General features: G+C 51.9%; 3 protein-coding genes across 15 annotated transcripts; 2 read left to right on the top strand and 1 right to left on the bottom strand.

Annotated features, from left to right (window-relative positions):
• Positions 1–201: 201 nt before the first annotated feature.
• RGS11 (regulator of G protein signaling 11) lies at positions 202–4,357 on the top strand (the record flags this gene model as incomplete). Its single annotated transcript, XM_082314572.1, has 16 exons — positions 202–298; positions 647–697; positions 783–889; positions 998–1,049; positions 1,132–1,190; positions 1,372–1,448; positions 1,566–1,647; positions 1,812–1,880; positions 2,566–2,595; positions 2,680–2,741; positions 3,005–3,118; positions 3,244–3,359; positions 3,684–3,771; positions 3,875–4,013; positions 4,083–4,165; positions 4,237–4,357. 16 exons carry the CDS (start codon positions 202–204, stop codon positions 4,355–4,357), a joined length of 1,347 nt encoding a protein of 448 aa, XP_082170698.1.
• Positions 4,358–5,963: 1,606 nt separating this feature from the next.
• On the bottom strand, positions 5,964–47,274 carry LUC7L (LUC7 like). 13 transcript variants are annotated; one of them, XM_082312883.1, is made up of 13 exons: positions 24,716–26,730; positions 24,365–24,558; positions 20,403–20,711; positions 19,212–19,328; positions 18,819–19,007; positions 14,712–14,842; positions 12,198–12,327; positions 11,612–11,750; positions 11,183–11,323; positions 10,704–10,782; positions 10,128–10,280; positions 9,134–9,236; positions 5,964–8,981 (listed from the first exon to the last, which is right to left on the bottom strand). In XM_082312883.1, exons 3-13 carry the CDS (start codon positions 20,665–20,667, stop codon positions 8,770–8,772), a joined length of 1,659 nt encoding a protein of 552 aa, XP_082169009.1. In that variant the 5' UTR covers positions 20,668–20,711; positions 24,365–24,558; positions 24,716–26,730; the 3' UTR covers positions 5,964–8,769. The 13 variants fall into 13 exon arrangements, with proteins under 13 accessions (XP_082169009.1, XP_082169003.1, XP_082169008.1 ...); XM_082312877.1 differs by lacking the exons at positions 24,365–24,558; positions 24,716–26,730 and adding an exon at positions 31,342–31,441; XM_082312882.1 differs by lacking the exons at positions 24,365–24,558; positions 24,716–26,730 and adding an exon at positions 26,922–26,966.
• A 3,656-nt stretch (positions 47,275–50,930) lies between these two features.
• On the top strand, positions 50,931–51,668 carry PERCC1 (proline and glutamate rich with coiled coil 1; the record flags this gene model as incomplete). Its single annotated transcript, XM_082312248.1, has 1 exon — positions 50,931–51,668. The coding sequence occupies exon 1, from the start codon at positions 50,964–50,966 to the stop codon at positions 51,666–51,668; it is 705 nt and encodes a 234-aa protein (XP_082168374.1). The 5' UTR covers positions 50,931–50,963.
• Between the last annotated feature and the right edge of the window lie 426 nt (positions 51,669–52,094).

Below are 52,094 nucleotides of genomic sequence, written 5' to 3' on the forward strand. Positions count from 1 at the left end.
GCTGGGTGCCCCGGGTCCGGCTGCGGGGTGCCGGTCTGTGCCTGGAAAGGGGCACAGGGTGCCCCAGGTCCGGCTGCGGGGTGCCAGGCTGTCCCCCAGCCGGGCACAGGGTGCCCTGGGTCAGGGCGGGGGGAGCCAGGCTGTGCCCAGGCCCGGTGCCCCCAGCTGGGGGGCTGAGCGTGGCGGGCGCTTGCCCGGCAGATGGAGCGGATGATCGTCAGCATGCAGGACCCCGACATGGGCATCAAGATGAGGAACCAGCGCCTGCTCATCACCGTCATCCCCCACGCCATGACAGGTGGGTCCCCGTGGCGGGGCACCCTGTGAGGTGCGTGGGGTGGGGGAGGCGTGTGGGTGCTCCCCAGGTGGCCCTGGCACTGCACCCAGCCCCGTGGCACCCCGCGCCGCTCGCCTCCCTGCACCCACGGGTGCTCAGCGCTGCAGCTGGGATCAATTATGCATCGGCTGAGCGGGGCGGGCGCTCACTGGGGCGGGCGGCCCAGCATGTCCTTGGCAGGGCCCCCGTCACCCTGCGTGACCCCTTCGGCACCCGCTGTGCCGTGCCAGGGTGCCCCAGCCCGGGAACCTCCCTGTGCCCGGTCTGGGGGACCCCATCGCACCCTGCTAACGCTGCCTCTGTCCCCAGGGAATGACATCGTGGAGTGGCTCATCCAGAAGTACAGCATCTCTGAGGAGGGTGAGTGCCCCGGGACGGGCAGCTGGCACCACGGGGGCAACTGGGGCTGCTGAGCCCCGTGCAGCCCCCGCTCCCGCTCCCCCAGAGTCTCTGCACCTCGGCAACCTCATCGTGAAGCACGGCTACATCTACCCCCTCAAAGACCCCCGCAGCCTGGTGCTGCGGGCAGATGAGTCGCCCTACCGCTTCCAGGTACGGCCCTGCCGGCGGCACGGGCACTGCTGCAGCCTCGGGGCTCCCCCAGCTTGGCACTGCGGCACCCCACGTCTCTGTGCCTCAGCCTCTTCCCCCTCCCCGCAGACCCCCTATTTCTGGACCAGCACCAAGTGGCCGGCCACGGAACTGGACTATGGTAGGTACCACCGTGCCGCCGGCACCGGCACAGGCTGCAGCCCCTTCCCTGCTCCCCTGAGGTGCCACCCCTCCTCTTGCAGCCATTTACCTGGCCAAGAAGAACATCCGCAAGCAGGGCGACCTGATCGAGCACGAGAAGGTGAGCGGTGCCCTCCTCACGCCTGTGATGAGCTGGGGGGGGTCTCAGCTCACCCAGGAGCAGGGGCTCACCTGCAGGGTGGCACCGGCTCTGCCTGTGCTGGAGCGGCGCTGGGACCTGGAGCCAGGCATGGGGACGGGTGTCACGCCGTACCCACGGGGGTGACACTGTCGCTCCCCAGGACAACTACAACCTCCTGCACAAGCGTATCAACCACACGTGGGACTTTGTGGTGATGCAGGCGCGGGAGCAGCTCCGGTGAGTGCGGGCACAGCCCGGCACTGCTGCACCCTGGGGAGCCCCAGGGGACGGAGCACCCTTGGGTGCTGGGGCAGGCAGGGTGCCAGCACCTCCCCGCTGCCTTTGCACGGGCAGGGCGGCCAAGCAGCGGCGGAAGGGTGACCGCATCGTCATCGACTGCCAGGAGCAGGCGTACTGGCTCGTCAACCGGCCCCCGGTGAGGATGGGCGGCGGAGGGGCAAGGGGTGCCAGGCTGGTGGGTGCAGCCCTGGGCAGGCGGGGAGGGCCAGGGCGCTGCACCACGCACGGCCCCGGCCCGGGGAGCAGGGCTGCAGGGTGCGGGGGGTCCCGCCAGCCCCCGGCGCGATGCTCTCGTTGCAGCCGGGAGCCCCCAACGTGCTGGAGCAGGGCCCTGCGCGCAGGAACTGCCACACCACCCGTGTCCAGCTGGTGAGTGGGGCCCCGGGCACCCCCGGGCTGCCGGCGGGCAGAGGGTGCAGCCACCCGTGTGTGCCGGGGTGCTGAGCTGCTCCAGTGGGTGCCTGGCCATCCCACCCCGGGCCGTGCCCACATTTTTGGGGGGGCACCCCCCCAGCTCTGCTAACATCCGTGTGTCCAGCCTGTCCCCCTGCCCTAGCTGAGCCAGGGGATCGGTGTGTTTGCCCATGCACCCACCGCCCCTCCGTGCCAGCACCCCTAATCCCTGCGGGGCGGCCGTGCTGCCGGGAGTCCTGGCACCCCGGGGTGCTCACAGTCGCCACCGGGCCCTTCCCTGGGTCGTGATCCCTCTAACGCTGCCCTGGCCCCCCGCCAGCCCGTCCTCACTAACCACCTGCTTTCTGTTCTCTGCGCCATGTGCTGTGTCCTCTGCCCACGTAAGTGTCACTAACCCAGGGCTGGTGCCACGCTGGGGCGGGGGGTGGATGCCAGGGTTCGCCCCACAGGCTGTGCCGGCTGAGCCAGGAGGGGTGCAGGGATGAGGCTGGAGGCCATGGGGATGGGCCACAGGGTGCCGGGGTGAGGAGCAGGGGGGCTGGATGCCTGGGTCCTTGCCCAGGGTGGCGCTGGACAGGGCTGGTGGGCACCATGTCCTGGCCCTGCCATGCCCTTACCTGGCCCCGCGCATGTCTTGCAGACCAAGAACATGGATTACTACAAGCGGGAGGTGAGTGGGGCGAGGGGCGGGGGTGGCTCCCAGGGGGCGTGGGCTGCCAGGCACCCCTGATATCTCCCCCACGGCCGGCCCCAGATCGAGTACTGCAGGAAGGCCATGGCCAGGACCAGGGTGAAGTCCTCCATCTGCCTCGAGGGGTGAGTGGCTGGTGGCAGCCCTGGCTGCGGGCAGGGTCCCTGTTGGCGTGACAGCACCGGCATCCTTGCGGCTGGCTGCTGGCACCGCAGTGCCTGTGCTGCCATCGCCTTCGGCAGGGAGCGGAGCCAAGGCTCCGTGGTCATCGCAGAGCCCAAGCACGTCCCCACCACATCCCCGCGGTGGCTGGGGATGGTGGCAGTGGTGGGATCGTGGCCGTGGTGGGATGGTGGCCCTGGCCACCTCCAGCTGCCACTCCTGGCAGGTATATCAAGTTCAATGAGCAGTATGTGCCCCACGACCCCATCATGTCTGGCTGCCTGCCCAGCAACCCCTGGATCACGGATGACACCACGTACTGGGCCATGAACGCCCCCACGTAAGTGTCCATGTGGGGGCTGCCAGCCTCCCGCCCCAGTACCCCAACCTGCACGACAGGGTGCAGGGTCATGCAGGCAGCCATGGGCTGCCCGCTGTCAGCCCCAACACTGGTGTCACCTGCAGGGTGCCAACCCCCACAAAACTGCGCGTGGAGCGCTGGGGCTTCAACTTCAGCGAGCTCCTCACCGACCCCCTGGGCCGGGCGCAGCTCCTCGACTTCCTCAAGAAGGAGTTCAGCGGTGAGCGGCCCCATCCCAGCATCCCCAAACTCATCGTCCCATCACAGCACCCCCAGACACACCACCATGTCCCAGCACCACCTAATCCACTGCCCCATCCTGGCACCCCCAAACCCACCACTGCATCCCAGCACCTCTTGACCAACCTATCCTGGCAGCCCCTCACCCCCCACCACATCCTCGCATCCCTGGACCCACTACCCCATGTTGCACCAGCTGGCTCCATCCCAGGGGGTTTGGCCCCACAGCTGGCTGGGCCACGGACCCACCACTGATGGCCTGGGGGCTGTGTCCTCCTCCCCAACACCATGGCCCCCTCCCCAGCCGAGAACCTGAGCTTCTGGGAGGCGTGTGAGGAGCTGCGCTACGGGGAGCAGTCCCGCATCCCCGAGATCGTGGACTCCATCTACCAGTGAGTGCCAGTGGGGTGAGGGTTTGGGGGGGCCGGGGGGGGGGGCAGGCCATCACGGTCCCACTGCGGGGCCGGGTGCTCACCGCCAGCTGTGGCTCCCCAGGCAGTTCCTGGCTCCCGGGGCCACGCGGTGGGTGAACATCGACAGCAAGACCATGGAGCGGACGCTGGAGGGCATCAAGACGCCCCACCGCTATGTGATGGACGACGCCCAGATGCACATCTACATGCTGATGAAGAAGGTGGGTGAGGGCAGGGCTGGGCAGGGCAGGGCAGGGTTGGGCAGGAGCCTGACGCCTCTGCTCGCCCAGGACTCCTACCCGCGGTTCCTCAAGTCAGAGCTCTACAGGAACCTCCTGGCCGAGGCCGTCATCCCCCCGGAGACCAAGAAGCGGTGAGGGCAGGGGCTGGACCCCCGGGGTGCTGGGGTGGTCCCCGCCGGCGCTGACCCCGCTCTGCCCGCAGGGTCTTCCCCTTCATGCGCAAGCAGCGGCACTCCAGCCCCAGCCCGGCCCTGCTCCTGCCCGCGGGCGATGCCGAGGAGAGGAGCCCCATGGCTGCCCCCGTCCCCGAGGAGGAGAGCTGAGGGCCCCGGCCCCCCGCCGACGTGGGACCCCCCTGGCCCGGCACCCTCCGGCTCGGCCGCAGCCCCCCACCCAGCACGCCCCGGCCCCGCCGCAGGACCCTGTCGGCAGTAGCACTGAAGGAGAGAAGCCATACGCCCCGCTGGCAGCACCCCCGGGCCAGGCTGGCCCCGCTGCAGCCCCCGCTCACGTCCCCGCACCCTCCTCTCCCTCGGGGAGCCCACACCCAGCCGGCCTGGTGCGGGGTCACCCCCTCCTCCCGCCCCACCCGGGCACAAGCCCTGGAGACAATAAAGCCCCCCCTGTGGGGAAACGCTGCGGCTCCCGTGGTTTTCGGGGAGGGGTGACCAGGGAGGTGGCTGCGGGGTGGTGGGTGCACGTGGTGGCGGCCACCGCTCCTGGCTGGAATTGTGTCCCCCTGGGCCGGCAGCAGCCCCTGCCTGCAGCACCCAGCAAGGGTGCAGACCCCAGGTGGGGGGAAACCAGCCCCCCAGGCACATGTGCCCATGGCACAGGACCACCCACGGCTCTGCTTGTTCAAGGGGCAAAAATAGACCCTGTTGGCAGACCCTCCTGGCACAGCCAAGCTGGCACTCGGGGCACTCAGCCCCCTGCAGCCACCGGTGCACCCACGTGCAGCCCCCGGGAAGGACACAAAGGCCTTTCGAGCACAGCCAGAGGTGCCTCTGGCCAGCAAACCCAGGCTGCAAGGGCCCTGCGGGCTGGCAGCTGATCCACTGTGCCTGCCCACGGCCCATTAATCTGAGCAGAGGCTGAGGATCTGGCAGCAGGATTATTCTCTTTCCCGGAGTCAAGCCCCAGCTGCAGGGGATTAACGGTGGTGGTTATATAAAGGAGAGGGGGGCTGGTGCCCGCCAGCGCCCAGCCTTGGACCCCAGCCCGCCCCACATGCACCCAGGGACCTGCGCAGCAGAGCAGGCTGGGGATGTCCCCAGCCCGTGAGCGACCAAGTGGTGCCAGCCCCCACCCTGGCCAACAAACGGTGTGGATGCTTGGGACACTCGGGGCCACGGCATCCTTCCCTGCCACAGAGCTCAGGACCCCCGGCGCGGAGCAGGGGGTGTTCCTCAGCTCAGTGCTGGGGCAGGCAGAGGGGCTCGGGGCAGGGGAAGCTGCAGGCGCCTCAGTCACAGGATGGAGCTTGGGACCTCGGCATTGGCAGCCACGGGGCAGCGACAGATGGTCCCACGCTCTGCGAGACACCGCCTGCCACGCAGCTCCCTCCGGCTTGATCCAAATCCAAGCCCCGGCGTGAGATTTTCATGCTGATGGATCGTAGCAGGAATCCGGGGTGTAAAACCAGGTCACCGAGCCCCAGGCAGGGGGCAGGGACAGTTACCTAACTCCAGCCTCCCTCCGCATGCTCCCTTCTCCCTGTCCATCACCTGCCTGCAGCGGGACAGGGCAGCAGGCAGCACCTTGGGGCAGAGCCGTGGCCAGCTCAGCTATCAAAGCATCACCAGGACACCTGGATCCCTCCCCAAAAGGGGGGTTTCTGCCTTTGGGAAGTCACACAAAGGGCTGCCAAAAAATCCCAAAGTCTTGCATAACCTCAGCTGCAACAACAAAAGCAAGGCACCATTTACAAACAATGCAAAAGAGGATTTATTGAAACCATTTTGGTTAGACCAAGTCCTATAGGGCACAATTTGCAATAAGTTAAAGAACCAAACCAAACAGTCTTAGTGTTAAAAAACACACTAATACATAACACAGTGATATATGCCATCATCACCCATCTGAGTTATTGAATCAAGGCACAAAGTCATTCATTAAATACGGCAAAAAAACAAATTACACAGGGAAATAAGCTGGGAAAAGGACTTGTGTTGTTAAGAAGGTGCTGGTTTGGCACTGATGTGTTTAATTGAGCTGCCACAGGGAAATCTGCGTTTCCAAAGTATCTGGAAACATTAATGGACAACTTAAAGCCAGAAAAGCCCCCCAAAGCCAAAAATCCAGCTCTCCTGAAGGAACATTCAGTGTGCCCATGGGAAAGGTCAGGTCTGGGTAGGGACTGGAGGAGGGAGAGAGCTGAGACGCTGTGATTGCGGTGAGAATACGGCCCAGGCACCTTGCTCCCTACCAGGGGAATTTCAGCAGGATACAAACCACACCCAACACACAGATCGGACTGGCACGCAAGCCTGGGGCTCCCGCAGCCACGCTCCCGGCTCTGCCCCAGCCGGCAGCAGGGCAGGCTGAATCCAGCCCTCACAACCCGGCTCCACAGCGCTGGCGCAGCCCGTGATCCCTGCAACGCTGGCGCAGGCTGCTAGGCTTCAGGTCTTTATCGTGCTGCACAAAGAGGCAACTTAAGCTACAGGACACGGCAGGGGAGTCTCCCTGCACCCCCAGACTCACTCTGAAAACAGCTTGGAAAGAGAGGAACAGAAGGGGAAACCCACCATTTTGAGCCCAGGGTGCTTTGGGGGTTGTGGAGCGCTGTCCTGGGAGCATCCCCGGCTTCCTGCACAGCCCGGACACCCCAGGACTGGGCTCCGCCAGCAGCGCAGCTCTGCAGAGGCCAGCAGCACTCATCCTGCATGGCTCCCTTGACTGCCTGAGCTACTGGTCATGGGGCAGAGCGAGCCAGGGCACCCTTTAGGCAACTACCGGGCCAGCTGGAAGCAGGAGGTGAGCATCCAGGCAGACCACTGATGCTGCAGCTCATTTTGCTGCAAGACTGGGAGGGCTGAAGCTGTGGGCATGAGCCTGGGTGACATCATCTGCCAGAGCCAGGAGCTGCCCTGCAGCAGACTGAAGTTCAGTGGTTGCCATGAGAGAAGAAATGATGCTCAACCCTACACAACCCGACTTAAGTTTCTCATCCTACAGTATTTCTACACACACCTCAATCTGAGACTAGGCAAGGGAGGGAGGCAATGGCTAAACCCCCTCCGGCACCACAAAACTTGACAGACGTTATTTTTAGGGTGTGTGTTTTCTGTCCACCTTCCTCTCACCAGTCAGATGGACACCCAGCAGCATATGGGCAGGGCCCGTGTCTCAGTGCAGCTGGCGTGGGGACTGCAGCTTTCAGGACTGCACAGCCGATTCAAACTGTTTTCCAGGCTTTGCACCTCGTTTCTACAGTCCGCGCTGGTGCCCACCAAGGAACAGGGCAGAGCATACGCACCCCGCTACAGAAGTCTCCAGGGGAGACATCATCTTCACACAGCAGCCTGTCCCATTCCCTCAGGCTACCAGGCTGGACAGAGAGAACAGCACCTGAAGAGCCTCACCCAGCATCGCTCCAATTCCGAGGGCAGGCAGGGAGCACAGAGCTCTCTCTGGAGCTGTGCGGCAGAGACGGCTTGCGTTGTTTCCCCAAGCGCCTGTCCTACAGCCTGCCCGCCTCCTGGCTGAGGGGACAGTGCTCAGAGAAGGCTACCCAGCAGCTGCAAGACTGAAAGACTATTTACAGGAGAGCTGGCATTGTCACTCGGGTACAGGGCTCGCCAGAGCGGCAAGCCCAGCTCCCAGGCAAGGTTAAAGTGCAATTCTACTCTGAAAAAGTCCTAGATCACCTGGCACCTCAAAACCAGGAGAGGTGGTGTCCGTACCGGCAGGGACCAGCCTGGGTGGTTTTCTTATCACCTATGATCAGACTGGGGACAGGGAGGAACGTTGATGCATAAATCAGGGGGGAGACCAGCTCCCTTTCTGTGTCACCAACACCGCACAGCCTGGCTGGAAAGGAAGCAACAGAGGAGACAGGTAGGTTTGTGACTGCAGAATGGGGCACATGGGGCTGTTCTTAGGAGAAAAGGCCATTTTCTAAGTAGAATGACACTTTAACCTGCGCTCTGCTGGCCCAGGTGACACTTAGCCACACCATCAGCCGCATCTGGGGTCTATCCTACACATACCCCACGACTACCGAAGCAGGGGCCCAAATCCAGGTGAGGGCAATTGCAAATCAACCTGCAGCCAAGCACCTCTCCCACAGCCAGAAGAGCTGACTCAGAAAGGAAATCGAACACCACATATCGAAGCTCCACTTCTCACGCAAGCACCCAAGAAATAATCAACTCTGGCATCCCCAGCAAGCATGCATTTTCCTCCGAACACAGGCTGAGTCAGCACAGTTCTGCGGGCACAGAAGGATCGAGGGGAAAGCCCTGTTCCCCAGGCTGACAACACTTCAGTGGTGGCCAAGCACTGAAGTCCCATCAGCTCTGAGGACAGATGCACTGGCAGCTGCCCCCACAGCCTGGGCATCCCCAGACACTGGGAGTGCTTCCCCACCAGCCACACTTTGGTTTGCAGATCGAGAAAGGCAGCTTCCCGTTTGAATTTGTGATCTGGGTTTGCTAAGAGCACGGATCCGGAGGAGAGGCAGCTTGGAGACACCCGGGCCAGGGCAGCCTCTCCCCCTCCCTTGGCAAGCTCACACTCGGCTGAGGAATCGCATCCTGTAGAGGCGGTCCCGGACATACTGCTCGCTGTCCACAGCCACCTGGCTCAGCCAGATCACCCTGCTCTCAGAGACATCCTCCTTCAGCTTACGCTTCATCAGAGACACGGACCCTGGCTCCTCACTGGGCTGAGGCCCTCTCAACAGCACGTAGCAGGCATGACGACTCCGCTCGAACAGCGCGGCTGTAACGCAGAACAGAGGGGAAAAGCCCACCCTAAGGTCTCTGTCTTCAGACTGGCCAACAGACCCAACACTGTGCACCCATGGAGTCCAGGAGGTACCAGAAGGCCAGCGTCCTCCTGCACCTCCTTGCTGGAGGAAGGAGAGGACTTACCATTGAATGCAATTATTTGGTCTGTGCTATTGCGGAGCTCCAACAGGACATTCGTGTAGGAGGGATGGAAAAGGTAGAGCTTCTGGAGAGGAGCTCTGGATCTCTGCAACCAACAGGACACTATCAGGATACGGACCCACACGTTATCCCAGAGACAACGCCAACACCAGGCTCAGCTATTACTCGTGCTCCACAGAATACATCCAGTCAGATACTTGTCTGTGTCTGCCCAACTCATCCTGTCTGATGCCACTAGTACTAGTGTTGGGATTTTGCTTACTGCTTGGTGCTCTCCTCCCCACCCCAAGCTTCCTGCAAATAGCAGGCCTGTCTGCTACAGGCAGGAGACAGATTTTTGCCTTAGGGCTGGCAGAGTTAGCGAGGAAAGCACAGGAAGCTCAGCTGGTGCTCAGGCATCCTCCAAGACACAACCTGTCACTAACGCTGCCAGCCACTGCCCCAGAGGACTCTGTTATGCAGCTGAGCTGTGCATCCAGGCTGCCAGAGACTGCCTTGGCGCAGAGAGAGGATATTCACATGGCCGTGGGAGATCGCTGTGTGCACTATTGCTGCGGGAGGCACCAGGCCAAACAGCGGCAACTTCAGAGGTACCAAGCCAGCAGCCTCTCACCTCACCTACAGTACCACACCAAGGCAGGGCTCTGGGCAATCCAGTGACTTTGTTCACAGAGCCACTAAGTCCCTTTTCTCTACGTACCCAGGCTGAGGACGACAAAAGCTGTGGGTGCCACCAACAGCTGCTAGCAGGGACATTGCTACGGACATTGTAAGGACCCGGTACAGACCAGATGACACGCAGAAGTCTGCCTGCTTCTAGCAGACCCAACTGGTCAGCGACCCCAGACCCAGTGCAGGAGGCTGCAGCGTTAGTGGCACAGACAGATGCAAATGTGAATGCTGGGAAAAGGGGGTAGCTCCACCCAGTTCTGTCCCAAAGTCTGGAGAACAGCAACCATTCAGCAGCACTACTCACCGTTTCGTTCCCTGCCGCCTGGTATTCACCCCAGATGAGGAAGGCGGACCGGTGATCAGCAGTAGAAAGTGTGGCTGGCCCAGGGCTCTCTTCCCTCGAGTTCAGCTTCAGGTCCCACTGGACTGCTCCAGAGCCACTCTCAACAATCATGACCTAGCAGGGAAGAAAGAAAAGGAAGTCGTACCAAAGAGCTCTAACAAGCCATGAGAGAGAAGTCAAGTCAGCTGTCTCTACCCCACACTGTCTATGGGAACCAGTATCTGACACATGCGAAGATGAGGAAATGCTTGAAGCTGAGCATCACAGAGCTGTGAGACCTGGGGTGGACCACATTAAAGTCACAAGTTTTGCAGCTATTTCAAGGGGTTCAAAGCTCTGTCATTGAAGCCTCTTGCTGAGAAGAGAATTAAAGTGCCTGAGCTGGCTTCAATAACCTGTTGAAAGAGATCCTTTCCCAGCCTAAAGCTTCCTAATATCAGCCAGAGGGAACACATCCCACCAGTTGTCCTTGACTCAATGCCTGCTTGAGCTGAGACATGCAGAGAAAAGGGAAGTTAAAAGGAAGAGCGTTCAAACCTTCTTTCTGTTGGGTCCAATTTTACTCTCAAAGACAATGCCAAGAACATCAGGTTTGTAGTAACCAAGCAGCGGCTCACTAAGGGAGAGAAAGAGAACGGAGAGATCATAACACACCCTTGTGGCTTGGGCAAACCTTGTTCTTTCAGAGCAGCCTCCATCCTCCCAACAACTCCCCTGGTAAGAGACTCGACTGATGGGTTAGGTTAGCCTGGTACCGGTCCCAGCTCTGAGCCCAGTCCTAAGACAGCCATATTGCAGCAGGCACAGAATGAAGAATCAAAGCTTTGGGCTCCTCCGTTTTGAAGTGGCACCTGACATTTGCTAGCAGAGGACACATAATACAATAAGTATGATCCAGATATGACCACAGAGCAGGCTTTTATGTTTCAAATTAATTAAAAAAATAGCATCCATCAGGAAACTGCTGCTGCTGGGAGCCTGGAAATGCCCCATCCAACCCACATCGGTAACGCTACCTCACAACATGGGACACGTTGAGGGTCCACAAAGTCTGAAGATTTTGTGCATTGATCAGTGTAGCCATCTTCGAGTTCACAACCAAGATGTTCTCCCGTGATCGCCCAGGAATTTTTGCCAGGTAATTAATGTCTCCAGAGCTGAATGAGGACAGAGAAATGATTACACTTTATAGACTGTGGATGGTTTTATTCTGGGGTTTTGGATTTTTTCCTGCACAGTAAATGCAAATAGGAAAACCCAGCCTGCTTTCCCTCCTTTCCTGTGAAACCTTGACCAGGCCATCAACACCGTCCCTCTCCCTGAGCCTGGGATGTGCTCCTAGTCCAAAAGCCACGGAGCCAGGAAAGAAGAAAGGCACAACAGGCCATCCTGTCAGGAACACCAGTACCCTCCAGTCCACCAGCAGCCAAGAAATAATCTCACACCTGAGAAGGGATAAGCGGTGAGTGGCACGGTCAATGTTCTTCTCCCACTGAGGATCTTGCTCAAGGCTGGGAAGCTTAATTTCTATCCCAGTTGCTGCACTGTAGAGATCTTTCAGGGAATATGCATACAGAGAATTTTCTGTGCAAAAAAAGCAAAGAATGAGGGAGATAAGTTATCCTGCCCTTGCTCTGAACTCTACGATTTTCCAGATCTGGCAGATCAACTATATTTTTAGGACTTGCATCATAGAGTTGTAGTGGTATTTTGAGACTCAAGCCTGCTTTTGAATGCTTTTAACATCTTATCTGTTCATAATCCAAGTGCTCCACAGTAATAATTTGCTATAAATGACTACTTAAACCTTACATTCTCAACATTTTTCAAATAAAATTACTACAGTATGTAACAAACCTTAGTTTAAGCAGAAGCCCCCCTTCTCTGGGCCCTGAATAGCTCTTTCGCTAGGTGAAAGCACGACACAGCTTTTAAGAATGCAAAACACTCTTTCAGACAACTGTTTTGTAATCCTGATCTCACAGTTATATTTCACACTCTTTCAGACTGAGTTCACAAACAGAACTGTACCTGTGTAGAAAAGGAAGTAGAGGGAGGAGCCCGGGTTAAGCCTGATGTAGCGAGCTTTCCCATCCACGTTCAGGTTTCCAGTGGAGCCGATCTGTTTGCCATTTTTTCCTGAATGGATGAAGGTTTTTATCTACGCAGGGAAGGGATTAAAAAAAAAAAAAAAAAGGTTAAAGCTGCATCGCACTGTTACTGCTCCAATTCGAGTGTTTTCCAAAGCTTCTGAGCGGCTGGTACTGAGCAGCAGCTGAATGGGAACAGTGTAGCCTCGGATGAAGTGCCTCTCCCTGATTTTGGAGGTGTGGGCATGAGTTAGATGATCCCTCTGCTGTGAATACTTTTGCAAGTTTGAAAACCACTTCCAGCACAGCCACTTGGCCCGAGATTTTACTGCCTCTGCCAAACACCTCCCCTGCAGGCCGGGACCACCAAACAGCAAGCCCCAGCTCTGCTAAGGACAGCGAAGATCGATTCAAGCCTGCTGAGCAGTGACAACGATGGAGACAACCTAAACGTAGAAACAAAGCAGCATACGGACACAGGGGAAACTTGGCTTCGCACGTAGCTCTGCTAAGTATTTTAAGTGCCCTAATCTACTCCCTCTAAGGCTGACATGAGTCCAAGGGGATAAAAGAGCTGACAGGTTTCTTTATATTCTTTGTGCAGGGTAACAAAATCCACTAAAAACATTTCACCCAGGAGAATAAAGGCTAAAACCAGGATCAGATTCAAATGTCTGGGCAACAGTCATGGTCTGGGTAGAGCAGTGCACGCTAGGGAAAAGAGAAACATCAGACAGAGAAGCAGCATCCATCAGGGATGCTGAGTCAGGCAGGAACCCTTTCCTCTGCCTTGAGAGGGAGAGACTGGGAAAGAGAAGGAAATCTGCTGCTCTCAAAGAGAATCTGGAGGGTCTGGCAGGTGAATAAGGGATAGAGTTTGCTGGGGAAAATGAAGAACGCAGCTGGGGAGGGAGAGTAACGCATCCACCAGCTGTTCCCAGCCTCCTGCACTGGGAGGAGACACATACCAGCTCTTGTAGATCAGCTTCACCTTTACTCACAAGCACTGGTTCGGCAGCTGCCCCAGGACAGTAACAGCCAAAGGTATTCATACAGCGAGTGAGAATACACACCACCTTACTCACTGCATTGCTTAATACCTCTATGCGCTGCTACAGGCAATGTATCCTGAAAAATGCCGTATTTTTCTGGATGTATTTGTGCTGAATCTTGCAGCAGGTAGGGGTCAATAAGACACTCAGAAAAAGCTGACATCTAAACCCCCTGCACACAGACCCTTCCCCACCGACTGCTCAAAGCTCTGCCACTTCAGGAAACAGCAGTATAATGTAACATTCAGCTTCAGCCCTTGTTAGCAACAAAGCTAATTTACTGCAGTTCTGAATTTCCCTTCTGACAGGAGTGCCTTTTTCCAAGCTGCAGAGCTCCACTCAAGCTCCCTACATTTTATGTGATTTCTCAAAAAAGAACGTACTTTTACTTAAGTTGACAGAGTGCTTGCCAAGTCCAGAGGGAGGAAGGGATTTCATACCAAGATAGCTAGAGAGGTTAAATGGAAAACAAATCAAAAGGCAGTCTTGCAGAACAGAGACTACTTTCAAACATCTCTTGGCTCCCTAAGATTTAAAAAAAAAGTCTTGAGATAACTGGGATAGCAAAAACAAGGAAGAAAGAAAACAGAAGAGAAACGTAGGAGTTGAAGAGGATAGAATTTCTGATGACTCTGTCAACAACAATGTCTCGGACAGCAAAACCCTATTTGCTTATGGAGTGCTGTGGTACGAGGACACGGGGCTCCCACTCCTCCCATCAGATTTGCAGGGAACCGTAACTTTTGTATGCTTTAAACAGGACAGCTTGCGCACGCAGATGATGCTGTACCACTCAATCATGGATGCAGATGTTTTAGTATAAAAACACCTAGCTACATGACTTTCCCCTTCTAAGAAATGGGAAAAGCAATACTGGAACGGAGATAACACAACTAGCAGCTATTTCACTAAATGAACCCAAGTCAGAATTAACCAGCACAGTGACACTAGGAAGAGAGCCATGCAAAGCACACCACAGGCAGAGATATGAAAGGTATTAGAAAAGGGCAGTGGTGGTACAAAAGTGCTGGCTGTCAGCTGTGCTTTCATCTAAGAGCCAGACCTGTCAGGGTTTGTTCACTTCCACTTCTCTGAGCAGAGTCCCAGAAAACTGCAAGCTCATCTTGCCTAGGTTCACTCCCCACGCAGCCCAGGAACACGCAGTGAGGAGTGCAGACTGAAAGGGGGGAGGGATTCCTGGCCAGCTTTTTTCTTTAAACCATAAAACACTTGCATTGATTTGGGAGTACGTCTCTTCAGGGTGGGAAAGAACCTACCCCAAACCCACAGATATGAGAGGCCTCTGGACACTTCCTCTTAGACGACAAGATCAAAATAAATAACATTCCTGCCATGCCCTGTGGTCTGGCCACTGGGTTTATCACAGCTTCAGAGTGACGTACCTTATCTCCTGTAGCAATAAAGATTATCAGGTCCTGAACTCCATCACTATCCACATCTGGAATCACTGACACGGGAGTCAGCACAGTATAATTAGCTCCAAAGTCACTGGACTGTCTCCACTGAACCTCCCCTAGAAGACAGAGTTATTGGGAAACATTCACTAAAACGCACTTTAGGTTGAAAGGCTTTTAACGCCCCTGCTCCTCGAAGTACTTTGCAGTAGCCAGCCATTTACAGCCCATCAGCACCACAAGCCAGTCACATTTATGCTCATCACGGGGTACTTCGTTGCGTTTCAAATGAGTCCTAGTACCCACAATTTCAACTTATATTAGAAAGTACTTCTAGCTGCCTGCACAAATGCACCCTAACATCCTGGGCACAAAGAACAGCTTGCTTTTCTTGTCCCTTAGGTTAACAAGCTTCCCAGTATGTTCATGTCATGGAGGATCCTTTTTTGTGATCTAAAACCTTGCTGCTGTGTACTTAAATCTGCACAGACATTTTAAGACCATAAAGCAGCTGAATTCTGACCACAGCATTGCAGCTACTCCCAACAAAACCTTTTTGCTGCAACTTGCCTCCTGCAGATGTTCTGGCAGATGTTCCACACTGACACGACCAGTCGTAACTCAGTTCACATCCCACCTCTCCCTTCTTCAAAGAACAGGCACAGCACGCTCAAACTTGTTTGTAAACAGAGGTAGCAGAGCTTTGGTTTTTTAAAAAATGGTGTTTGTGTGTGTGGAGTTTCTCATCAACAGCTCCAGGCCAGCTGGGTGACTTTACTCCATACACTCTGCCCAGGGCTGCTGGCCACTTTCCAGTCACTGCCCAGTGGAATTTGCAGTGGAATTCGGTGCGTGTGTGTGGGAGACCAGTGGGGGTTTTTCTCTTTAAGGAAGACTTAAGTGACTAACTAGGTGCTCAGAGGGGAAATGCTTACTCTCCCCTTAAAACAGTATCACAGATGGCAATTATCATTTCAGGAATGCAAAGTAATCATCTGTTCTTTGTCAGGAAGGCAGTTGTACTGAAGGCCAAGGAATTACTACCTGACGCTGTCTGCAATAATTTTAGGCAGACTGTATTTCCCGTAGGATTCCTCCAAAGCTTTTACTGAAACACCAAAAAAAATAGTTGGATTTGTTACTATGACAACAGATGTGAAGTAGAAGAGTGCCCCTAGGACATCATGGGAAGGCAAAGAATGTTACCCCCGAAGAAAACAAACAGGCAAAGGAAGCAGAGAACTTAAGTTTTAAATAACTATATCCTGGCTTCAGCACAGTCCAAAGCTACAACAGTAAGACCAGGCTGATGAAATTCGCATTTCAATACATAAGGCTCTATCCCTTGCTGGTTAGACAGTGGATATAGTTTTGGAGGAAGCATCTTACTCTCTTAAAAGAGCCATCTCACTTAACAGAAACAGGTAACAGTGAGATGGATTCAACGCAAAGGACTTGAGAAACTTTCATGCTCTAACACAACCCCCAAAGAGCACAAACTGTGAATCCAGTCCCATTTTGCTCCAAAAACAGGAGATGGGACTATTCTGTCTGACATCTAGAGTGCTACCCTGCTTCCTCAGAGCCTGAGGTCACAGCAGAAGCATGGCAACAGAAGCCAAGGTGGAAATTAGACAAGTACCTAGACAGCAAAGCTAACCTGGGTGAAAGGTTGGGGTATTTTTTGGTCCAGAAGGAATAATAAATTTAGGACTTAGATGGCAGAGTTCAGGTCTCACTTCAAGCAGCCGCAGAGGACACAAAGCAGGATTGCTTGCTTCAGGCTGGATGAGGTCCAGACGCACATTCAAAGACTGTGCTCTCCCAGTCCGCAGCTTGCAAGCTATCTGAGCCAAAGGCAGGTCTTTTCTGCCGAGCAGTGTTAGATACCTCTCCCGTGCCCTTGCCCACTTGCTTACTAAACACTTCTAAGCTCCTGGCATCCACCATACAGTGGATGTGAAGAAGTATGCCCTTTTGGTTTTTCTGAACCTATCACTTGATAAAAGAACCATGGAGCAATGAAGAATTAATCGTGACAGGAAATCATCACTCCCTGTTCTTCTCCTTATCACTCGTAATTCTATAGACTTTTCTCCCTGTCACACATTCTCCAAGTTGGAGTTCTGGTTTATTTAGTGATTCTTGCACAGAAGCAATTTCATACATCTGGTCATTGTGGTCCCCTTTCTGCCATATCCCTTAGGAGACCAGCGAGGACCAGAACTGCTCACAGGGCTCACAATGCAGGCTGCTGGAGGATAAGGTAAAGAGAGAAGGTGTGACAATACACTTACTCCTGTCCCATTCCTCAGCTCTCTGCTTCTGGCCCCAGTGGAGGTGGAACACCCAGCTACACAGACTTTTGCTTTGACCTGGAACAGCTAATCTTAAGCTCGTGTCCCAGTTTGCTTGTAAGATAAACGTGCAGGAATGTTAGATGTCCCACACAAACAAAAGCATGCAATGCTACACTTTCCTTCTTGTTTGCTCAGGTCACTTATTCTGGCAATGAAGAAAGCAAGACTTCACACAACTGGAATTGATAAAAAAGCACTAACTTTATCAGCATTTAAAGATCAAAACCACGTCAGACACTTTCAGATGATAATCTGCCTACCTCTCCTTCAATCTTCCTACAGGCAGAGGCTAGGCAGCCTGAGCACCCTGGAATCTCACCAATCCTCAGCGAGGATGAATCGATGAATCATTAACAGCTAAAGATTGTTCTGACTACTGTTTTTAGCACAATGCAATGTAAGTCAGACTCTGCCACTTTAAATACATTTAGCCTATTTAAATACATTTTATTCTGATCTGCCCTCCTAACCTCCAGTAAAAGTCAACTACGCTAAGAAACCCCTTTTAACCTACTTAATCGCAAAAAGATAACAAATACGTCAACTTCTGGGTTATTCACTTTTCCATCTGAAGCAATTTTTTATCTCTTGCTTTTAATTTATCCATGGAATGTTTTCTTACCGTATTGTTGCTGTGACCTGTGGCTTAGCCTGGTTCCTTCTCTCCATGCTTATGCTATTTCTTTATGGCTGTCTTTAGTTCTGTGCCTTTGGCTCAGCAGTCACCTTTCTACACTTTGACCTAAAAACAACTACTTCATTAATTGTCTATAAATAACCTGTGCTAAAGCCTATTGATGAGGGAAATGGTGGCAAGATATCTCAGTTGGTACAGAAGCTTTCCAGCCCTGTGTGTGTCTACACTTTCATGTACACTGGAAATTAAAAGCTACACTAGATTTTCCTCAGATTCCTTACAGCTATACCTCTTGCTATTTCTCTCTCCCAGTTTTTGGAAAATAGGGTGTGAGGGGTTCAATACTAGATACAGAGGATGCGATCCTAGGCATGTTTTCAAGGGAGAACATACATTGTTTAGAACCTTTGAAACAGTGACCCCCAAAATGGAAATGTATTTCAGGCTTCATCAGCGAGGAAGGCTCAAGGTACAAGAGATGGTGACTGCTCTGTTCCTAGAGAAGTACAGGCACTCTTTACCCTCACCCCACATTAGGCAAGATGATGATGAATTTCTCCATCTATAGGTTCAGAAATTAACAGGGCTTTCCAGAGGAACCAGGCAAAATCCTGGACTACTGAAACTGGTGAGTACTTATCCTAAGTGCTCTCCTTGACAACTTTAAAATCATAAATCCCTAAAACTCCCACTCCTTTTGCCACTGCAGGCACTCCTAGCACTCACACGCAAACAACTAAGAAACGCGGGTTTGTGTCCAGCCCATGAGAGTATAAAGTAACACTCACAGCTAGTGACTGCTTCTCCTGTTTCAAAAGCTGTTGAAAAGTTGTTCTTATAATACAGTGGCTGGCACAAACCACCACAACAGTGTCCAGCCTTTGGAACAGAGAGGCTGAGAGAACAGGCACTACTCAACAGCCCAGCAAATGGCTCTGGCAAGGTTTTCAAGATAATAAATACTCTGTGCCCATTGTTCATGTACCAGCAAGTCATGTCATGCTGATGTCCCCAGCCTCCAAGGTCTGAAGGCCACCAGGTGAGGAAAGCAAGTAGCAGCGTCCCCTGTATGGCAGCAGTACTCTGCTCGTCACTCACCTGTCTGCAGGTCAACTGCCGTAAGAGACATCGGCTTCCCCACGACCAAGCAACCTGGGGCCTCAGCCCCCCCAAGCTGCTTGATGCCACACTCCATCCACTCAATCTCCTCGGCAGCAGGCCTCTCCCAGAGCACTCTGCCATTCGTGCCAGACACAGCAGCAACAAAGGCACATGGCGAAGGCAGACCTGAAGAGAAGAGATGTCAGGGGGAGCACTACCTACACCTACCTTTGCTGCTCCGCACCACCCGAGAGCTGGGACTCACCCAGTTCCTCTCCCCGCCCAGCTAACTCGGTTTTCTCTCCCAGTCCCATAGCAGCCTCACTAATTAGAGCTACTAAGAGAAAGAACAGCCCTTACTACAAGGCTTTATCTTTCTGAATCAGCTACCTTCATCCAGACAGGATCTGTTGACGCTGCTGCTGCTGTTGCTAGCTTTGAAAGCAAAGACAACATCTTGCACTTTGTCTTCGTTCACATCTTCTATAGCCAGAAACTGGTAGGCCACTGCAAAAGAGATCACAAGCCAGGCGCTGGTGAGGATTGCCTCAAGCAACAGCAGAGCTAGCTGCAGCAAAGCACAAATTCCTAGAGACCTACTCACTGCCTCCATCTCTGACAGTGTAACATCAGGACAAATTGGCTTTTGTATTAAAAAAAAAAAAAGCCATCTACATGAGTACCAAGGACTGGAAGTTAGTGCCAAAGGATTTTTTAAATTTGCTATCCCCCAGAGGATTTGTCTTTTTTTATAACCAAGCAGCCAGAATTTGAACTATGCTGAACAAAGAACAACTCTGGTCTTGGTGTGGGGTTGCTACTCCTGAAATATAAAAAAAAAAAGCCCAAACCCCATGAAACCCAGCCTCAGATATTCCATCTCTCTCACTCTCAGCTAAAAGCAGCTTTCTTCAGCTCAGAGCAGCAGAACTTGGGATTTCTGCATTAACACACAAAGCTCAGTCCCTGCTGGTGAGCACTATCTCTGCGTTTATAGCATAACCAGCATGCACCCACTGCACATAACATTAAAGAAAAACTTTCACAGAAGCGAATGCCGAGCCACCAGGGAGCAGTACCCAGGCTAAAGAGCCGATTAAAGGAACTATAAATTTGTGCAATTTATAAAAAAAACAAGATGCATTTCTTCTTCTCCCCTTCCTGTTAGCCATGGGGAAAAGTTAGAAAGTCATACTGACAGAGGAAAAAATGCCTAATTGTCTCCAAACCTCAGCTCAAACTTCAAGGGAACGTTTTACAGACCAAACTTCAACAAAGATTTATTCCCAGATACCCTTCCCCATTTTTTTTTCCAAATGAGGTTGTCCTGCTACCTTGTTAGTGCTTCAGAGCAGCATCTAATTTCTCCATCAGATCCTGTAAACACCTCCTGGAAGGCCACTCCAATTATGACGGGCCACTGCTTATCCAGGTCAGGTATTCACAGCTCTCGCTCCCAGGGGCACCATCCCTGCAGGCCTGGCTGCAGATCATGCTTAGGTAGAGCTCCACAATTCAAACTCACGGGTCATAAAGGAAAAGGACTATTGGTAGGTATTTATTCTGCTACAGCAAGCTCACCTGCATTGTCGTAGTTTCGGAACCATGTTCTTTCTGAAACTGGCCTCTCTGGGCAAGGAATGATAAACGAGAAAGCAAACACAATTATCAGACACAGAAACAATGAGATGAAGAAGGCGGCAGTGCGCCACCGAGACAGCCGAGACAGTCGCGATGACTGCTTGCTAATAATTCTTCTCTCCACAGAGTTTTCATGGTTCTCTTGAGCTTTTACGTCCTCAGTCTTCAGAGGGTGGATCTCAGCTTCCGAGTCTTTGTTATCCATCGCAGCTCATTCATCAGTATTCAAACACCCTTCTTCCCCTTCGCCTGCAACAACGGAAAGAGCAGTTAAAATAGATTTTGGAATATATCAAAAAAACAACAAAAATATTCTGTTACTACCTGATATTCATGCTGGAAACATTTAATGGGAGGTGAGCAAATCAGTGCATTGTCACAGAGCCGGATACAAAGCGCTGTTGGTACCGGAGGTCTCCCACACGGAGCAATGGGGAGAGACCGTGGGATGCAGGAATAGCACTATTTCTTCTTCAGAGGAGGAAATCAGCTCTGCTAGACCTGGACAAAGAAGGCTACAGCCTCTACGTGGAAAGGACTGACTGGTCTGTAGGTCTCCCTCAAGAAAACCACACCAAAAGCTTCTTTTGCGGCAAAGACTTCTTGCCACCTCCCATATATGTCAGTCTGACTCCCAGCTGGAGAGGTGAAAGGAAACACTCCTGATCTTTGTATCCTAACATAAGGCTGTTCCCTACTGTAATGAGCACTTGAGCTTCCCCGGGGGGGGGGGGAGAGAGAGAGGGAGAGAGAGAGAGAGAGAAACAAACACCAGCATATGCTGTACAGGAACAAACCAAAGTTATTCAACACCTTCTCAGATGAGAAACCACTTGATAAGTTTAGCAACCCAGCCCTGCAGAAGGCAAGAGAGTGATTATTTCCCTCCCCAGAGGAAAAAGACGGCACAAGCTGAGACTAAAATCAGGCAAATTTGATTTCATCAGAATGGAAGACGAGCTAACAACTGCTATTTTACTTTCTCCTGCTATAAAACATAATGTTGAGCTACAGCTACAGTAACAGAGGGGTTCTGTACTAATTTGTTATAAAAAGGGAAAAAAAAGAAAAAGCCCTGGTCGGTTACAGAAGCCTGTAACTCATTACCCACAACAACAATAAAGTCAATGTTATATACAGTTCCTCTGATAGTGCTTCTTTAAAAAAATAGCGGAAGGGAAGAAATAAAGAATAACACATTCCATTAGCCTTGGAAAAAGCTGCATGACAGTGTCATAAAAAGTTATATCAGAGCAAATAAACATGACAACCGAGCCAATTTTCCATGACCGTGCCCCAGCAGTCACGTGCCTGGATTGTCCGCTGGAGCAATTTACTTCCCCAGCAGAAAATAGCTTAAGCTCAGCACCAGCACACAACACAGAGAGCTTGGGCTTTCAACTCCAACAACAACGGGGCTCGTTACGTCTCACGTTTCATGCCCAAGTTCATTTACAGGTTCAAAGAAACACAAGTCACCCTTGGGAGGCCAGGCTCCTTCAGGCAGCTGCAGCTCGACTGGGGGGGGCCTCACCTCCCCGGGTTGTCCCTGTCCACCTGCAGGGAAGAGCTGCAGAGGCATCTTCTCTTCTGGGTACAAATCACAGGGGGTACAGACCTACAGCGAGGCAGGGTCTGAGCGCATGGGGCGAGCGGGACAGCCTGGCATGCTGCTGTCAATCCCCTAGCTAACCTCAGTGCCCGCTGGACTTACAAGGCTGGAGTTACAAAGCACTTACTCCAACCCCAGCACTCTGGCATTTATTCTACAACAGCACATCGAGTACAAGATCTCGCTCCAGACAATTTAATTCAAGCTGCACAATACTACGCAAATGCAATTAAATCAATAATGTAGAAGTTGTATCTTATTCCAAAGATCTTACTCCAAAGACCTCATCGGCCCTTCGCGTCACCAGCAACACCAGAGACACCTTCACGAGGCCGGCTGTTTCCAGACCAACCGCAGGCACCTGACAGAGGAGACGGGCAGGAAGGCTCCAGGTGCAAAGGGGAAGAAAAGGAAGAGCCGTGCATTCAGCCTTCCCCCCAACCTGGCCATCATGCTGGCAAGCCGAGCACCACTCCGTTACCAGAGCCGGCCAAGGACCTGACCTCTAGCAGTTCAAGGTACAAGGCTCCAGGCACAGGCTGAGCAAATGATTTACCGCAGCAGAGCTACCACCGCTGCAGCGATGGGGACAGCGGCAGGAATCGGTCACGCAGCCTCCCTTGCGATGAGGCAGATGGCTCGTGTATCTCTGGTGTGCCTGTCTCCAGCAGCAGGGAGGGGTGGACCTTCTCAAATGCTGCGGTAGCCAGCGTCCATGGTGTGGGCTGCAACAGGGCTCCAGCACAACCCCACCGGCCTCTCCAGCGGAGCCCTCCGCATTCCCCAGGGCGGAGCCAGGAAACCTCCCGGGCACAGCCGAGTGCTTCCAGCTCCTACAAGACTTCCCAAGAAGAACCAAAACCAGGCTTCTCTCCACTTAGTCCAAAAGGGCCACCATCTTAATGCTGTATGGAAGGCATATTTTTATGACTCACTATAAATCACGCCACTGTCATCTAGACTGGGATGAGAACAATGAAAAAAGTGGTAATTATCCTGACAGCCCCAGCAATTCCCCTTCTTTTGCAGCAATGACCCTAGGAGCCACTGATAACAAAGAGCACTCAATGCCTTTAAAGCAATTCTTTCTCTTTTCTTTCAGGGTTTGAATAATGCCCTTTGCACCCCTGCCAGCGCAGAGGCAGTGCCAGAACAACGATCACAAAGGTCAACAGCAAAGACTCAAACAATGCAGGAAATCCCATCGCCTGCAGTTGCCAAAGTACATGCTGGCAGCATGTGAAACGGTCTGAGCTCTGAACAACAAAGAAGTCTGGTAATCAGTTTAATTGAAGACAAGCAGAAAATGATAGTGTGCATTTCGGATGATTTTACTGTCCTCTAGCAGCCGGCACTTTGTCTCCTGCTGGTAGAGGACACAAAATATTTCACTGGAAAGTTTAACGCATCCAGGCACCTTGCAAGGAAATATGCAACGACAGGATCGTGTGCTGCTGCATTATTAACACACGCTGCACGCACTAGATCTTGTAGCTAGCACTGGCTTTCTGCTTGAGGATGGGAGGCCTCACCGTGAGAAAACATGGCAAAAAGACTTCACAGAAAAGGAAATAATTAGAAACTGCATGCAGCAGAGCCAAACTGAACCCACACAGCCCAAGGAGCGCTGCAGTACAGCCAGGATCTGCATTCCATACGACTTCATTTGCCGGTGTGCACACTTCCATCGCTCCCCAAGCTTCAAAGGCTACTTACCCCCAGCAACAGGACGAGCTAGGAGCAGGATCAGAGCCAAGGAGGAACAAATACCCTTTCCTGTCCCACAGTAGCAATGCTGCGCTCAGGACAAACATGGCTTTACTCACCTTCGTGGGGCACTGACTTTAATCTTCTCCTGAAGCTACAGCGCAGATTTACAGATGTGATCTGAATCAAACCAGTGAAACTTGTGCAGCAAGTGGTTAGCGCCAAGCCACAGCCAAATCCAAGAGACAAACTATCATTACCAGCCAGCTAGAACTGCCTGACAAGCACAGAGAACTGCACACAGCCAGATGTATGAAAACTGGTGACAGAAATCATTTAAGTATCAGTGTGATGGAAGGTTTAACTCATTTTCCACCCATAAAATACCAAACCACAGCATTTGTAATCTCACCACGCACAAGTTCTTCCTGGAAAATTTCTAGCAATATATCATAACTTAGATTTGATGTTCAACGTGTTTATATCTTTCACGGAACGATGAAATCAGATTCTGACTGGCCATTTTAGGAAGCTAAACACAGCACTTGGGTGTTTTGGTCCTGTACTTTTTTGTTTTAAGCACCTTACAGGTTTCCTTCCTGTCAGCCAGAAATTGCTGAAGCCCCAAGCTGCAATCAACAATGACGAAACAGCTTCCCAATTTTGGTCTCAACAAGATGCAACGTTCCCTTCACAGCTGTCTTCCACGAGCAGACTGTTCAGTTTTGATCTGATGTACGGCATGGCACTGCAGCGAACCCGCCGGGCAGTCACCTGCTGCAACATCAAGACATTATTCGGTCATTTTTTCCCTTTTCTGCAGTCCCACTTACATCAGGGTCCAGCCACAAGGAAGTAATACATAAGATTTCCCCCAAATGAGGCGATTTTCCTTTCCAAACACACTCAGACTGCACTGCGTACACAAGCTTACAGTTTTGCTGGGTCATCTGCAGCTCATAATTCTTTCTCGATATAAAGTTGCAGCCATGGGCTGGCGGGGAGAACTGCCTCGAGACCATGCCCTTCTGACGCCGGGGTACCTCTGCTCCTGCTTGCATCCTTATGGCTGTTGAAGGACATGGTTTGTAACCCAGACCACACCAAAGACAATGCAGGCACCCAGCTCAGAGAAACACCCGCATTCTGCTGCTACAGCTCTCCTTTCCTCTCCCCTCACGCTTGCTATTTTGCCTCTGTTAACAAAGGTCTCTTCAAAACACCAGGTTCTTCTTAAATGGCGCTTAACCCTCCGGTGGAGACTCAACACGTGCCACAGAGCATTCACAGCAAGTGAATTAGAAACTCCTCCAGAGCACAGCCAAACGTCACCTCAGAATGTGATACATCTGTCCTCTGTAGGAGAAAAGTCCTCTTTTCCAGAGCAGTTTTCACTACAGTTGGGGTTCGAGCAGAGAAACTCAATCTGTTTAGTGAAGAGCAAAACACCATCCAGTACTTTTTCCAAGAGAGCGACAGGAAGAGCAAAACTCTCTAAGATGAAAAACAGCATTAAAGCTGCAAAGCTGTGTGGAACTGATTATAGGGTTAGGCCAGTAATAACAACCGAGCAGCAGAAACGTGTGCCACTTATCATCCCAGAAGTTACAAGCTTCGCTGGATCCAAGCCACTTCCCCTCACTGACTGCTGCAGATCCCTTGCGTCAGCCCCACAAGTAGCAGTTAGCGAGCTGTTTCAACCTCTCACGTCAGAGACATCCCCACCTCATCCACGGGGCTCCCCCGCTTGCGCCAGAAGCACAGTGGCTTCTCTGCACCGCCAGGCATTTAACACAATAGGGACTTTGAGGAGACCTCGGTGCATGAAAACCCTTTAGAAGAGGCTGTGGTCATTTCACGTACGTTTATTAAAAAGACAAAAAAAAAGTACATTTTTTAAGTGGAGCACTTGTTCCACAGGTCACAAACTCCGTGCTGCCCACTGGATCCTTCCTGCACAGCCTAGCGAGGTCTATGGTAGCACGGAACAGCAGCCTTCCTCCAGCCACCGTTGTCCTTGTCGGCTATCTCCAAGAGAAACTTCTTTTCTCTCCCCAGAAATTGAATTTTTATTTTCCTCTCTTACACACATACACGGAGGAAAGCTCACTCATGGGCCATTTCCCCCGCACACCCAACGGCCAGCCCTGCGGAGCCTCTCTGCTTCCAGCCTCCACAGGCAGCCCCTCGAAGGGGGCCCAATTCTGCCCCGGCAGGGGGGAGGGCTGGCTCCAGTCACGCTGAGCCGTCCCTCCCTGCAGGGCGGGCTGCCCCTCTGACTCCCAGCAGGTATGTAAGGGGTTTTCGCTTTCCAAAATAAGGAAAAAAGGGTGGAAATGAGATCACAACTTAACACATTAACGTATTTTTCTTTCTACAAGAAACGCTCTAATTCATGCCTGTAGAGTAGGCTTGTGGCCTGCTGAGGAGAAGCGAAGCGCGGATTTGAAGCCTCTCCAGGATTAGTGCTGAAGGCTGTGTGCTGAGCTCTGCGGAGGTGAGGGGTTTCAGGTATTTCTGTCTGATTGAAACACGGACCCGCGCTTCCAGGTGCTGTGTAAGCGTCTCCTCGGGACTCCTACGCAGCCCGCCAGCCGCGCAGGACGAACCAGCTCAGATCAAACGGAGGATTAGAGCAACGAGCTGCCTCGGCAGAGCCCCAGGATTTTGCAAAAGGGATTAAATTTTTTCCCAGGCTTCTTGATATGGTTTTGGGCAACTCTTGCGAGCTGCTGAAGGCGGACAGCAAACCCCGGGGCCAGGCGGAGGGCCGGGCCGGGCCGGCCGCGGCGGGGAGCGCGGCACAGCCGCCTGCGGCGTTTCGCCTCCGAGCCGCGCTGCCCCCCAGCCGGCAGCGTGGGACCCACCCTGCCGCCAGCCGCCCACGGGCTTAACCAAACCCCGCTTCCCGCTCTGAGCTCCGCTCCGGCACCGCGCGGTTCCCGCCGGCGGAGCGGCCGGTGCCCGGCTCCCTTCCCCGAAAGGCAGCGCCGGGGCCCGCCGGGGGAGCGGCCCGCAGCCCAGCCGGGGCGCAGCGGGAGGCCGCACCCCGCCCTGCCCAGCCCAGCCTCCCCCCGCCGCCGCGGGAGGCCGCGGGCCCCGGCCGGGCCGACCCCCGCCCCGCTCCGCTCCGCACTCACCCCGCCGCCACCGCCGTCACTTCCGCCGCCATCCCCCGCCGCCTATCGCGCGGAAGTGACGCCACGACGCAGCGGCCCGCTTCCACCCCGCCCGCAGCCGCGCCTGCGCAGTGCGGCGGGCGGGGGCGGGCGGCGCGGCCCGGCGGCGGCGGCGGCGGGGAACCCGCAAAGAACGAGTCCGGGCAGCACTGGGAGCCACAAACACAGATCTTTAATGCGATCAGACCGCGAGAGAACAGCACAGTCACGTACAGGCATCCCGAGAGCGCGCCCGCCGCCCCCCGGGCCCCGCTCTCCCCTCACCCGACACGGAGGTTACAAAAAACAAGACGTGAAACCGCGGAATTAGTTGTAAAAACGGACAGGGAAGGGGGTGGCATGCACTAAGGACTAACACCGAGGGAGCGCCGGGACGGCCGCAGGGAAACCGAAACCGTTAAGCAGCTTATGGGGGCCGCCGAGGGGAGAAGCGGCGGCCGGAGCCCCCCGCGCCGGACAGACGGCCTTCAAACAGCACGTACAGACACCGTCCACCGCCTGGAAACGCCAGGAGCCAGCTGTCTGTAATTAAAGAGAAGCAGCCTCGCCGAGCTAACGAGCAGCGGGCAGGCCGAGGCCCCGCCAGCGGCCAGCTCGGCGGGCGGCGAGTGCTTTACTCACACAATTCTCACAAAATACCGATCCTGGGGGTGGCGGCCGCGGCCGGCACGGCGAGGCGGCCTTCCTCCCCTACTGCAAAATAAACCTAGTTACAAAGAAGCTAGTTACAATACGCAAATTCCTCCCAGACACCTTAGGACACAGCCGGTGCCTCGGTCCCAGAAGCGGTGCACGCCCAGACGGGCGACTCCTTTCCTCGCCCTGCCCCTGGATTTTGCTCCATCCGGAGTCACCTCTGCCCCTCGGCCACCTTCCGCCTGACTGGCCTTGAAAAACACACACCAACGCTTTTTTTGCAAGTCAGAAAACTCCTCCGAGGAAGCTCTGACTCTGGAGTGCACAGTAAATAGGCAGACTAGCTGTGGCTGTACTCCTCTGCAGAAGAAATCAGCCCAGATTTTCCACTGTTTTTACACGCAGTATCTGATCTGTAAAGGTACTAAAACCAGACTTGAGCTCATCTTAGAAATGCGCTCCAGCTGATTCAGTCATCCTCACAAAGATGAACAGCTTTCGAAATAGGCAGATCAGGGCCAAATTTTGTCTGTCTTGACTTAGCGGGAATACTGAGGCAACTCTCAAATGCTGGAGACATAAAAATGAGGTGGCTAAGCGCTAAAAGGAAAAAAAACCCCACACTTCTGAATTTCTTTTAGCATATATAAACAGAAGGAAAAATTAATTAAGTGAGAACCAGTGCTACTGGTGCACTCACAAAGGGTCAGGTAGATCTTTTGGAAAGGGCTGCAGCGTTACAAACGTCACGGCAGCTTGGGTCTCCGACCCCAGCACTGCCCCTGACTGCCGCGTTCGCTGGGTCAGGACAAACACAGTGTGTCAACCACTGGCCTGAATTGAAAACGATCCGTCCAGATTTATTTATTCCTACTAAAACAAAATCCTGTTAAACAGTACGTAACTCTGTGTCTCTACAAACTCACAGCTATCTGCCAAACAATAAAAATTCCAAACTACAAAAGATGAGTTGTATTCAGTAAATATAAATGGGAAATTTAGGCTTTGTGTAGAATGTTTATCAGACTATTTACAGTGCAACACAGATCGTTTGAGTTCAGATCTCGCCAGCTTCTCTCTCTTCTGATCTCTTGGAACGAGATTTGCCATTTGTGCTCTCGTGCCGCCTCTCAGAAGAGCTCTTCTCTTTCCTCTCTCTGTCTCGTGACTTTTCTCTTGAAGATCGATCTCTAGAAGATCTGAAGTACAAAGTAAACCGTCGCTATAAGCTTCACAACTAAAAGAATTTTCAAATATGCATAACATTACATCATCTTTCCCTAATGGGGCTGTGGCATAACAGGTTTCTTACAGAAATATGCCTAGGTACTGTGATGTCGGGAGTGGTGTCCCCCAAGACAGCAGCTCTGGTCCCTCTACACGCTTTATGTAAGAGAACGCCAGTTTTGCAGCGCTGAGAGCACGGCGCAGCCTTTATTACTCTCTCCTTAGACGGATCCTTTCAAGCTGTTGCCACAGGGGCTCTCTGAAATCTTCCCTGGGCCCCTTATTAGTTTACTGGGCCATACTGAAGTGCTTGCAATTTCTTCCTCGTCTATCGCTCAGCTCTGTTCGTGCCTTCTAGAGTGCTTTTTTCATTATGCTCTAAGCTCATGGCTTTCTGCTCAACTGCTTTAAATACCAACTGTATTCTTTGGACTCAAACACTTGCTCAGCCCTGGGCTTTTTCTGCTTTGCATCCTGACAAGCGTTGTCCTTGGCAGCATCCTGGGTTCAAAGCCAGGACGATACAGATTTATATTCACAGCCCACAACACAGGCGAATCTTTTCACAGCCTGCCCAAATGACAGCTACAGATTTTCAGCAGTGCTTCGCTGTATCGGCCCACACAGAATTAAGCAGAGGGCTTCATGTTAGGTCCAATCTGAAAAGGCTGTTTTCCTGTATGATTCATGCCAGCTTATCGACGAGCAGCCTCCAAAAGGCGCTGATCCTGAATGAGCTCCAGCGGCCCGTACCCCTCCAGAACTAGGCAGAGGCTTTCACAGACCCCGCAGAGGCAGCACATTTTACTCTAGACTCACTACACGGGCTCTTCTTTGCAGTTGCAAGAAGAGGACCTGGCAGGTACCTTAGAGGTTTTCCAGCTGTCATTGATGCTGATTGTAAGGCGTAGAAATACTGCATAATTGCTATATTAAAACCTTACAGCCCTCTGTCTCGCATGAGCCATTTCATTTTCATTAAGTTGTGTCATTTAACCAGAAGACAACAGGAGTCTGTCCGATGAGATTAACTCTCTTCCTGTTCCCACAGCAATGCCTGCTGCCTGCAGTCCTCCTACCCCAAGATCTCCAGATCCTGCGAGAGGCTCTCCATTTCTTTGTACAAGTGAGACCTCAGACCAGCAGAACCTGCATGCAGGTTTCATTAATTCTCGAGGTGAAAACAGAAGCTACACTCTTTCAGGAAACAGGGTTGTTCTGTTTGTTCTCTTGTTTTTGTTTTATTTTCTTAAACTGATCCTGGCCTCTCCCCAGTTCTCAGTAATTTTGTGGAAGTATGTCAGCTAGCCAATCCCCCTACAATCTCGATGGGCTGATTTGAATGTGTTCAAGGTTTTCGAAGTAATCCCTTACCTGCTTTTTAGTAATAGTTATTACAGGGTCTTCCTCACTTCCTAATTGTCCAAACTTCTTTTCTTTATTTTTCATGTTCAAGACAGATTTAAAAAAGGACTTTAGTATCTCAGCCATTGGAGAATCAACAGTATTTACACACCCCCCTCAATTATTAACAGACTTATTTTTTCAGACCGTTATTTCCCTCCCCTTCATCAGGAATCTTTAAAACCTGCTCTCACCCCCTAGCTAAAGTGACACAAGACATACAACAGCAGGCTTGTTTCTAGAACTGTACTTGAGTGGTGGTGCCTAATCAAGTGAGATGGTGCTAAAGCACTCCCCTATTAATTAGGAGCATTTTAAAAAAAGCCAGATCTAACTTCAGCAAGCACCTGGAGATAGACTTGCTGCTGGGCTTAGAAGGGCTGTAAGGAAACGCAACGATTCCTTTCAATTTCTTCTAATACTCCTACATAGGCTTGCCTCATCCTTCCTCCAACACAGTGGGTGTTTTCCTGAGTTTCAGAAGAGACTGAAAGCCCTTCTTTGGACTACAGCGCTTCTCCTCGGGGACAGGAGAATGGTATACTCCTCCTCCCGGCTGCCTTTTCCCTCTCCCTCTAGTGCAGATTCCTAAAGAAATGTCTGTCTCTTGACTAGTCTTCTTCTTACCCTAACAGAAGACTTGCCCCAGATCCCAAATCATACACTTCCTTCCCCATGCCAGCACTGAGAGGAAGAAGCTGGGAAGCAGAAAGTAACCACAGAAATGTAACATCAAAACTGCCTCTCAGTTACTTGGCTTTTACAGGCCCAGGGAGCCTCAGTTAGCTCAAGCAGGCCTTTGTGCTGCTTCTCATACAAGAAAACCAGCAGTTTCTCAAGGCTTAGCACTGCAAATCAGGGAACCAGTTCTATCTCCTAGACTCTCCTCTCAAGCTGGGATCTCGCTGTACAGTTACTGCCCTACTGCTCTCATGTGAGGCCACCTACAAACAGCCACTGGGAAATCCTGCTTTGGCCCAGGAGCTGGTACAGGACACTGCAGCTGCTAACTTGAGAAACCAGCCATACTCCTGCTCACTCTAAGGCACTGGGGAGGCTCACTGTGATGCCAAGGACTCCCCTTTCCAGAAGCACTCATGTCAGGAATACATACTTGTGTTTTGAACTCCTGTCTCTGGACCCCCGTCGGTGACCTCTGCTGTGGCTGCGGGAACGGCTCCGGTGGCGTCTGTGTCGGTCTCGGGACCGGGAGCGAGACTTCCGCCGTTCACGGGAAGCCGATCTCGAGCGTCTTCGCCTCCTATCCCGAGACCGTGATCTGAAGAGGACACAGACTGCCTCAGACTCAGGAGACGAGCCAGTACATCAGATGTGTACACCTGAGCCCATCTCTCAGACATTCCCGAGTGACAAATATCCAGAGCATCAGCACTCATCCCCCCAGCCGCATCCCTGCCAACACAGATGGCGGATCACCCACAGGGTGGGCATCTCCCTCCTGGGCCCCATGCTACCAACAAAATGCCAGTGGGTAAATTCAATTTGCTGGGAAGCTTATATAAAAAACTCCCACTGTTAATATAAGCATGTGCAGAGCTTACCAACCATGCCTCACTCAAAGCGAGACCTGTATAACTAGAAGAGAGGCCAATATAAGTGGCATGTGAAATTACCATAACCCGTATGGCAGCCTGCCAAAAGAGAGTCTCCCTTGTGAAAGTACTGCACTTTAGAAGCAGATTTGTTTCAATCTGCTCTAAAAACAAAGGATGCCAATGTATATGGAAAGTAGCAGAGAGGAAGATCTCCAGGTATGTGATCACTGAGAGAAGGATGTCATACCGCTAAGGCAAGCTCTTCACAGAGATGCGGGGGCTTTAATCTTGAATCTCTGTATTTTTACATCTGAGGTATTATATATGTAACAGATGTATTTCAGACATTAAAACTACGACACTGTATTAGATATTTACTGAAAAAGGCATCAAGTACATTCTTAGACTCATACTCTGGAGCACACAGCACACTCTGTCCTGACCGGGCTAGCCAGCATCTGCTTTCTAGCCCAATGGGTGACATTAAGTTGCACAGCACCACTGAAGTGCCCAAGCAGAGGTTCCCATTTCTTTCAGGGAGCAAAACAAAGAGACTGAGTGAGCTCCATTTGTGAGACCCAGGAAAAACCTCAGTAACTAGACAGAAACACGAATAGGCATTTGGGAAAACTGTAGGAGAACTGCACACTCACCTTCGACGATCTCTATTTCTTGATCCAGACCTAGAAAGAAGAGGAGAGTTAAGCAAGAGAAGGTACGATATAGTCAGTGGGTTTTCAGTAAAACAACCCATTCACCCTGGCAGCTCTTCACAGGAACACAATACCCCAAGTAATATGTCAGTTCAAAAAAAGCTTGCCATAAAACCATTAAAACATGTAATCATCTTGGGGGGCGGGGCGAATGGGAGTTTGTCAAAAACTGCAGAACTTGGTAGAAACACTAGTTTCTACACGCAGAGCTTCTTGTCAGAACAGAAAAGGTCTACAAACCAATTCAGTCTCTGTCAATAAAATACCACAACAAACCTTTCCAACTTTAAGTTTGCTGTGCATATTTGATATAAACACTTTACCCTCTGCAGTCTAACATCAACTAAATGAACTCTAACATTTTCAAGAAAAATTGCCACTGTCCAGTCAGAAATACACCTGAGTTTTCTGACTTCGGTTCCTTTGAGGTAGTTTCACATTAAAAAGGTTTTAATAAAGACAAAATACAGTATTTTCTCACTCATCATATTTATTTAACAAACATTAGATGGAAATTTGCATCAACTATTTTTTTTCTTGTTTGGGAAAGACGAGGTAGGAAAAAAAAAAAAGAGGGGACACAGACACAAGGGAAGAACTATGACTGAAAAGTAACTGACACACAGAGAAAATCCTTCATCCCAGACTTAGAAAGCAAGTTGAGAACAATCATCGAAGTCTCACTATTCTTTCTCACATTCCCATGGCTTCAGAGCTCATGTACGGCACTCTAACCTTAACACGGTAAGCATTAGCTTTTGACAGTCTGTAAATAACAATGTCACAATTGTTTCAACTTCTGAAGCACCATTACTCAGCACCACTTAAAATACCACTCCACATGAAAGATACGCCCTCCCTTTTTTCTCTACCGCCACATTTCAGAGCCAGCCTACAACAAAACTTCACAGACTGTCTGAACGGTCTCTTTTTGCTTTAATTGAGAAGCGGCCGGTCTCCTTGTTTAGTGACTGAGAGACTCACTCTTGTAACTGCTCCCGTCTCCCCACTGCGCACAGACTCACAGGGGATGGTCCAGTTACACAGCCACAGAGCTGTTCTGGCACTGTAACAGGGGATGCGGCTGAAAGTTACACACAGACAAAATTTTAAAAAGCAATAGAGAAGCATCTATTTTAATAATATCATTTAAAACCATGCCTGGATAAGACAAGATTAAGAGACTCAATGTGCACTGACATTCCTTCACAATGAAATGGGATTGCTCAGTCACAGTAGAAAGAAAAAAAACCCAAAATATAGAGAGGAATTCAGGTAGAAGGACTGTAAACAAGGTGGAGCTGAACTTGGAGTCAGGCAAATGAACCATGCGCTGAGGCAACACACAAGATGACCAGATAAAGGAAAAACTGATAAACCAGGAGAGCAAGGCAATAACCACACACCTCCTTTTTCATGTAACAGAACCTGACAGAGCAGGAGGACCTCCTGTAGATGCCTGGCAGGCAGCTGAATTTTTTTTGGTGGTTGTAATTACTCCAAGTTCTTAATGTTCTTTTCCTTCTGATCACTTTATTCTGAATCACCGGTGCACACATCCACATCAAGCCATTCCACACCCCTGAAAAACCTGGCTGCCCTTCCACATCTATGATCTGAGCAGGATTTTGCACAATTAACTCCCGATAATCACTCCCTAGTGCTACACTTCAGAATTCAGGAAGCATCCAACAAAACAGCACTTTCCTTACTAGCCTGAATCAGTATACAGGAGACAGTAGAAGACTGCTGTCCAGAGAAGTGAGAGGCCGAGCATATTTATTATTTTTCCCCCTCTCTTTTTTGTCCTTGCATCAGAGAGGCTACGTCCTGAGTTTCATAACCTGTGTTTTGTCTAACTTATTACAAAAGAAATCCGTTTGGCAACTCCACCTAGTGTGGTTTGCCGGTGTACTTGGAAGCAAATGCTGAGGTCTGCTCTTCCAAGCACGCCACCTCTCCGCAGAACTTCAGCCTGAAGAGATTACTGGGTAGCCCGCAGTCACTGTCAACACTAAACAACACAGGACATAGGACTTGGCTTTATATGCCACAAGGGGTGACAACCCAGTTCACTCATTCCTACGTGGAAATCACAATTTAGTCAACAAATTAATGAAGTCTGTGAGAGCTAGAGTTTCACAAGTGAATCTACAGGCTTCCATAGTATCTGATAGTACCTATAAGCCACCAAAGACTTCTCAAAGTCAAGCAGTACTCTTACTGACTAACACCATGAAGATGCTGCATATGAAGATATGACGAAGAATTATGAAGGCAATATATTTGCTGTGGTTCCTTCAAGTATCAAGCTGTGCTTAAGACAGGCAGTCTGAAAGGCAGCAGCAGTCATTAATTAGTTTTTGATGGAAAAATGCCTCTGTAAGCATGGTGTTGCACAGCTCCCAGAGGAGAAGGTGCTGAGAAATTAAGAAATCTGGGCTCTAGTCCCAGTTCTGACACTAAGTGCCCACCGGGAAAAATATTTTCATTCTGTGGGTCAAGTTCTCATTTCGGAGAGGCAAATAATTTTACCTCTTCTGTATGGCACTCACGGCTCCTTCATAACATGCTTTTCTTTGACATCTGAACAGAGGAGCATACAGGTGCCTCCATACAGAGCGAGAGCAAAGGCTGGCCACAGTCTCTAGTGCCACACACGGAACCAGCAAGAACTCAAGACTTTAGGCAAACTCAATGCAGTTCTTAAACCCTTCACATTTAAAGCATTAAGCATTCAAAAGTGATCTTCAAACTCCCTTATCAGATACATCCCTATACGGGCTACCTGTGAACGCAAGAGGCTCCAACTCTCAGGAACTGAGATTAAAAAAAAACAACAACAAAAACAACACAACAAAACCACAGACATGCCAGAGGAGGAAGAAAGCCAGCATTTTGGGGAGATCCAGAGAACTCTTCCTGAAGGCAACCCTGTTGAGCAATTTTCACACAGAAATGAACTCCAGGGAAAATAAGCACAATGGAGACAGACGCACTGAGTCCAAGTTAAATGTTATCCTACACTGTGGGTCAGAAAGAGCCTGCCACAAAGCAGCTGCATGGAAAGACACTTCGTGTTTCATTTCCATCTTTCTGTCCATAGCAACAGCATACACCAGTCCCTTTCGATTAACTCCTGCGCTCATCAGCCAGTTCCAGATTCTGCAGCTCTCAAATACAATGGCATTACTGACAATCTTGTATAACTTGTGAGGCTCTGCGTGAAGTGCTGCAGTTCAGGAGAAAGCTGCAGCATCAACTGGCATTTCATATGACACCAGGCAATCCACAGGGAGAGAGAAGCCACATAGAACAGTCTAACTGGAGAATGCATAACAATTTGGGGCTTACATCTTCACAATACACCAAAATCACCGAGCTGCAGACCACAGAAAACAAAGCTGCTTTGATTCTGGTATTTCTTTGCTAGCATTTCCAGAAACGTACACCCAGAAACCAGCACCATCTTAGAGCACACTGCAGTTACATATCTCATATACCTCAGACATGGATGGCTGAAACACACCCTTCAGTTGACACTGAGGATCAAAAAGAGCTTTCCACAGGCAGCAAGGTTGGGTTTTTTTGACGCAAGAAGTACAACAGGTACATGTGAGGTAACTAGAGAGATGCTGCGACAATGAGACCAGCATTCCTACTCAGCCACTTCCTCTGCCTGACCATTGCAAATAACCACCCTCTCCACAGCAGGCTGTTTAACTGAGCTGTTTACACAAAAGATGCCTATTCAAGTAAATAAGAAATAGTTTTTCCAGTTCAGCTGGCAAGAGGCAGAAGAGCTTGTCCTGAGAATACTAACATTACAGCCACTCCCACTGCTCAAGGATTATACATGTATGAGCAGAAGGTGACACATACAGCCATAACCACCAGAAGCAGCCACTCCTTGGGATCCCTCGGATCCCCTAGGAAGTGTTTTCCAAAGCTGTGCCAAAAGCACCTCACTGTTATTGCAGAAAAGTTCCTGAGCAAGACAGGCAGCCCAACGTCTGGCTCATGGATACCAGCTCCACTCTGTTGTCACTGCCTAGCCTAGAAGTGAGGAGGGCTGTCCAGGGAATTTTTGCACAACTAACGCCTTTTGCGCAGACCTAGCCCTTGCTCATCTTAAGCCTTCCCACTCAGATGCAGGACTGGAAGAAGGCATTTTATCCAGATTCAGATTCCCAAAGACCGGGACTAGACCAATATAAGCCTGAAGACTACAGGGAGCTCACATCTTTCAGATACACAATGGAGGTTAAAACAATACACATACGATCACTTTAAGGTGGGGGTTTTGTGCATTTGTTTTCATCTTTAAATGAATGCCAAGGTGCTCACACAGCATCTGGAGCATTTGCAACAGCTGGTCCAGCAGCAGATGCTGCTTTCCTGCAGTGCTCAGATACAAGAAATCAGATATGTCAAAATCAACCTCCCAAACCAGTTACAGGCTTCCACTTACCTTCTGCCCATTCTCTCCTCTCGTTCTCTCTCCTCTCTCCGTCTCAAACGATCCTGGTTTCTCTTCTCTTGCTTTTCTGCCACTGTTTTCTAGAAAAAAGTTCACATCGTATTTCAGCCATACAGTAACAGGTCAGAGAGATCTGCAGGGAGACTATTCAGGTAGCAAGACAAAGGTAGTAAGACAGTAGTAAGACTGTTTCACTGCATTTTGCTAGTCAAGATCTCCATCAAGGTTCTCATTTTCCTCACAACTTCACTAACACGCATCAGTGCAAGAAATGCCCTTTGAGTGTTTGTGCTCTAAGAGACAAGCCCGTAAGCTTTGAGGCAAGGACTGTCTCACCACGAGTATACATAACACGCAATGAAACAGTGCTCTGGCCTCGTGCCAATGATCAGTCGCGGCACTGACCTCAATATACTGCTTAATGAATAAGGCACAGGAATCACAACTCTTACTCGAGCAGTCTAAAGGTCTCTGTTTGCAAGCAAGGCCAATACTGCAATTCCATTACAAATCATGACAGAAAACAACTAATCACTTCAACTACTGAAGACCTTCACTGACAGCACTATGTGAAACTTCAGTTCAAGCATTTCGTTAAGAGGTCTGAAAGCGCTCTTCAATAGTCAAAAAAAAAAAAAAATCACAGTGACAAATTTCAGCCAAACCAATGAGAAAGAGCAATGGTGTGGTTGCATGTATTTAAGGAAGAAATGACTGCAGTGGTCTGGTTTGACTAATTCTGAGGGTACTTATTTAGTTACCCAGAAATTACAGAACATGTGAGGCTATGCAAACCTCCATTTGAAGTTTCAGGGATTGTGCAATCAGAAATTTCTGGGCTTCTACAAGCACTCTGCAAAGAATTCTGTATGAATTTAATAAAAGTGTTGAATATCTTCAGAACTACAAGAAGGTTTAAAACAGACAGGATTACCCTCAGCTGATCCAGTTTCTCACGAATCTGAATGAAACCCAAGTGTAATTTGCCTCCAAAGTGGTCAGCAAGACGCCGGTCGTTGTCATGGAGACCAAGATATGCTGAACAGACTTCACACACACGCAGCTTCTGCTGCTGGAAACTGGATGCAGGCATTGAATTTCGGTATTCTTCCTAAAAGGAGGCAAAAAAACAGGCAAATGTCAGGGAACCCTTACATAGTCACAGCCCTCCAGGGAAACCCCTGCAAAGAATTGCCCTGCCGCTTTCAAGAATCAAAAAGATACCCTCAATATAATGAGGTGCCGTACAGAACGCTTTGCGAGCACGGCTAACCTGACAGTCTATCCCTGCAAGTGACTAGTGATCCAATATTTCATAGGACAAATCCACCCCCGCCCCAGTCAGCTATCTTCACTAGATAAAAATTTCTAAAAAGCTTTTCTTCATCTATGACACTACACTGCCAACTGCTTGCTGGCATATGGCTGAAACTGAAAAAGGAGGTGCTGGCAACATAGGAAAAGAGGTAGGAACCGCCCAGCTGTTTGTCATGTACTCAGCCTAGCTATTACAATTCATAGGAGAACGAAGGCCATACCTCTGCCTCTTTCTTTTTTGCTCGGACTTTCTCCACTTCCATCAGGATCTTCTGAGACTCGTCAACATTTCCTTCAGCTCCCAGCTGTTCAGCTTTAGCTAGGAGTTTTCCAATGTCTTCATTCAGCTCATGTACTTTCTCTGCCTAAAGAGAATAGTGTGGTTTTAATATGACAAAAAGCTTGCTAAAGCTTGCAGGATGACTCTTCCTTTTTATCTAAAAAATATTGTTTAATAAAAGCAGTTGGTGGAAGATGACTATAAATCTCCAAAAGTCAAAGGAGTCCCAACAAAAAGGGACTGGTGGGCCAAATACAGGCAATGCAGTCACAGTCACATAGCAAAGAGAGAAACTAGATATGGAGAGGACATCATCAGTTCTGCTGCAAACAGTGGCACATTTCTGGCTTGCAGGACAGGATAGAGTCCACAAAACCAGCTTCAGAAATGCTTTGCATTGTCCTGATGAAGCAAGTTCCGAAACTCCATGAGCATTTACTAAGTGAAAAGACAACAATCATGGGATGGATCTACTATTCTAAGCTATTACATTAACATTGAACAGCGTGGGGGGGAAACCAATATGCTTTACTGCCACGCTAAAGCAACCTATTTTAGAGTTCATGTTTTACGCTACTATGGCCCTCTGAACCAGGACGTTTGTCACAAGAACAGCCAGAGCAGCATTTGAGGAGGATGGCTGGAATCCACAAAGCCTTTGTGCAGCCTAACTTCCCAGTATCAATGGTGTCAGAGACAACAGAGCACCAGTGCTCTCACACAGACTTGCACAACAAATGTTTAATGAGAGGACAATACCTTTGCAGACACTTCAGCACTGATCTCTTCCTGTGTCTCAGCCAGGCGTTTCTTGGCCAGTTCTGTTCTCCTATCACACTCTGCGATGAAGGACTCCAGGTGATCCATCGCCTGCATGTTCAGACAAAGAGTTGTGAATAAAGATGCCCTCTGTGCCAGATCTAGCTTTGACATCCAACAGCTAGCTGGTACAATCCCTGTATAATGTCCAAGCAACCTCAAGAACAGATGCCTTGAGAGAAAAAAAAATACATGACACTTTGCAGAAAAAGTAAAATCTGATCCCTGCCCTTAAGTCTGTCATTTGCCTGGAACCTGACACAGTTCCTTTACTCTCATACATAACAGAATGCTCACATGAAGACAGCTTTGCACTGGAATTTCCAATGCATGAGCAACAGGTGCAAAGACAAAAGCACTGGAAAAGCTAAATCTGGCAAAAGTGAAACCACAGAGCAGAAGGCTTTTAGTGTCAAGTCTCCTGGGACAAGCCACCAGCTTACAATGAGCTGGCACAGAGCAGCAGGTGTGGGATGCAAGGAATGCCAAAGGAGCCTCCCAGCTAGCTGGACTAATGAGGTTGCAAGGACCATAACTACTTTTACAATTTCAAGTCAGCAATCAAGCCAGCATTCGGGAAGGGGCTGCATATTCTTGTCAGATAACACATCAAATAAGATGACTACCTGAAATGCCCACTGAGTTCTATTGTTCAGCCAAATAACTTCAAGAGGCAGTTTCCACAAAAGCAACAAAAATTTCTCCATACTCACATCCAGCTCAAAAAACAGGTCTCTCTCTTTACTTGCAATCTCATAATCTGCTCGCAGTGCCAAGTCATGGATCTTTGTACATTCTCCCAGGTCCATTCGCTGTTGAAAAGAAAAAGGAAAATCAATGTAAGAACCCTCCATTATGGCAACAAGCAGCAAATACTTAACTCTTGCCAACTGTATCATATCAAAATATAGCCTCTTTAGGAAGAAAAGCTTCCTCTTAACCTGTCAGTAACAAAACTAGCCAGAAGAACGTGCTTGCTAGAAATCCCTTTTCTAGGTGTTCCTGGAACAACATTAAAACACCCCAAATGTTTTAAGTCCAGTCCTACTCCCACTCTAGGTCACAGCACAGCCTTAGAAATTGCTGGGAGGGAGCTGGGAAGGTGCAGCACACACCACCAGCAACTCCTTCAACAGGCACAGACTCCAAATGCCTCCTATTATAGAGATACAGCACAGCAAAACATACAGCTTTGTACCCTGTTTAAAGCTCACCTGAAAAAGCACATCTGTGTCAGGCCACGCCCTAGCAGCACAGTGAAAGATACCAAATCATAGAACACAGAACGCTTCCTATCGAGAACAAGTGGATTTAAGGGAATAAGGGGTACGGCCAGTAGAAAAGCACAAACCCACGCTCAGCAACAACAGACTCATAATTCTACAGCTAGCCCCTTCCCACATGCAGCTGCAGCCTGGAATTTTAAAACCTGCCTAGCAAAGCTAATTCCTACGCATAAACCCATCTAATGAGAGACTTCTTGAGAGCATCTCCCTTCCCAGAAAGCTCTGACTTGCATGCTGCCCGTCACTCCCATTGCAGCGGATGCTATTTAAATTTGTTATTTATCCCGAACCTAGTAGTTAACAGCCACATGAACTGAAGTTAATTATGCTCTCAAAACGTGGAAATTGCATTTTGACATTATCAATATGTAACAGAGAACACTTCTCTTATTCTTAAAATAGAAAAAGAGTATGACAACTTGAAAGCCAAAATAATAAAAGGCCTAAGTGTGAGCCATGGTATAAATGGCAGGGTACACGTCATCACATGAAGGAACACCCCAGCCAGCCATCCTCTTCTCTCCCTGTCACCACCAGTCCCAAGGAGCCCAAACCTGAACACAGCACAACAGGTGTCAACTCTCTGAACTGCAGAAAAAGCTAAATACAGCTAAATCGGGATCAATGCAGAATCCCTGCGGAACATCACAAACTAGAGCTGGGGGTGCCAGGGATACCTGTGCGAGGCAACGCACTCGGACAGCAGCAATGAAGTGTTTAGAATGAAGCAAAGCAACTACAGCAAGCTCCATCAGGTAACGCTCAGGTATTCAGCAGTTACCTTTGTTATTGGCTTTTCTTTTTTAAACAAAGAAAACAATTCCGGATGACTCGCCACTATTCAGTCTTCCTCATTTTGCTCAGATTTACCAGAAACAGGAGGCCACAGGCAGCAGGCTACAGAAACAGACCCTGCATCCAGGAATAGTCCTGCTGAGCTCTCTAATGGTGGAAATTTAATGCCTACAAAAAAAAGCATTCGGTACTTTCAGAGCTTAATCATGTTCATCTTCAAGCAAGCCTCTTCAAAGAATGCGAGTGAGCCACTGTTATTTTACCACAAAAATAACTTTGCACAACATCAGATCACAATGTGACTTAAACCTTTTATTCTTATGGTCATTCTACTAAGATCCCTTCCCAATATATGGAGAAAACAGTGATATTCCATGTGATTCTCAAAGATCATAAGTATTCTTATCTGAACTCTTCATGCAAGCTGATCCACTAGCCCCACTTCAGAGAAGGGGCTCCAAGCCAAAACTTCAGAAGAGCCGACAGTGTGCTCCGTATTCCTCTCCCCATGTGTTAACAGGGAACGAATTTCTCAACCTCTTCCTCATGGGGAGAATGTTCAGGTTTCACCGGTATACAACCGCAAGTCTTCCTCCACATCCTTCGCGGTGCATGGAGATTTTCACAGGTATTGCTCACTTCAGGTAAGGCCACTAGCCCTTCCGTCGCAAAGAATCCTCTCATCTCAGGCAGGCTGGTCATCAAATGCTCACCCTTTCCAGCAGTGATTGTGACTTGCTCCAATCAACACCAGTGGCCAGTTTACAATACAGGTATTTGAGACAGGTAACCTGTAGAGCCTGAGTAAAGATTTAACCCCCCCATACACACAGATTTAATATATTTAGATACCACTGATAATTAGACCTGCTCACATTTGCCGAGCAATCCACGTTCTGAGGTATCTCTTATGATCTCCACTAAACTGCTAACTCACCAGAAAGTCTATTTCCAAGAGGAAGGCTCTTTAATAGTAATCAGAGCTGCAGTTTTGACCAAGTAAAAAAAGGAAAGCACAGACCTCCACGAAACGATTCTGCAACCTACAGATTTCAGCTCACTCATAACTCCCAGTGGGGGACACAATTAATTCCCTGAATGTAATTTCCAAGCTATGTTCTACCTGGGCAGCTTTCAGACTCATCTGTCCACTTATTACTGGTGCTAAAATTCAGGATCACCAGCTGATGCCACCTATGAATGTGCCACAATACTTCCACTGACAGAAATACACTTACCATTAGCTGCAAAGTTAACTCAGTGCAGGCCACTAATGATCTAGTGACAAGTCCCCTGGTAACAGCACATGTGCATATTAAACTAACTTGTGTTCTCCCAGAATTTTCCTCCTTTCCCACTGAGACCAAAAAGAGAACCATTGTAGCTTATTTAGTGATAAGTTTAGACAAGTTTCTGGGGCCAAAGGCTCTTATGACCAGGAACACTGGCCCATCTAAACAAAGCAAACATCAGCACGCCTTCTGCAGCTCTCAGGAGTATTCCAGAGCTTTACGTACAGTCTGGACTCCTTCTCTTACTCTGCACCTGAAGATCAGTGGATGGGACTCCATCACATTTCACTGAGCACAGCTACTCAAGGGATCCAGCTTCCTGCTCGTCTCCAATCAGCCTCCCACTAAGGAATACCTGCACACGTGAAGGACACAGCACTAACAATGCCTTCAGGGGGAGGATGCAATGCAACCAGCACCAGAAGGCTTGGAGCATCTGTTGGAAGTTTCCAAAAAGATCCAAGGTCCTGATCTCTGCAATAATACACATCCAGAGATGGACGCTACCCCATCCAGCTGAGGCTGGTTCACCCACACAGCTCTTCCCTTAATGGAGCACCGTAAAGATGCCAGTGAACCTGACCAAGATCACAAGGAAAGCCTGCACATGCCAGTTAAGTCTCATTCCGGGCTGGTAGCGCTGACAGCTGAAATGCTGTTCCTGTTCCGGACATCACATGTCCTTTCAACACAGATCTGCAGCACCAATACTTTTTCTTGCCCCTAAGAACCTGCTGACAGCAGCGTGAGAGCTTCACAGCCATTTAAAGGCCACCACAAGATCATTTGAGTGATCCACAAGATCACTTGCGCAGAAGCTGCCTTCCTTCCTGCTCCTGTGCAAGACTTGTGAACGCGAATTCCACAGCAAGGGGGAAGAGACAACTCACTGCAGGTAAGTGACAACAAAAGCAAGAGAAACAGGTTTCTCAATGTGCTTCTCTGCCCCAGGAGACTCACAACACATCCGAACACCTCAGACTTCCTCCGTGCTTTGGCACTAGCTCCAACAGTCATGTACATCACTTAACGCCTTCGACTCACTGTTTACCTTCTTCCTGGAAATGTGCCAGAAGAGGTAGAAGGCAGTCTGCATCTTCAAAACACTGTTTGGGCCCCAAGAAACTGTTGTAGAATCTCAAGTCAAAAAATATACCCTACCCACAGTGACCTGCGCAAAGGATGGAGGTGGGCAGAAGGGGATTTGAACAGCTTTAAAATTCTGAAATGGAAGTGAGGTGATATGAAGGCTGATGGGGTGATCGCTGGAAAATACATCTGAGTTTCAAATTAATAAAAAATAAACAGAGATATATAGAGATTGGTATTCAACTTCCAACCTTATTCTGCAATAGCAGCCACTGAGAAGCTAAAGTTTAAGCACTTGGAGCCGAGGCAGCTTTTGCTAAAGCTCTTTCTACTAGTGCTGCCACAGAGTCCTGCTATCGCAGCGACAGAGGAAGGAGTGCCAACCCTCCCCTTTGCTGGTAACCCACTGTGTCAAACCCAGCTCTTGAAATAACAGCAGGATGGGCTATAAATAATGACAGTATCTTTAAACAATCTGGTTAAGAGGATGGAAAAACATCCATATTCATCTCCATCCTGCAATTCTGTAATACAGCAACAATTACAAAGGATGTGCACCTTTTACTTTTGAAAGTCGGACTGCATCTTTCATCTGGGCGCCTAAATGGAATACTTACTTCGCAAGATCTCGCCGTTAAAAGCCCACGTCACCTTTTGCTCTCAGAGAGAGCATGTGAGCCAAATGTTTGAAGACTGGCCAGCTCTGTCCCCGGAGGGCAGCAGCGAAGGAGCCGACTTGACTGTTCCAAACCAGTCAGGCAGAGTGACACACTGCTCAGACCAACCAGCTCCAAAGACAAAGTCGGCCTGAGCTGTAACCTGCGATTAGCACACCAACCAGTAATGATGAAAAAGCTGCCCATTCCATCAGAATATGAAATGGTTGGAGAGAGGAGACTGAAAAGCTCCAAGGATATGGATTATTGCAGCTGGTGAGAAAAAAAACCTGCTAACCTGAAGATGCAATGGTGAACTAGAGCACCCAGGACAACAGGCTAGCTACGATCTTGCGACCTCCACAGGACAAGTGTCAGGCCTTAACTATCTTGAACTGCTAAAAGCGAAATAATCTTGCAACTTCACGTGGGATTGTGAGAGAAAAAACATTTCAAGTGAGTTCTGACAGCTCCTGACTTCAGCAGTTCCATACACAGGTAACAGAAACTGAAATTAAAATTGTGACTGCTCCTTGGGCACAGAAAGTCTGATCTCTCCTAGAAGTTACCTACGACGCACAGATGAGCCCTGAAGAGCTGTAACACCAGAATTCCTTATTACAGAGAATATACTTACTGTTCCGGCCAGGATATCATGAGGACAGCAATCCAGAAGGTGGCTCTTGCAAACACGATCGTCTGTAAACTTCACCCTTTGTCTGGTTTCATCTCCTGAAATTCATTTGTGGTTTTAAATAAGGAGACATTAGAATACCGATATGAGAACAAAGATGTCGGTATGATCATTTCACCTCAATATGCAGATTAAAATACTTGGTGTTCCTGCTCCCCAAAATTACTCGAAAAAAGCTTAGAGGGTAACAGGATATTCTGGAACACTTATAATTGGCAACAAACACTATTTTAGCATTTATTCATCCAGTACACCATGTTAAACACAGTGTTGGCGAGCCAAGTAACGTCCAAGGCCTGTCATCCATATAAAGAGATAGCACAGCCAGAAGAGAAAAAAAGGAGACAGACAGTCTGGCTCGCAGCCAAAACCCATTTTTTTTTTTTCCCCCTCCCTTTTTTACCATGAGGAAGGGGCAGAAGGTACCGAAACCCACACTATCAGAGGGTGAATCACAAAACAGGGCTGTGCTGGACAGTTTTTATAGGCGATTGCTATTTGCTCATCTGATAATTAAGACAGCGGTCCATTTGGTTTGAAAACCAAATATGCAGTGTGCTTTCCAAGGCCGTGCAAAGACGAATCTTGTAGGTCTTGGCCTGGAACACGAAGCGTGCTTCCCACCCACATCCCACCCTCAGAAGACATTTTACACTCAGGAGCCACTTAAACAAGACAATATCAGAAAAGCAAAAAAATAAAAAATAAAAAAAGAAACAAAGTTAGTCAATACACACTGCGAGCTCCAACATATACTATACCCATCTGCATTCTTCAAGACCTCAGCTGCAGAATTTTATGCCCACTGTTGAAAAGTTTTAAAGGAAAAGTTTTCTTGCCCACACCTGCAGTAAGGAAGTCAGGGGAATGATACATAAAAGTAAAGGCAAAGTGGTAATGGTATGTGACAATTTTAAAGCTCATCTGTGTATATGACACAGGTATGTGTAATACTAAAGTATGAATATAGTTTAGGATTCGCAAGCATCCAGGAATAATGTTGTGTCTACTGAAAATGGTTTTTTATTTTTTTTTCTTTCTAAGCTACACTTTTAAAGTTACTTGTGAAAAAAAAGCAAACACTTTTTTTTTTTTTTTGTTATAACAGCTTTAAAAATTGGTTGTGACTCACGGCTCGATGAACATGAGGCTTTTCTGCAACTCCCTTGCAGATTGATGTAGGCAGGCAAAGATACACTGAACCTTTATAAATAAAATAGAGGGGCCACAATTGTTCAGTTTGTATGAAATAAAAATATGGGAAGCAATTCAATAGCAACTCAATACACAAAGAAAGAAAAGCACTTATTCACTTACGAAACAAAGTGCAAAGTACCTGAACAGCCCTGCTAACGTGCCAAAGGGAATTTAAAGACTCAGCAAGTCGCAGAAGGGAGATACAAACCGCAGCGGGAACATATTTTGCACAGGCTGTCACATTTCTTTTCTTGGACAACAACTACAGCGGCCGGCTCCTGCAGGCACACCTACCTACATGCCTCTACGTACGGCGCGGCCCGGGCACGGAGCTTTCCCTAAAACCTCTCTGCGGCAGCCGGGGCCCGGAGCGGCGGGCTCCTCCCGGGGCTGGGCCACGCCGGGCGCTTTCTAGGGTCAGGGGCGAGGCGGGCTCCTCCGCCGGGCAGGCCTACCCCTACCGGGCTCCCTGTGCCGAGCTCGCTAGGCCGCCCCGAGGCGCGGCGAGGCCCGGGCCCGCTCCGCCGGCCCGCCCAGGCGGCCGCCCCTCACCGCCCGTCGCGCCGCTCGCTCGGCGGGGCGGGCTGAGGCTCCGGCTCCGGCCCCCCGCGGCCCCCGGCGCGGGCGGAGGCCGATCGCGCCGCAGGTCCGGAGCGGAGGCAGCGGCCGGGCCGGGCCGGGCCCCGCGCGGCTGAGGCGGCCGCCAGGCCGCGGCGTTTCCTGCAGGCCCCGCCCGCCCCTACTCACCGTCCCGGGCCGTGCCCATGAGCTGGTCCAGCAGGGCCCGCATCTGGGCCTGGGCCGACATGGCGGGCGCGGGGCCGGGCCGCGGGGCGCGGCGGGCGGGCGGCTCCGGCCTGGGCCTGGGCGGCGGCGGCGGCCTCGGCGGCGGCTCCGGCCTCGGCGGCGGCAGCGACGCGCGGCGGGCGCTGGGCGGAAGCGGCCCCTCCCGCCACCGCGCGGCATGCCGGGACGGGTAGTCCGCCGGCGGGGCGGGGCGCGGCCCCCGGGGCGGGCGTGGGGCCGGGGCCGGCGGGGCCGGAGGCGGGCCGCCCCCTCAGCGGCGGCTGCCGAGGCCTCGGGCGGCGGGGCGGGCCGGGGGCACCCACGGCCTGGCTCCTCGCTGGGCTGCCGCGGTGGGCCCGGCCCCCACCAACGGTGCTGCCACTGGGTGCCCCTGCACCCATCCCCGGGGCTGACCGAGCATGGGCCCAGTAGCAGGGCCGAGCCATGCCAGGCCATGGCGAGCCATGCCAGGCTGTGCTGAGCCATGCTGAGCCATGCCGAGCTGTGCTGAGCCATGCCAGGCCATGCCAAGCCGTGCCAGGCCATGCTAAGCCATACCAAGCAGTGCCAAACCATGCCGAGCCGTGCCAGGCCGTGCCGGGCCATGCCGGGCCATGCTGAGCAGAGCCAAGCCATGCCAAGCTGTGCTGTGCCGGCTGCCAGGCGGCCAGGCGACGGCGGGTGACGTCAGGGAGCAGATTGAAGGGTGCCCGCAGCTTATCAGCTCCCGCCCGCTGTGTTTGCCCAGCGGTGCCCGGGCAGGGCGGCTGCTGCTCCCGCCCCGGCGTTGCCAGTGTGTTTGGAGAGGGGAAAGGGAGCGCTGCAGAGCCGGTGCCAGTGCCCGGCTCTGCCCCCACAGGGTGCTCCAGGGGAGGGGGGTGGGTGACAGCCATGCCCAGGCTGGCACTCTCCTCGCCAGTGCTGCACCATGCCAGGGGCTGGGGACCCCACCTCAGCACTGTGGGACAGCTCAGCCCAGGGCGCAGGGTGCTCAGGCCAGGGGGCTCAGCCCAGGGTGCAGGGTGCTCAGGGCAGGGTGGCAGGGAGGGCTCCGAGGGAGCAGACCAGGAGCTGCGGTCACCCCAAGAGCAGGGAGGCAGGGCAGCTCTGGAGCAGGGCTCTGGCCATCCCCAACCCCGATGGCCGGTGTCCTACCCCCTCAGCGTCCCCAGCACAGGCGGTGACAGGGTCCAGGCGCTGTGTCAGGCCTCCTGCCACCCTGTGCCCTCCAGCTCTCACAGGCAGGCTGTCCTGTGTCCTCTGGCCATCACCCTGCGTCCCCCAGCCATCACCCCACGTCCCCAGCCACCTCCAGTCCCCTAGCCATTTGTGTCCCCTGGCCGTGCTCTGTGCTGCCCCAGACAACCCCACTGGCATGTCCCGCCGCCAAAACAGAAATGGCACCTCTGGCCACAGCCTCCTCAGGACCTGAGCTGCTCGCCATTTTCAGCTATCCTCAGTCCCTCACGCACCGTGTGGGCTAGCACAGCCGCAGGCCATAGTGGAGACACGGGGCACCCCAGTGCCCTGGCCACAGCGACAATGCTGCCATCCCGGGTGCTGTCCCTGCTGTGGGGCTGGCCCAGCCTCTTTCCACCTGACATGTCCCCATCTCTGCATCTACAGGCGCTGCCTGGCAAGAGCCACCGGCCCTGGGCACCCAGCCCCACCACCCCCCGGGGAGCACAGCACCCTGAAGTGCCTCTCCCACTGGCCGTGCCATTGAGGCTGTGTCCTGCCACCTCAAAAGGTTCCAAACCCCATCCTGGAGCTGGTCAGGGAGCCCCGCACCCACCTCGGGAGGGGGCACAAGGCTGGAGATGGGGGGTCCGGTCCCGCACGGGGGCTGCGCAGCACCTGGCCCCGCTCTGCTGTGCGGGGGACCAGCACCGCAGGACCCCCACAGAGAGGCTTTGCCCGCTGCAGCCATGGCGGCAGCGCCTGTTTGCAGAGGCATCGCTCGATATGCAGTATGTTCTTCAGAAGATCCCTACTCCAGGAGTCAAAATAGCATGAAATTTAATTTTACGCCTATTTGACAAAGCTTGATTTCGCCTCCAATCAGCAGGGAGATAAGAGCCCTCGGCACAAGTGTGCGGGCAGTTTGGCAGCTGGGGCTGGCGATTTAATAGGTGAATTTACAGGAACAACACTTGAAAATCCCCTGGCTAGTGAACCATTAAGGTGAGCCCTGCCTTCCGTCCCTGCGTCCCTCCCCGCGCCGCTCTCCCGTTGCTGGGTGCTAAAGCAAACCCCAGCTCTGTTTACCGAGTCTACTATTACAATACAGCTACCAAATATTTGCCAGCCGTCAGCTCACTGCTCCGCTATAAATACTTCAGGCCCAGGTGGAGGGACGGGAAGGGGGAGCGGCGTGGGAGCCTATGCATGGCCGGGCGGCAGCACCAAGGTGAGTGCCGAGCCGCGGCCCCGGACGATGCCCTTCTGCACCGGGGCACTTCTCCGGTTGAGGGTGGCAGCAGGGCAGGCTGGCTCCATCACCAGGGCGGCCCTGATCCCCTCTCCCTGCAGCCCAGAGGTCCGTGGTGCTCTGGGAGGCTGAGCCCCCCACCACCCACCCCGGGGCAGCAAGGAGGCAGGACCGGGGGTCCCGTGGTGGGGATGGCACAAAGAGGGATGCACGGTGACCCCAGGGATGGCAACGATGCTGTCTCAGGCTGGGTGCAGGGCCCAGCATCGTGCTTGGCGTGGCAGGAGCAGGACTTGTCCCCCAGGATTTGTCTCCTGCCCCAAGACTTTCTTGGGTCTGGGGTGATGGCAGTCCCAGGCACGGGGCTGGGGATGCCCTGCAGCGAGGCAGGGCTGGGGACCTCGGGGCACAGGTAGCACTAACTACAGTGGGGCCTCATCCAGCTCAGCATGACGCAGCCATGACCAGGGCCCACCAGGGCAGTGTGGGGAGGTGACTGGGTTTGCCCTGTTGCAGGGAAACCTACGGGGCCATGGCATGGGAAGGGCTCGGGGCTCAGCATCCCAGGGGGTGCTCAGCCCAGGGTGTCAGGGATAGCTCAGCCCAGGGTGGCAGAAAGCTCAGCCCCATTCACCTCCATGCACAGTCCCAGGGTGAAGGGGAACATCTGGCTGCCCCATAGTTCTGGGGGACATCCCCACTGCCCCATGGCTCAGGGGGATGTCCCCACTGCCCTACCTCCCATGGTTTTGTGGGGACTTCCCTGCTGCCCCAGATGCCGCAACTTGGGCGATGTTCCCATTGTCCCACATCCCGTGTCGTGGGGATATTCCTGCTGCCCCATGTCCCATGGCTTGATGGGGACATCCCTGTTGCCTGATGTCCCAGAACTCAGTGGGGATGTCCCCGCTGCCCCACGTCCCATGGCTCAGGGGCTATGTCCCCACTGCACCATGTCCCTGGGCTCAGTGAGGATGTCCCTGCTGCCCCACGTCCCATGATTTGGTGGGGACATCCCTGCTGCCCCATGTCCTATGGCTCAGTGGGATGTCCTTGCTGCCCCATGTCCCATGGCTCAGGGGACACGTCTCCACTGCCTGTGTCCCACGGCTTGGTGGGGACATCCCCACTGCCCCATGTCCCATGGCTTTGTGGGGGACATCCCTGCTGCCCTGCAGCCCCACCATGGCCATGGTGTGGCACGACATGGTCCCCCTGCCACCTCAGGGCCAAGTGCCGCTGCAGGGCAGCGGGCTGGGGAGGGTGTCGGAGTGCGTGCCACCCTCACCCTGCTGTCCCTGCCCGCAGGGTGAGTCCAGGCCCCGGGGTGCCCCTGTGCGCTGACATGGCTGCAGGTGTCATCCGGCCCCTGGCCAAGCTGCGGCTGCCCTCGCCCTTCCCGCACAGTCTGCTGCTGCCCACGCACCCCGAGCCTGACTTCCCCGACCTCTCTGAGGAGGAGGAGGAGGAGGAAGAGGAGGAAGACGAGGAGGAGACAGCAGAGGAGAGCACGGGGCCAGAGCTGGCCGTCCCCAGTGCTGCCGAGACCACCCTGCAGCTCCTCAAGTTTTCGGAGCTCATCAGCTGTGACATCCAGCGGTACTTCGGGCGGCGGGGCCGGGAGGAGGCCACTGGCAGCCGCGGCGTGCCTGAGGACTGCAGCTCGCCCCAGTGTGCCGAGGCCCAGCCCGAGGCTCTGGCACCGCGGGGCAGCCCTGGGGCCATGCACAGGCTGGGGCCGCTGGCTGAGCTCTTTGAGTACGGTGTGCACCGGTGCCTGCCGCCCCGGGCAGCCGGCGGCAAGACGCAGCGACTGGAGAGGAAATATGGCCACATCACCCCCATGCACCGGAGGAAGCTGCCGCCTTCCTTCTGGAGGGAGCCGGGCCCTGGCCCCGCCGGCCTCCTCCATGCTGGCACCCCCGACTTCAGTGACCTCCTGGCCAACTGGACGGTGGAGCCGGGGCCAGAGCTGCCGGGCACCGGGCGGGAGCTGCCGCCCGAGCCGGACCGCCCAGGGCTGGAGGCCGAGCCCTTCGCTGGGCTGTGACCCCACCATGGCCCTGGGGGCCCCTGGCCCCGCCACGTGCCGCCCGGTTAATGATAAACCTGGTGGCCCCAGTGCCAGCGGTGGGGCACCTGGAGCCGCTGGGTCAGAGCCGGCGATGGGACGAGCGAATAAATGACTCCTGCCAGGCACCAGCGCGTGCAGTGTCCTTTGCCACCCATCACTGCGGTGTCCCTGCCACCGGTGACAAAGGGTCACTGCTCGGTGTGGCCCTCAGGGGGCCGCCGGCTGTCCTGGCAGCAGGAAGAGGTGGGAAGCATGGTGCCGGCAGGAGCCAGCAGCCCGTGTTTACTCTGCGGGCCCAAGTCAGTGAATCCCATCCCCTTATCTCAGCCGCGCCAGGGCAAAGGGCAACGCGGGGCCTCATAAAGCGCCCGCTGCCAGCACCCAGCGGGGACCCGCCACTGC

This window comes from Platalea leucorodia, assembly GCF_965183815.1.
Source record: "Platalea leucorodia genome assembly, chromosome: 5".
Lineage (NCBI taxonomy): Eukaryota > Metazoa > Chordata > Aves > Pelecaniformes > Threskiornithidae > Platalea > Platalea leucorodia.

Excerpts from the sequence above, each read along its gene's own strand:
- LUC7L (XM_082312877.1), bottom strand. The coding sequence starts at position 20,667 with ATGGATAACAAAGACTCGGAAGCTGAGATCCACCCTCTGAAGACTGAG. Across the intron at positions 19,008-19,211 it reads CAGATCCTGTCTGGATGAAG|GTCTGCCTTCGCCATGTGCC; the intron begins GTAGCTGATTCA and ends TCTTCTCTTCAG. Across the intron at positions 11,324-11,611 it reads CACCGCTTATCCCTTCTCAG|CTCTGGAGACATTAATTACC; the intron begins GTGTGAGATTAT and ends GTCCTCATTCAG.